The sequence below is a fragment of the Hemitrygon akajei genome, chromosome 7 (genome assembly GCF_048418815.1).
Source record: "Hemitrygon akajei chromosome 7, sHemAka1.3, whole genome shotgun sequence".
Taxonomy (NCBI): Eukaryota; Metazoa; Chordata; class Chondrichthyes; order Myliobatiformes; family Dasyatidae; genus Hemitrygon; species Hemitrygon akajei.
In genome coordinates, this window is record NC_133130.1 from 54,922,329 (window position 1) to 54,994,417 (window position 72,089).

At 39.7% G+C, this 72,089-nt stretch overlaps 1 long non-coding RNA gene across 1 annotated transcript; it reads left to right on the plus strand.

Annotated features, from left to right (window-relative positions):
• Positions 1–22,458: 22,458 nt before the first annotated feature.
• On the plus strand, positions 22,459–39,141 carry LOC140729995 (uncharacterized). Its single transcript, XR_012099465.1, has 4 exons — positions 22,459–22,603; positions 26,559–26,915; positions 30,286–30,448; positions 38,802–39,141. It is a non-coding gene; the product is annotated as an uncharacterized lncRNA (long non-coding RNA).
• Positions 39,142–72,089: the final 32,948 nt, after the last annotated feature.

The window sequence follows — 72,089 nt, forward strand, 5'->3', positions numbered from 1 at the left end:
ATCGGGCTGTGAAACAGAAGCTGAAATTGCTCTGTTACTGTCATATTGCAATCAGTCGCAACTTTATGCACCCAAGTTAATGACTTACATCATTTCTCTTGAGAAATACAGAAGCCGATCAGCTTTAAACTGCCTGTTATCTTCATCCGCACATGACCGCTTAGCATTGCCCCAGTCAACTCTGGTTTACTGGAATTATATAGCCACTTGACTTGAGTTGCTTGGGGTAGAAATTTACCTTTGTACACATATAATATACAGAAGTGGTGCAAGACACACTTCATGTGCCTCAATGGGGAAACCCCAGCAGGGTATTTGCTTAAATTTGAGGCCATTTTGAAAGACAGGGGCATGAATATGTGCCCTGAAAAGTACAAGTTAAATGCACATGCATAACTTCAGGTTATACAACTATTTGAATGAATATCAGGGGCCCATAGACATGCTAAACCTTCCTTCCACAGAACTCAGGGATAGAGATATCCACAGCATTGTATATACGGTAAGGGCCAGTGTGTTTTTAAGAACTAAGAGCACCATGTTGCATCATTGTGGTGCTGCCATTACTGCTTTAATAATGATAGACCAAAGAACGGTACAGCAAATAAAAAACAAGACCATCATCCCACAGTGTTGTGTCAAACCAAACAAATTAGCAATCAAATGGCTAACTAAACTAATTCCTTATGCCTACACAGTGTCCATATCCTTCCATTTACCTCACATGTATTTGCCTATCTAAATGTCCCCAAGAAGTCCCGAATAAATCTGACTCTACAATTGTCCCAGGCAGCACATTCCATGCACCCATCACTCTTTATGTAAAAAAAATTATGCTCTCTTGATGCCTCTCCCCCTGTTTTTGCCTTAGAAACAATAATGAGTCCACAACCACTATAGTCTTGGACCTTATTTCCATGTAGCAGGCAAGATTTAGACTAGTAGCAGCCTCTAAGTAAGATAAACGTAGTGGGGACTGTCCATAGCCAGGTTTGGGGTATGGGTAAGAGGAGTGGTGATTGCTACTTGAGGAATTCAACTTGGATTTGTTTTCTAATTGGTGTATTCAGATATTTTTGTGCAGTGGAACAGTCTATTTCATTAATTAGCATTAAGAAGCATGAAGCATGGGCCTGTAGGCAATAACCTTTCTTGTTCTTTAATAGTGCCTATACTTCCCTATGCTGAATTTAACCATTGGCTTACTTAACATTTGTCTAATAGGCGCTCTTCATTCATGAAAAGTCTGTTCCCAAAAACTGCAGTGCTCTCATATTAAAACTCTTAATACAGTCTCAGCGAAACAATGGTTCTTCTTAATCGAAGTAATTAAAATTATTAGAAGAAGTGTATGTTGCATGATATCCAGCATGCAATCCCCACTTCTTGCCTGGAAGTGTTAATGAAGAAACTTTCTCTTTGTGATCATTACTGATATTTGTACTACTAAGAGTCTAGTCCATTCTTTTGGCTTCCTGTATACGTTTATATTGATTGTCCCTTAATGTCTTCGTCATCAGTTTAACAGGCAGGAGAAATTGATGAAATATTTACTGGCCTGCTAGCTGGAGCAAGAGAAGTAGGTATGATCTCCTCTCTAAATTCAGGGATCTGTGGGAGTCAACAAGAATGTTTATTAGGAATTAAATGAAGAAAACTCCAAGCACAGAAGTTAATATGACAAAATATTGTTGTGATAGTTCCTATTGAAAAGTGTAAAGCGCCATCTTCAGAATGTGCATAACAAATTCCCAACCACTAAAGGGAAGTAGGTCAGAGTGGACAGGCTGAAGGTGGTCAAGAGACACAACCCCATCTGCCACAGCATCCAACATATCATCCTTCAATATCTCCACCCAGAAAACAACATCTCATATTCTGTCTGGATAGTCTACACTGAATCAACTTAGAATTCACCATTTTTAGGTAATTTGCTTTCCTTCTGTCCCTTTCTCTCTCCTTCTGATCTACCCAGTCCCTCTCTTACACAAACACTTCTTTTGAAGCCCCATCCCTCCATACCTTCACCTGCCCAACCTGCATCTATCTCCTAGTGGGTTCCTTCTACTCTACTGTTCCCATATGCCCACCATACCTCCCTTGATTCAATTCACCTTGTTTTCTTATCAGATGACATAATCTACAACCCTTTGTTGCCCCATTTATCACCTCCCAGTCTCTGTCCTTCGACAGCTCATTTTAAAACTTGGGATCAAATAAAGCGAAGGTTTTATTAATTTTGTTTTTTTTTTCATTTCCTGTGTGGTGGTTTGAGGAAAGATCATCCTTGGCCAGAGGCTGCAGATGGACATGATTGGGATTGGCTTCCTCATTGACCAGAAGGATAGTGGAAGGCTAGCCGTTGGGTCTGTTTCTGGACTGGATAGGGAAGCTAAAGCATCCTTGACAGTTTTGGGGAGGGAGAATAACTCATTCTGGTTGAGAAAGAACTTTGAATCAAGTTGGAACATGTAGCATTTCCCATTTCCCTTTCATTGCCATGTAACACAAACATGGATCGTCCTAGCAACAGCAAGCCAGTTCAACTGTACCATAGGAGCTCAAGTTGAAAATATTAATTAATTGCTTTTCCTCTAGGTGGTGAAGTAGCTTAGGAAGGAATTCCATTACTTTACAAGATATGTCAAGGTCAATCCCCTGACACAGTATCTCACCTATGCTGACTTGAGAATCTTACAGCTGCAACACTCAAACTCCTTGTATTTCAACTGACCATGCAGGCACCCATTCCATCATGGCAATCATCTCTGCAGCAGTCATCAAGCACTCCTTCCTGTCGTAATCCTTTGCAACAATTCTCTCAGCTCGAAGCACAGAGATACATTCGGACCACGTCCACAATATCATTACAGTACTTTGAAAAGAACTTCTCCCTTTGTCTTGGAGTGTAAATACCCCCACTATAGGAATTTATCACTATAGCTATTGGAAGTTAATTCCAGGCCCAGAACATCACTAAGATAGAGGAATTGTTCCTCTAGCTCGTGGACATTCAATTGTAATCTTTTCTGCAGGTGAGAATGTAACTGGTATAGAAGATTTGCAAAACAATTCCTAAATGCCTCATTCCTTCATAGATATACATATTTTGTCTACATATAGGTAGAGTACTTTTCTATTCAGCCTTTAAGAGCTTTGTGCAGTTTTCATGACTGTACTCTTTCATTCACTCTCAGCACTGAAGATTCCATTGACGATCAATGTTCCCAGCACCACCATACCATATAGGGGCACCATTCCAGAGAGGCCAAAGAGGAAGAGGAAGGCAGTGACAACAGTATTATAGAGCAATATCTTTCAGGGTCAACATGGAGCAGGTCATATTCAATGTAATGATGAGCAACAAATCAGAACAAAATAACAGTGTCAGGACATTATGGAAATAGTGACAGTAATATGGATGAATTTGTTACTGGACTTGTGAGTGAGTGTCATAGGCGATATTATGATAATAATAAGTATATTATGATAAGTAATTATGTCCTTCCTCTCTCTCCTGGAACTTGACTGCTAACGAGGCAGGTGTAATGGAATTTGTGGCCATTACATGGAAAGCTATGAATGTTCAACAATTGCCAGCAGTACAGTGTCACATGAAGGTTGGATGATAAGTTTTGATTTGGGACCAGCCAAATCCAGGTGTCTGTTGTAGTACAATACTGCTTTATACTTGAAGATGATTTTGCCAAACTTCCACAGAGTTCTCTGCTTTTATGAATTTTTGAACACTACAGTCAGGTTACTTCTGACCTAAGGTTTATAGCCCATTTTATGGCAATTTTTCAAATAAGCCTAAATTTGAGTGCAGTGTAGTGGCTATGGGCAACATATTATGATATATCACTATTCACTCTGACACCTTTAAATTAATTTTAGTACTTGCTAATGTTATTGCAATCTGTGCCAAAATCCAGCATAATGGATGTTTTCCTGTTTATAGATCTTAATTTACAAATGGCAGCCCACTTTTCAACATTCTACAAATGAACACATTTATGACTATTGAAATGAGTAGCTAATTTTTTTAAGTGCTATGTTTTCCTGGAGTTTAATACACTGCCTCTGATTTTCCACTGCAGGAACAGTTTATTTTACTCAAAAATCTCTCAAAATCCACAAATCAAATTTATGTGTCTAAAGGGAGATTGCTGCTGCAGCTGCTTCCAGAAGTATGAACAGGATCTGCGGCGCGAGTATAATGGAGTTAACATAGTTGGCTTTCGTTACTTTTTTTTGGACCAGGATGGAAACAGTTTTTGTTTAATGTGATATCACAAGAGTGTTATGCAAAAATGTGAAGTTCATAGTATTTCAATAACAGTGGATATTTAGGAAGTGGTGACAATGTGCAATCAGCAAAAAAGGAAGGCAAGAATGTGTTGTGGTATTAATGCAGTTACTTGAAGCACATTTAAGTTACAAGTATCACTGTGGTTTCTTACACTTGTGCCCAGATCCTTAGTCATTCTGAGAAACCCTGCTGAGCTCAGGCTGCTTTGGAAATGGAAAAGTTTCACAGGAATGCATTGTTAAGTCTCAGCTAAAAATAAAATAATACAATCTCTTTTATTTTTGCTGAAGCAAATGGCAGGTTTTGCAAATGGTCGAATGCCATTCATAGTGTTTCATTTGGAAAGGAAGTCTTAGCTATCAGATCCGTCGGTCACTGTGTGAACAGCCCAAAGATCTTGGCACTGAAAGCCAATAAAAATTGGGGAAGTAGTCATTAGCTCACTCCAGATCAAGCCAGCCTGTCATCACATGTGCTAAAGTGGTGTGTGGTATTTTAGGTTCTAGCATACAAATCTTAGAAACAGCTTTGATAGTGGGAAGCAATGTTTGCAAACCTGTGTTGAAAACCTTAAAGAAATAAGAGTTCTTTAATTCATAAGGTTTAACATTTTCCTGATGAGTTAGGCTTAGTAATCTACATTATCGATGTTCCAATCGAATGCCATGACTTTCCACTGTTCAGATCTATTGGATTGCTGTTGGCCTAACCTGGGACGATATGCCTTTTTATACATATTTACGAGGCCTGTAGTCCTTTATCTGACATGAGGAGGTTTTCATAATGGCACATATAATGTTCCTCATTTCTTGAAATCTAACAAAATATCTTTTTCACTTTTTAGTGGACTAATAAATTGTGATCTTGAAATGATTAAAATAAATGCTGATTGAAGAGAAAAATCCACTCACTCAAGCAGTTTCAGTACAACAAAAGCAGGAACTTCCCAGTTGAAAAATATTTTTAAAATGAATTAATATCATCATAGAATTCTGCTTCCTATTTGGATTAGTGAGAAGCAAAGGTCACATATTTCAAATGTGACTGAGCACAGTTGTTTATAGTATTGCAGATTTTGCTCATAGAGGTCATAAGACATGGCCACAGGCCCAGATGTGAGTATATATTTGAATAGTTTCTGCTTCCTTTCCTTATCAATAGCCTATTCAGTACAGTAGGCTGTTTTATTGAATCAAGTGTATCATGCATGATTACCCTACCTAGAGGCAAACCTGAGAAAATATTCATCTCCAGGGACCACATTAAACAATGCCAGGTAGCAACAAGATTAGCACTTGTCAAGGAGCTCCAGACATTACCCTTTGATGTCATAAGATCATAAGGCCATTAGACATAAGAGCAGAATTAGGCCATTTGGCCCATTGAGTCTGCTCCAACATTCAATTGTGGCTGATCCTTTTTTACATCCTCAGCCACACTTCCAGCCTTCTCCCTGTAACCTTTGATGCCATGTCCAATCAAGAACCTATCAAACTCTGCCTCATATACACCCAGTGACCTGGCCTCCACAGCTGCTTGTGGTAACAAATTCCACAAATTCACAACCCTCTGGCTAAAGAAATTTCTCTGCATCTCTGTTATAAATGGACAACCCTCTATCTTGAGGCTGTGCCCTCTTGTCCTAGACTCCCCCACCATGGGAAACAATCTTTCCACATCTATTCTGACTAGGCCTTTCAACGTTAAAAAGGTTTCAATGAGATTATCTCCCCCATCCTTCTAAATTCCAGTGAGTACAGGCCCAGAACCATGAAATGTTCCTCATATGATAATGTTTTCATTCCTGGAATCATCCTTGTGAACCTCCTCTGGACCTTCTCCAATGCCAGCACATCTTTTCTAAGATGAGGGGCCCAAATCTGTTCACAATACTCAAGCTGAGGCCTCACCATTCCTCATAAAGCCTCAGCACCACATCCTTGCTCTTATATTCTAGACATGGAATTGAATCCTAACATGGCATTTGCATTCAAAGGCAACACGAGTGAATCTGCAGATGCTGGAAATAAATAAAAACACAAAATGCTGGCAGAACTCAGCAGGCCAGACAACATCTATGGGAGGAGGTAGTGGCGACGTTTCGGCCCAAAACGTCGTCACTACCTCCTCCCATAGATGCTGTCTGGCCTGCTGAGTTCTGCCAGCATTTTGTGTTTTTATTATGGCATTTGCATTTCTCACTACTGACTCAACCTGCATGTTAACCTTTAGGTTCTGCCCAAGGGCTCCCAAGGGCCTTTGCATCTCAGATTTTTGGATTTTTTTCCCCTTTTAGAAAATAGTCTGCACATTTATTTCTACTACCAAAGTGCATGACCATGTAATTTCCAACATTATATTTCATTTTCCACTTTATTGCCCATTCTCCTAATCTGTCTAAATCCTTCTGCATCCTACTTGTTTCCTCAACACTACCTGCCTCTCCACTAATCTTTGTATCACCTGTAAACTTGGCAACAAAGCCATCTACTCCATCATCTAAATGATTGATAATCAGCATTAAAAGAAAACCGTCCCAACACTGACTCCTGCAGAGCACCATTAGTCACTGGCAGCCAACCTGAAAAGAATCCTTTTATTCCCACTCGCTGCTTCCTACCAATCTGCCAATGCTCTAAACATCATAGTAAGTTTCCTATAATACCATGGGCTCTTAACTTGGTAAGAAGTCTCACATGTGGCACCTTGACGAAGGCCTTCTGAAAGTCCAAATATGCAACATCCACTGAATCCCCTTTATCCTACTTGTAATCACCTCAAAGAATTCCAATAGGTTTGTCCTATTTTGATCTATGTTACCAAATACTCCATAACCTCATCCTTAATAATTGACTCCAACGTCTACCCAACCACTGAGTTCAGGCTAACTGGTCTATAATTTCCTTTCTGCTGCCTCCCTCTTTCCTTAAAGAATGGAGTGATATTTGCAATTTTGTCAATATGTCAGAATCATAATCAGGGTTATTATCACTGTATTATGATATGAAACTTGTTATTTTGTGACAACAGTACAGTACAAATACATAAAAGTATTGTAAATTACAAAATAAGACACGTAAAAAAGGAATTATGAGGTAGTTTTCATGGGTTCATGGGCCATTCAGAAACCTGATGCTGGAGAGGAAGAAGCTGTTTCTAAATTATTGAGTGTGGGTCTTCAGGCTCCTGTACCTCTGCCCTGATGGTAGTAGCAAGAATGCTACTCTGTTCATGATGTTAATGATGTACACTGCCTTCTTGAACCCAGCCTCTTAAAGATGTCATGTTGAAATGGAAACTTTTTAAAATGCCTATTACTGGAAACCACTCAGAGGAAGTTTACGATTTTTGGTTTGCACTTTGGGTTTTCAATTTAATGTTGTGTAAAGTTAATTGATTTGAGATTTCAACACATTCAAAACTCAGTACTCCACTCTGTGCTGTTCTTTTTGCACAAAACACATCATGATAATTGTGGTTATTATTAATCATTTATTATCCTGTGTCACTTAAGGGCACCTCTTGATATAGGAATGAAAAAAAATACAGTCCTCAGCACCAATATGAAAAATCACGAATTAATCATGAAAAACCAGAGAGAAATGCAAATCATATAATCTCTCGTGAGATGATTTATTGCTTGTAGTACAGTACCTGAGAACACGAATTCTAACATGTATATCAGAAAATTGTTGGTATGGTTTAAAAATAAATATATATTCAGTAGGAGAAATGTATGACATTTATGAAGGCCTCATATAGTTTGATTTGTCCATACAGTATTCTACCTTCTATCAAATAACAGCAAAATATGAGAATGTCAAAACAGTAAATAATAATTGTCTGAAGTGGTACAATTTGCATGTATGATTTTAATTTTATTGAAATATCTGAACAAAATTTGCAGGCACTTACTAAGGTATGACATAGATTACATTTGCCAGACTTCTGCATGGCATTGAGCTAATTAACTTAATGATGGTGTTAAACCTACAAATAACTTGTATTTTAAAAGTACAGTTAGACTAAAAAAGAACTGAAAGAAATTTATGTTTGGTTGTTAGTGTTACCGCATATTCCATTCTATGTGGTTGCAACAGTGGGAAAGAAGGTGTTCCTTGCCAATTCAGATCTGCTTTAGTACCCAAGCACTTTGGTAGATTGTCCAATTGGAGTTTTGATGTTCTCGATCGTGCTAGACTTGGTAAAGGTAGAGCTATTGAATATTGAAAATTGATAGTTCGATATTCTCCTGTTGGAGATAGTATGTGTGGCATGAAGGTTACTTAATAGCAACTATTCCTGCTACATATCAACTCATGCCTGAATGTTACTGCCAGCACAAACTATTTCATTTGCTGTGGATTTACAGATGAGCTGTTGATAAATGAGAGTAGACTGATTGTATAGTAATTTCATGATTTAATTTAGTCCTCATTTTGTGGATTGTAAACAATTGGCTATTTTTCCATTTGTCAGATAGAAACTGCAGTTTGCAATTCTGCTTGAGTAGCCTAGGTAGTTCTAGAGGGCATCTTCAGCTGGGATGTTGTCCAGTCCTCTGGCCTTTATTGTATCCAAACCACTTAACTATGTCATGATATCAGTGAGTTGAACTGAATTGACTTTATCACTTACATCCTTCATATATGAGGAGTAAAATCTTTACGTTACATCTCCATTCAAATGCACAATGTGCAATTATAGTAATTTATAATAAATATTATGTACAACAGGAGAGTCAATATAACATAGAAATACAGTTGTATCAGCATGAATTAAGCAGTCTGATGGCCTGGTGTTCCGGATCCTGTTGGTCCTGGCTTTTATGCTGTGGTACCATTTCCCCGATGGTAGCAGCTGGAATGGTTTGTGATTGGGGTGATTCAGGTCTTCAATGATCCTTCAGGCCCTTTTTACACACCTGTCTTTGTAAATGTCCTGAATCATGGGAAGTTCACATCTACAGATGTGCTGGGTTGTCCGCACCACTCTCTGCAGAGTCCTGCAATTGAGGGAGGCACAGTTCCCATACCAGGCAGTGACATAGCCTATCAGTATGCTCCCAATTGTGCCCCTATAGAAAGTTCATAGAATTTGCGGGCCCATGCCAAACTTACTCAACCGTCTGAGGTGAAAGAGGCACTGTTGTGCCTTTCTCACCACACAGCCAGTATGTACAGACCATGTGAGATCCTCGGTGATGTTTATGCCGAGGAACTTAAAGCTGTTCACCCTCTCAACCCCAGATCCATTGATGCCAATAGGGGTTAGCCTGTCTCCATTCCTCCTGTAGTCCACAACCAGCTCCTTTGTTTTTGCGACGTTGAGGGAGAGTTTGTTTTCTTGACAACACTGTGTCAGGGCGATGACTTCCTCACTATTAGCAGATTGGAGCAGTGGGTGGCGACACAGTCATGGGTATACTGCGAGTAAAGGAGGGGCTTAGTACACAGCCCTGAGGGGCACCTATGTTGAGGGTCAGAGGGGCAGAAGTGAGGGAGCCCACTCTTACCACCTGTTGTCAAACTGACAGTAAGTCCAGGATCCAGCTACACAAGGCAGGGTCAAGGCCGAGGTCTCTGAGCTTCTTGTCGAGCCTGGAGGGAATTACGGTGTTGAATGCGGAACTGTAGTCCAAGAACAGCATTCTCACATAAGCATCCCTCTTCTCCAGATGTGTAGAGGCGGTGTGTGGAGCTGTGGCTATTGCGTCACCCGCTGATCGGTTGTGTCAGTAAGCGAATTGTAGGGGGTCCAGTTTGGATGGTAACAAGCTGCAGATGTAATCCTTGACCAGCCTCTCAAAGTATTGGCTTATTACTGAGGTGAGTGCGACAGGACGCCAGTCGCTCAGGCATGTTACCAAGGTCTTTTTAGGGATAGGAACAATGGTGGATGTTTTGAAGCAGGAAGGGAGAGGAAGAGATTAAAAATGTCTGTAAAGACACCTGTCAGTCATGCCACGCAGATCCTGAGTACTTGCCCTGAGATGCTGTGTTGTCCCATGGCCTTGCAATTGTCCACCTGTTGGAGACACCTGCGTACTTTGGCCTCAGAGATGACCAAGCTGCCGGTTGTGTCATCTGCAGGTCTCCTCAGGAGCTCAATATTGGCGATATCAAATCAAGTGTAAAAAAGAGTTAGCTCATCTGGGAGAGAGGCATCGATGTTGGAAACTCCACTGCTTCTAGCTTTGAAGTCTGCGATGGTGTGCAGACCTTGCCATAAGCCACATGAGCTGTTGGTGGAAAGTTGGGTCTGAATCTTGTCTCTATATTGTTGCCTCACTGCCTTGAAGACTTTGCGCAGATTGTAGCTGCATTTCTTGAGCTCCTGCTGGTTACCGGCAATGTAAACTCTGGGTAAGTTGGGAGATGTTACTCCTAGACAATTAACTTCGCTGAAATGCAAACAGAAAATACTGGAGGTACTCAACAGATCAGGTAGCATCTGTGACAAGTGAATCACATTCAACGTTTCAGGCTGATTTCTGCACTTAAATTTGTTTCACTCTCTTTCAGTTCTGATAAAAAATATTTCATGTAAAATGTTGACTGTTTCTTTTTTCACAAATGCTACATGACTTGCTGGGTATTTCTAGCATTTTCTATTTGTATTTTGTAGTTACACCATTTGTAAATTTACTTTACTCTTAAAATAAACTTGTAGCAATGGAGTTTAATACAATGGCGACTTCACCCATGGCAAGTAGACTTGTGCTTCTTTTGAGTTTTCCTCAGGAGTTTAATCCTCAAGTAGAAGCACGACAGTCTGAGGATCTCCTAAAGCAGGGGTTCCCAACCTGGGGCCCATATACCCCTTGCTTAATGGTATTGGTCCATGGCATAAAAAAGGTCAGAGCTCCTAATGATCAGTTGACAGTAACGGAAAGTTTTCATCATTTCATGTACTGTAGTTATGTCACCTGTGGAGAGCAGCAAGGTGTCTGACGTGACTGCCTGATGCTTTTACTCTTGCACAAGCAGTTTATCTTTCTCCAAAGTGCCTTACAGCCAAGTGACAGGTCAAAAAACACTCCCACTGTGTTTAGTTACAATGGAAAGCTGGTACGTCAAAGAAGTGTTGGTTGAAAGAGGAACTGTGGCAAATGGCATGGATGGTCGGTCTTTGAAAGTTAGTGAGGCAACAACTCACTCAGCTTATCAAATCAAAGGTAGCAGTGAGGATCCAGCGCGAGCAATGATTTTGTACAGACACTTGATAGGGGATATGGTGGTGTAGGGGTTAAGTAAAAGGATCAGCAGCAAAGGTTCTGGGTCATTGATCCAGAGATATGAGTTTGCATCCCACCATGGCAGTTGGGGAATTTAAATTCAAGTCGTCAAAAAAACTGGAATTTTAAAAAAAAGATAGTCTCAGTAAAGGTAATCAAGAAACCTCTAGGTTGTTGTAAAATCCCATCTGGTTGGCTAATGTCCTTCAGAGAAGGCAATCTGCAGTCCTTATCCAGTCTTCTCCACACAAGTTCAGACCTACCAATGTGATCTACTCTTCCCTATCTCATCAGTTCAAAGACAAAAGGGGATGGGTAACATTTCCATCTTGTGAGCAAGAGCAGATGTTCTATGGAATATTATTTGCATACATTTGTAATAAGTTCAGTGCACACAAATAATACAGCTTTAAAAAAGTTAGTGAGAGTTATGCTTCTGCATAATTGGAATTCAGTATTTGGTGCCACGAGATCTATCCCCAGTACAAATCCATAGGCCACACATACAGTATTGTTAGAAAAGGGCTACTTTTTGAGATAACCACTGCGCAATAGGTTTATATGTCGAACAGAATTCCAAATCTATTCATGATGTTTTTCTTCCTTTTCTCAGTTTTACAGCTTGAAATTGCATTTACTGCTGCATCAGAAACAGTGAACAGATAAAATCTTGATGAATGGATTTATGGAGTTATTACAGAGGAATCCACATTCTTTGCTCTAGAAATTCAGCAAATCGTGATGTATTCTTGGCTAAATTTCCACAAATCAACTCCTAAATCCCTTCATTACAGCCATTCTATTGCATATGTGTATGTCTTCTGGGCTGCTAAAAACATTTAGAAAATATAATTTTTCCCACAGGAATGAAAAATGAGTGGAAAAAATTATGAAAATTGAGCCCACTATTTCCTGCAGTGGATATATTTACACTGAATCTTTTAAACTGTCAAAATGAAACTTGCTTAGGCCCATTCTTTCTGCTTACTGGATTTTTGCCATTAAGGTAAAGACATTCAGATCTAACAGAATCTGACATCTACAGAACCCAGTTGTGATTTGTATCATGGGTGAGCAAAATAAGAAGTATTATGGTTACTAGTTAACCTCTTTTAGATTTGATTTTGAAAGTTAGTGCATGTTAACGACTTCTTCTCTCCTCCCACTAGATTACCAGGAACTATATGAATCTCTCAGTAGCACATGGAAAGACACAGACACATCACCATTCTGCCAAGAACACCACATGTAAACCGTGTTTGTCTGCTCAATAGATTTCTCTGGATTGAAAATAACACACTTCAGATCTGTTATAAAAAGTGTTGTTACAGTGCTGACTCCAAAAAATGAGACAATAAAATGTTTCCTCTGTAGAATGGAAATGTTAGCATTTTTGTTTTTTCATATGAATTTGATCTTAAAAATAATTATTGATAAGTATTCAAAGTGATATAAAATGTCAAATGTTTTGTGAAAAAATTAGAGCATCCGAGTTCCAAAATGACATAAAAGAAGTTTCACATGTGGGAATACAGATGCAAGCTAATCTTAGAGAGCTGAAATAGATGTTACATAAAGTGTAGCCAGCTGATCTCTCAGAGGGAATAAACTATGTCAATTGTACCAGAAATTCTCTCTTGGCTTTTAAATAGTGAAAACACAGCAATCACTCAGAGGCTGACATTGCTGTCTTCTGTTTTTTAAGGAAGAGATTGCATTCTGGGTTGTACTTTTTAAAAAAGTAGGTATAAGCAGTGCACTGTTTTCTGATTAAGTTGATTGGGAAGGGGGTACAGGAGCCTTAGGTCTCACAGCAGCTGGTTCATGAACAGTTATTATACTTCAACCATTAGGCTCCTGAACCAGCATAGAACCACCTCAGCTCTGACTCACTCTACAATTCATGTTCTCAGTATTATTAATTTTTTAAATTCTTATTACTATTGTATTTGCAATTTGTCTTCTTTTGGTTGTTTGTCAGTCTTGTTTATGTACAGTTTTTCTTTCATGCTGCTTTATTTCTTTGTTCTTCTGTGAATATCTGCAAATAAATGAACCCCAGGGCAGTATACAGTGACATATACTGTGCGTACTTTGAAAATAAGTTTATTTTGAACTTTGATCTTTGTGAATGCTGTCTTCTCTGTGTATCTGAACTTGTGTATCCAAATGGAAACTAATCAGCACATAAAAAGTACTTAAGAAAGGCAAGCTATTTGGGATGCAAGTTGGATGTTGAAAGCAAACATTAAATCCATCAAACAAGTGTATACGGTACGTTCCTGGAAGCCTTCCTGAAGATGTTTGTGGAAGAGCTGATTGAGGAGAATTTGACTTGTTTGATATAGCTTGAGTACAAGAACAATGAAGTAGGAAGGAAGAGTACAGCTTTTCATTTAACCTGTTCCCTCTAAAATACAACACAGAAATCTTACAGTCTTCTCCATTAATTTTGAATTTTCTTCATCATCCTTATCATTACTAGCACAAAATAATGATCTTTGATCCTCAGTGAACATGCAGGCACCTTTTTACTCCTTTCATACCAGTCCCACACAACATTCATCTCGCACTTGTTAGCACTCGCACACTCTAACTTCCACGGTTCATGTTTCAAAGAAGTCCCTCCAACTTAATCCTTATCTTCCCACTTATCTCCTACTTGTCTCATGCACTACTAGCTCTTTGCCCACTATGCTGCACTACCTTTTTGAATTGCCACTAGTTCATTAGGAGTTTGAGGAGATTTGGTATTTCACCAAAGGCGCTTGCAAGCTTCTACCGATGTATGGTGGAGAGCATTCTGACTGGTTACATCATGACTGGTATGAAAGTTCCAATGTAGAGGATTGAAAGAACCTGTAATGGGTTGTAAACTCAGCAAGCCCCAACACAAACACAGCCCTCCCCAGCATTGAAAACATCTTCAAGAGGCAGTACCTCAAGAAGGTGCAATCCATCATTCGAGACATCTACCTCCATTGTGGGGGAGGAACAAGAACCTGAGGACTCACATTCGTTTCATTAGCAGATTTGTCTCCTCAGCCATCTGATTTCCATGCACCCATGAACACAACCTCATTACTCCTCTTTTGTAGCATTTATTTTCCTTCTCACATTTAGTAATTTTTATGTCTTGCACAATACTGCTGCAAAGCAACAACTTTCATGATATGCATCAATATTAATAAACCTATTTCGGGTTCTGATTCTGCCTTTGATGGCAGAGGGAGGGGCAGGTAGGAAGCCTGCATGCTTTTGCCATAATCCATTACTTGGACTGAAGTAAATAATGATGAGGATTGGCCTTACTTAAGAACAATGTTAAACTGCATTTCTGCATGCACACTGGTGTTGTATAGACACTGATCCATGTAAGTTTTGTATTTCAATAGAAGTACAAATAGGTATGGGATCTTTTGATGAAGTCAATGCCAATATATTTTAAATGACCTTAATCACATTTACCCTATAGCTATCAGGCTCCTAAACCAGAATGCATAATTTCACTCACCTCAACTCTGAACTGATTCCACAACCATTCCAACTCGTTTTAAAGCACTCTGCAAATCATGTCCTCAGTATTATTTATTTATTTTCAATTTGCAGGATTTTTTTCTTCTTTTGCAGATTGGTTGTTTATCCGCCTTTGTGTATAGTTTCCATAAATTCTATTGTGTTTCTTTATTTTCTTGTAAATTCCGGCAAGAAAACGAACCTCAAGGTAGTGTGTGGTGAAATGCCGTGCACATACTTTGAAGTAAACTTACTTTGATATTGTCTTTCAGTCTTTCGACCCAAGTAAATATGCATTAAGAAAGCAGAGAAGTTCTGCAAGCTGTGCCAATTATTTCACCTGGTCAGGGACATTGATGTTCTCTCCATTTGATGCTGTCAATGTCATTTTGTCCTCACTCAGAGGAAAATTTGGCTCAATGTGGAAGGCATCACTGTGAATATCAGTTAGGAATGACATAAATGATTAATGAAAGTGATAGAACACACAAGCTGATTCAGATGTATGTGGACATGAAAGACCCCAATTACCAAGGGTAACATTTTCTAATGCTACCATCAGAGTAAAACATCACAATATGTGTTGATGATATTTCTGACATAGGACTCTGCTTATATTTTATGAGCCGCATAAATCAAAAGTGTTCCTTCTTGGCATCTAAAATTAGTGACTTCCATGTGAACTTAATGATTCTTTTCAATTCCGCTGACGATACATTCTGCTTAATAGTGAACATTAATTTGCGACAGTATTACTCATTTTTTATATTTTTTGTTTAGGTGTGAGTAATGTCAGAAGAGAAATAATAACTTTTTTTTAGTAGGGAAATGGTGTCCGTTTGAATAGATTTATAGATTGGAGGCAGCTAGCTGTATTTTAGGCAGCACTATCCCAGGTCTACATGGAATGACAGTACAATGGCCTCTAGTGGACTGCTGGTAATTGACAGATACAGCTCAATCATTTCCTCAGCTGCTCGCTTCCAGCTACAGCTGGCTTTGATATTAGAGAAGGGCCTGACTGACAGAGACTCGGCCTTGGGCTGTGCTCATGAGTGTAAGTAAGTACATTTAGCTCCCTTTTAGGCTGTTGATTTACAGCCCCTGATGATCCATGACCCTCTCAGTTTGCTCTTGGGGCACCCTGCAATCATCCTGCAACCACATATTTGGTTTATGATTTCCTTCAGTCTGCAGAGAGAAATGGAACAATGCTGTTGTGCACCTGTTACCTTGAAGGAATCTTAATAAAAATACAGATATAAAGTTGAATCTGCAGTCCTGTTGCTTTAGAATTCTTTCATTGCAGGTTTTGGAACAATATGAAAAGCAAGCAATGGATAGAAATGTTTGCTTAATCACTGTCAGAGGAACTGACAGATGGAGACTTTAAGAGGTTTGGGGGAAGGAGGAATCTTGATCTTTTAACAAAACAGCCTTGTTACTAACTGAATGTAGGCAATGATCACCACTTCCTCAGCTTTCCAGTTCGTTGATGATTATGTGAGTAAAACCAATGAGCTAAACGGAGAACTCCTGGACACAGGGGACCAATTAAGGCCACATGACTTCCTTAAAGGGTTCCATGAAAATAACTGTATTACAATGGCCTGTGATATTAATACCAGCTTTGGGAAACTTAGGCAACAGTTCCACTGGGACGGAAGATGAATGAGCAAATATTGAGGAATGTAACTAGCATAGCGGACCCTGAGAATGGATTGTAGCTCTATCTGAACCCTCATAAGATGGATTTTGCCAAGTACTGTAAATGTTTTTTTCTTTCTGACCTTTTGGAATTTTTACTAGATCTCCAAAGCAGGATTCATAGGAAAAAGCAAAGGACCATTTAACTTATCTGTCACATTTTATGCTTCAGTACAATGGAAGCACCAAGGTCTGAAATTGGAGAAAAACATCCTTCACTTCAAATCGCATCAGATTTCCTTCCATATGTTACTCTGGTATTAAAATGAAAACAGCAGAAAGGTATTGTTATGCTTTTCATGCACCTTTTCTATATACATTCTGTTACAGACCAATACAGTGCTGTCTCCATTTCTGTCCATCTCTCTCCTGTATACAGTATTTCAATCCTAAATGAACTGCATAATCTGAAGTGACAGATATTCTCTCAAGGTTCCCTTTAATAATTAAATCATAATACAATATCCATTCAAAATGCCACTTTAAATATCCACAGAAGAAATTAAAAGCATAATTTTGACAAATAAATGACACCACACTGCCAAGTTATAAAATGGTGAGCCTTTGAATTGGAACTCTCAGTAGTAAGTTTATTGGTGCCGATCATTGTTGTTCCATTATGGTGATAAATATGGTTCACCCAGTAGACTTTGTTATAGATCATAAAATGCTACCTCTTGCTTTTCTGTACAAGAATTTATAAATTGTTAGTGAGACATCAGCTTTCAAGTTACTACATTTTACATGAGACATTTAAGCCACTTAAAAATTCAACAGGAATATTGCATCAGATTTCTGCTCAGCACACATTAGGAAATGTGTGAAAATGTCAGAGAAGATCCAGAAAGGTTAGAGAGAATATTTCCAGTGATGGAAGATTCAGACTGCAATGCTAGACTGGAGTGTTTTCCTGTGAGCAAAGAAGTTTGGAGAGAACAAATGCAGCTGTAAAAATCTTAGCTAGTTTTGATAGGACTAAGCAAGAGATTCTCTTCCCTTTTGTGCATCTTTCAAAGAGCTGTGGACACAAGTTTAACATGATGGGCATAAGCAACCCTGCAGGTTTGGGAGGAAATTTCTCTTACTTAGAGAGTGCTTTTGAGCTGGAATTCAAAACGTGAAGTGTCAGGAAAACAGAATTAACCAAAGGGGATTTGGACAGGTACTTGAGAAAACATAACTGGCATGTACCAAGGTGAAAGGGTGAGGAATGGAAGCCACAAGAGATTCTGCAGATGCTGAAATTCTTAGAGCAAAATTTTGGAGGAACTGAGCACATCAAGCAGCATCTATGGAGGGAAATGAACCATTGAACTCTGAGCCAAGACATTTCATCATGACTGGAAAGAAAGGGAGCAGAGGCCAGAATAAAAATTGGGGAAAGAAGGAGGAGTACTAACTTGCAGGTGATAAGTAAGTCTAAGTGAGGGGGAAGATCTGTGGGTGGGAGAGGAGAGATGAGAGGGAACAATGTGAGGAGGTAATAGGTGAAAGAAGTAAAGAGCTCAAGAGGAAGGAATATGATAGTTCAAAGTACATTATTATCAAAGTATATATACATTATACAACCTCGAGATTGTCTCCTTACAGGCAGCTACAAAACAAAAAGACCCAAAAGAACCCACTCTTTGAGGAAAGAGAGGAGACTGGACCATGGTATAAAGGGGAAGAGGAGGGGAACCAAAGGGTGGAGGTAGGCAGCGGATGGGAAGAGAAGGTGTGAGAGGGCCAGCAGAATGAGGAAAAAACACAGGAAGGTGGGGAGTGGTTACTGGATGTTAGAGAAACAGGTTGGAGACTATCAAGGCAGAATATGCAGCCTTGCTTCACCAATCTGTGTTTGGCTTCACCGTGATACTAGAGGAGGCACTGGAGATGTTGGTGTGGGAATGGGAAGTCAATGGAATGGTGGCCACCAGGAGATGCTGGTTGTTATAGTGGATGGTTCTTCAAAGTAGGCTCCCCATCTCTGTTAGGTTGCATTGACGTAGAAGAGGCTGCAAAGACTATATGCAATAAATGAGCCTATAGACTCACAGGTGAAGTGCTGCCTCACCAGGAAGGACTGTTGGTGGCCCTGAATGATGGTGGGGAGGAGGTGTTGTGTCACATTTAACACTACTGCAGAGTTAAGTGCTCAGGGCCCAGAATGTCGATATGGGAGGAGGCGCAGGGGCATGTATTCCAATGGGATCCCACTACTAGGTGTATCTTTCCCTCTCATTCCCTCTGCTATCCATCAGCTTTCCACAGAGATCGCTTTCTCCATGACATCTTTGTCCACTTGTCCCTCTCCACTGATCTTCCTCCTGACACTTAATTATGCAACAGTGCTAAGTGCTCAAAGTTTAAAGTGTAAAGTAAATTTATTCTCTGATTATGTACATGTCACCATGTATAACCCTGAGATTCATTTTCTTCCAGGCATTCACAGTAGAACAAAGAAACACAATAGAATCACTGAAAAATACACATAACAAAGACAGACAGACAACCAACGAGTAAAAGAAGACACATCATACAAATATTAAAAAATAAGCAAATAATACTGATAAAATGAGTTGCAGAGTTCTTGACAGTGAGCCCATGGGTTGTGGAGTCAGTTCAGTGTTGGGGTGAGTGAAGTTATCCATGCTGGTTCAGGAGCCTGATGGTTGTAGGGTATTAAGGGTTCCTGAACCTGGAGATTTGGGACCTAAGACTTGTGTACTGTAGGTTCTGCCTGATGGCAGTAGCGAGAAGAGAACTTGGCCTGGATAATGGGGGTCCTTGACGATGGATGATGCTTTGTTGTGGCAGCGCTCCTTATGAATGTGCTCAATGTTGGCACTTTCCTGGATTGCCAGTCCTGATTGGCACTGTTTGAGCCCTCAGGAGATTGCAGATGGTGGAAGACCCTGAATGATTTTGTGGGTACACTCTTCCGTGAGTGTCATTATAAAGTTCCTAACAGTCATGGAGTAACCATTCAGGACCTCTGATCAGTTCTTAAGCAAAGCTCAGTCCACCAACAGAAAGCAATCTCAAAGCTGCTCCTTTGCCTCCCATGACCACTTCTTTGTTGTCCATAACTTTGGCACCTTGTTCTTTAGCCTCTGCCTATAAAAAGAGGCACCTCCTCCCTCACTACCACCTAAAATTCCTTCTAGGAGAGGCAGACACTTCACCTGTGGCTGTTTTCGTGTCATTTATTGCATTGGCTACGTTCAGCGTACCCTCCTCTCCATTAGATTAGGTTAGCATGGCTTGTCATGTGTGCATTGAAGCATCGCAGCATTCAGTGAAATGCATCATTTAAGTCAACCACCAACACAGACCAAAGGTGTGCTGGGACAGCCCGTAAGTGTTGCCGTGTTTCCAGTGCTGAGATAGCATACCCATGTCTTACTCACCCTAAACCATTCATCTTTTTTCGGAATGTGGGAGGAAACCAGAGCGCCCAGAGGAAACCCACATAGTCATGGAGAGAATGTACAAACTCCTTGTAACAGCAGTGGGAATTATACACTAGTCTTCCAATTGCTGGTGCTGTAAAGTGTTACACTAACCACTATGTTACCATGTCACCCTTGATTAGTGAGCCCTGACGCATATTGGGAGACTACCTTGTCAGGCAACTTCAGTCCAAGGACTGTATCAACCAGGATCTCCTGATGGTTACTATTCTGGTTACCATTCCCACAACAACATGTCTATCTGCAAAACATACAAAATGCTAGAGGAACTCAGCAGGTGAAGAAGCATCTATGGGAAGAGTAAATGGTTGACACTTAGGGCCGAGACCCTTCATCAGGACTAAATCATTCAGGGTCCTCATGAAGGGTCTCGGCCTGAAATGTTGACAGTTTACTCTTTTGCATGGATGCTGCCTGGCCTGCTGAGTTCCTCCAGCATTCTGTAAGTGTTGCTTGGACTTCCATTATTTGCAGATTTTCTCATCTTTGTGTCTTTCTCTTCCCCTCACCGACTCTTATGACCTGCCTGTCTCCGCCCTTTGTTTCCTCACCTCCATGGTCTACTGTTGTCTTCTACCAGACTGCTTCTTATTTAGCATTTGTCTTATCCACCTATCCCCTCCTAGCTTTCTCATTTTATTTTCTTCCCCCCCCCCACCCCCCACCAACCTACCTGGACTCATCTATCATCTGCTAGCTTCTACTCATTCTCCCTCCTCACCTTTTTATTCTGGCTTCTGTCCCCTTCCTTTCCAGTCCTTATTAAGGGTCTCAGTCCAAAACATCAACTGTTCATCTCCCTCTATAGATGTTCCTTGACCTGCTGAGTTTCTCTAGCATTTTGTGTATTGCTGGGGGAATGAACTCATCGGATTGCTTGACAACCCTGCATTTTGGAACTTAAACTGTTTTTTTTCTCTTAAGTTTTAAACGGACCTTCATCAGTCTTAATTTGTTAGAACAAGTACATCAGGCTTGTGGAATGTCAATGCGTTTAGAATTGTACTGCAAAACGAGATGAAGCAACATAAACGATGTTAGCCATATGGCTTCATTAACAGGAAAAGACAGTGCTTTGTGGATGCACAGGAATAGTTGCTGACAAAACGGGTGAGGTTGGGAATGGTACAAAAAGCTTCAGTAAAGTGGATCTTAAAGAAAGGAAGGCTGAGAGGTGGCAGTATGGAAGATTTAGTGTTACATCTTATTTGCTGAAAGTACAAAGCAGGGGAGATTGCACAGAGGAAAGTAATGTTGGGTTAGAGAGTGGTATTGGTGGGTCTATGAGTGGTAACACAGAAGGGGTTGGGCAAGATCATGGAAGGATTAACACCACAAGGATAAGAATTTTAAACTGAGGCATTGGAATGCACTTCTGGCTCTGTACAAATGCTATACTATAATAAATAACATGACTGCATTAAAGGATAATTGACTAATCATTGGCTGTGAACTTGCTACAGAACGCAAATGTCAATTGCAGCTAAGACTGCTGGATCTTCCGGCTCAAGCCAAAGTTTTTTGGGTGAACTAATATTCTCCACAATGATAATCTATGAAGCACAACTATTTAGAATGGCAAAAACATATAAATAAGTGAATATCATCCAGCCTTGCTTAATGCTTCAGTTTTGGAAGGAAAATAAGCCACAAGATAAACAAGATAACCCTTACCAAATACAGAATTAGTTGATTTTTAAGCTGTTGTTGAATTATCCTTTCAAGTGTTTTTACAAAGTTAGTAATATATGATATTGTATTAGGCTACTTCATTTGAACCAGAATATTTAAAAAATGATTTTGAATTATAAACGCCTTTCTCACCCACAACTTTTGAGCTGATTTGACATTGTCAAGATATATCTTGTACTCCTGAGGTGATATTCTCAGGCTGTACATTTTCCATCGAGATGAGCCTGTCATCAGCTCACCCTGCCATTTCTTCTTAGAATCTACAGTATACCCCTGGTGATTGTCCTCAAGCATTGAAAACTGTGGGAAAGTGAGTTGTTACAGTACAGTACTGCTGCTTTGCAATTTGGTCAATTAACAGATTATCAAAATTACCGTATGTGTTAGAGAGGGGTTAATTTCCAATATTCCGACTGAAACAGACTTAAATGGCACTTCAAGATCAAGTTAAATGTCTTCTTATACTATGCTTGCAGCCAACAAGCCACTCAAGCTTGAGACTTTTGAAGCTTGATTTAGACTTTCTATTACAGATGTCCCCCGCTTTACGAATGTTTGCGTTACACCACTTCGCTTTTACAAAAGACCTACATTAGTACAACACACACAAAATGCTGGTGGAACACAGCAGGCCAGGCAGCATCTATAGGGAGAAGCACTGTCAATTCAGAATTTCTATCCATGGTAAGTTGGGAAATAATTTCTCAAAAATGGCGATAAGGATATTTAACACAGTGTACATCAGTGCTTGTTGGAACCTACAACAGACTGAATTGCTCCAGTGATAATCCTGAGGGTTTCAAGCATAGTAAGTTTCCAAATCTAACAGCTGTTCCATCGGGAAGGAAACTTCTAACAGTTGTATTCAGAAATGCATGCTTCTCTGACACATTTTCCAGGATTTTATTTTCTTGATATCCATGTAGCAATTGTGATCTCATGTGTACATTTATGTTTGTCTTTGTGCTGGTGATATGCTTGCTGAGCTTTATGCTATTCACATGATTCCAAGTATCCCTAATGAGTGAAACAATGGCATTTTGATAAAATCATCATTACACAATGACCAAGGCTGGAATTGAACATTCCCAGGATACTTAACATTTTGAAGTGAAAGGGAACATAGAAAAGATGAAAAACATGAGAAAATCTGCAGATGCTGGAAATTTAAAGTAACACTCACAAAATGCTAGAGAAACTCAGCAGGCTAGGCAGCATTTATGGACAAGAGTAAACAGTCAATGCTTCAGGCTGAGAAGGGTATTGGCCCAAAACGTTGTCTGTTTACTCTTTTTCATACAAAAGATGAAGTAGTCATGACTTTAAGGAATTGGATTACTGTAGAAATAAAGAAACTTAGTTCAAAACTTCAGACATAAAATAGTTAAACTAAGAAACAGCAAGAGATAGAAAACATTGGTGACGGCTTTAGGAAGACCCACAAGGAATAATAGGAATGTAAGAGCAGAGTATATATCTACTCTTGTATAAATCTACTAAATGCAGGGGTGCACATAACAAAAGTAAAACAGTAATCCTGGGGAACTTCAATATTGATTGGGCAAATCAAATCAATTAAGCATTTTCCCAACTACAGATGTTAAACTAACTGGCCTATAGTTACCTGTCTTTTGCCTACATCTTTTTTGAACAATGGCATGACATTCGCCTTCTTCCAATTGCCAGGACCTGACCAGAGTCAAGAGAATTTTGGTAAATTATCACCAAAGCCTCTACTATAACTTCTGCCATTTCTTTCAGTACCTTGGGATGCATTCCATCAGGACCAGGGGACATATCTATCTTCAGGCCCACAAGTTTGTTAGCACTACCTCTTTAGTGATAACTATTATATCAAGGTCCTCACCTCCCATCGCATCCATATTATCTCTTTTTGGCATGTTAGACGTGCCTTCCACCGTGAAAACTGACACAAAATAGTCATTCAAAGCCTCAGCCATTTCCTCATTGCCCAATATCAATTCCCCCTTCTCGTCTTCCAAGGGACCTACGCTCATTTTAGCCACCCTTTTCAGCTTAATATAATTATAAAAACTTTTATTATCTCTTTTTATATTTCATGCTAGATTATTTTCATAATCTATCTTCCCTTTTGTATTGCTTTTGTAATGGCTCTTTGTTGTTTTTTAGTTTTTCCTATCTCCCAGTTTGCCTCTACTCTTGGCGAGAGAGGTTAAAGATGCCTGTGCATCAAAGATAGCAATGTAACCCCAATATTGAAGAAAAGAGGGAAACAGAATAATACATGAGCCTGCCTGATATTAGTAGAAGCCAAAATGCTGGGATTTACTATTAGAAAAATAATAACAGAGCAATTGAGTAATAATAAGACTGAACAGCATCAACACAGACTTATGAGAGTCCTGATGCAGGGTTTTGACATGAAATATCATCTAATCTTTTCATCACACAGGAGCTGCTCAACCTGCTGTGTTCCTCCAGCAGATAGATTGCTGCTTTATGAAAGAGAGATCTGTTAGAGACTGCAACTGGCAGAACAGTGCATGTATTTGGGCTAAATTATAGATTGGCTAATAATTGTACAGAGTAGAAATAATTGTATTGGTGGTTGTAAACAGTGGGATTTCATAGGGATTAGTGTTGGATCCACAGCTGTCACAGTCCACATTAATGATGTCGATGATGGAGGTGAGTGTTACAGATTCAAGTCTGCTGATGTTGCAAAGCTAGGTGGCAGTGTGGTCTGTGAGGAGGATGTACAGAAGCTTAATGGAGAATATGGGCTAGATGAATGGAAATATGGTAAAAATAAAATGAGACTAATGTAAATGGATTCTTGATGATTGGCATGGATGTGATGGACTGAAGAACTTGTTACCATAATGTATGACTCTGACATAATAGAAGGAAAATAAAGAGGAGAAAATGAAGATATGTTCTTTGGGAGAAAAGTAGAAAGACAGGTTATTTTTTTAAAATGTAAGAAATTGAAAAGAGTTCATACTCAAAAGGACTTGGCAATCTTTGCACAGAATCACTGAAACTAAATGTAAAATAAATATGAGAGCAACATGGCATCTTGGATTTTAGCACGAGAAGATCTGAATACATGATAGAGACATCTTGTGAAATTGCACGGAGTTCTGGTGAGACTGTATATGTAATATTGTTAGTAAGTCTGGTCTCCCTTCTTAAGGAAGGATATTTTTATGACAGAAGGAATGTAGTGGAGACTCATTCAACTGATTTGTGGGATGAGAAATGTGTCTTATTAGTAGGGAGTAACAGGTTAGACTTGTGACCTCTTGAGCTTGAAAGAATGAGAGTTAATTTAATTCTTTGAAACTTATAAACATTTTCAGAGCTTGATAGGGTAGATCTAGAGTTTATGTTTCCTCCATCCGGGGGTATCAACAACAAAATAAGAATCAGAAAATAAGGGTTGACTACACGGGCCTGAGGTGAGAAGAAATTCTTTTACCCAGAAGATAGTGTATCTTTGGAATTCTGTATCCAAAAGAGCTGTGAAGGCTCATTCACTGCCTTGTGCCAATGCAGATAGAACCATAAAAGAACCATAGAACACTACGGCACAGTACAGGCCCTTCAGCCCTGCATGTTGTGCCGACCCATATAATCCTTAAAAAAAAGTTCTAAACCCACACTACCCCATAACCCTCCATTTTTCTTTCATCCATGTGCCTGTCCGAGGCTTTTAAATACCCCTAATGTTTTAGCCTCCACCACCATCCCTGGTAAGTCATTCCAGGCACTCACAACCCTCTGTGTAAAAAACTTACCCCTGATGTCTCCCCTAAACTTCCCTCCCTTAATTTTGTATCTATGCCCTCTGGTGTTTGCTGTTGGTGCCCTGGGAAACAGGTACTGACTATTCACCCTATCTATGCCTCTCGTAATCTTGTAGACCTCTATCAAGTCCCCTCTCATTCTTCTACGCTCCAAAGAGAAAAGTCCCAGCTCTGCTAACCTTGCTTCATATGACTTGTTCTCCAAACCAGGCAAGATCCTGGTAAATCTCCTATGCACCCTCTCCATAGCTTCCACATCCTTCTTATAATGAGGTGACCAGAATTAAACACAATACTCTAAGTGTGGTCTCACCAGAGATTTGTAGAGTATATTGAGCAATGTTTGGATTTGAAGGAAGCCAAGGAAAATAGTGTTAGTGCAGGAAAATGGCACTGGGGAAAAGACAAAATATAACCTTGTCGATTAGTGGAGTAGGCATGAGGTCCAAATAGCCTACCTTTCCCTCTATTCCTTATGCTCATTTTAAGCCATGCTCCATCCCCAAAATAAACAGAGCACCCTCACAGAACAGTTATCAGCCAATGAATGTGAAATGGAAGGTGGAAACTCTCCTTTTAAAATCATACAACTAACTTTTAGACCATCCCTTTTATCTGGTTGCCTCTCAGGCTGAAAGCACCCTTTCACAAGAACATTGCACAACTAACCCATTGCAGTGTTTTCTGACTTAACAATTTGCCACGTCGCTTCCTATTTTCTATCATAAAAATCACTTAGCTGAACTCCCCATATCACCACTTCCTATAATTAAAAGACCATTATCCCATATCTCCTATTTGCTGCAAACTCCCTAACTGACAGACTTCTCTTCATATTTTTCCTGCAGATGGAATTTATACACAACTGGAAAGGCAGTCAACTGGAAGGAATATCCTGATGTTCAATTCTTCATGCCAAATGAGAATGCATCAGGGATCAAGGATCGGTCACAGAGAGGAATCGGCCTATCTTATTGCAATTGGAGAAACAGAGTGCGGAATAGGGCATCGGCTGAATGTCTGAGCACTTACGCTGTTGCCCTGATATTTTTGATGATCCTCAAAGATGCACCTATACGGAAAAACTATAGCAATGTTAAATAATGAAGCACTGGTGTAGAAAGCAGAGCTCATTTACTCATATGCCATTCTAAAGTGCTTATTTTTGTCAGCAGCATTCAGGTGGATAAATGACACAATACAAGGTAAACACATTTTTTCCACTTTGTACTTATGTAAGAGCAAATTTGGGCAAAACCTTAAACTAAGAAGTTCATTCTCAGGAAAAAAAATGCCACCAAAATATTAGAATTGCTGCTGGAAGTTTGTATGGAAACTTTCTTGAACTGTATGGAAAGATGTAGGAGTGTTTACCAGAGTGTGTACAGCTTGTCTACAAGGAAAATTATATTATGCTAACAGATGAGTCTCAAGAGACTGTAAAATACTTACAATTGCAGGGCCATTTCCATGTGTTATGAAATCCATACAATTGGTGCAATAAAACCGTTCTTGTGCACTCAGAGCACAATAAAATGGAGAGAGTAATATGCACTCTTAGGCTGATGACGGCCTTCTTGTGCTGGCCCAGTTGTCGATTGCATCTGCACTATGAAGATTGAGGTGTCTATTCAACTTTTCCTCAGTAATACTAGGTCAGTCATATAGAGATGTCCTTCAACTTTCAAAGCAGAAGAATTCTGAGCCTGAGGACAAAATAATGGATAGCACTTCCTTGGAGACATTAAATTAAGTCTTTTCAAACTTATCATTGACTTGAAGTAGATTTAATTCAAATCATTATTATATAATAAAAATTTAACAACAGAAGTTGCTGAGTGTACTCAGCAGGTCAAGCAGCGTTCATCTCAGGCCTAGACATCACTGCAGGAACTTCTCAAGGCATATACTAGACCCAATCAATTTCTGCTATTTTATCAAAGGCCTTTCTTCCACTAGAAACAGAAGTAGAGAGGTTCATTATGAGCACAATGTTAAGTTCGTTTTTAAACAAAGTGAAGTTGCATTTGCAGACCAAGGCAACATTGGGGATGAAGCTAAAAAGTGACAGAAAACATTCGTACCTCTAAAATGACGACCATCTAAAATGATGGTCCAAGTGACGACCATCTCCAGCAACAAAGACTGCAATTATCTATCTTAGACGGTCAAAGGCATTGCCATGGCCAAACTCCTCATCATCACTATCCTGAGGATAACCACTGACCAAAACTTCTCCTGGACAAGTTATGATGAAACGTCTCTTGGCCAGTAATGTCAGCTATTTATCCCTCTCCATAGATGCTGCCTGACCAGCTGAGATCTTCCAGCACTTTGTATGTGTTCCGAGACAAGCTGTAAACCTTATGGCTACAAGAACAGATCAGAGACTCTAGAAGGTTGAACTTGGAAGTGGTATACAGGATTAAAATGGCAGAATTCTTAGCAGTCTGAAGGAATGGAGGGATTTTAGCGTTCACATCCACTGATCCCTAAAAATATATATTGCAAAGAGGTTAAGATGATCTATAGTGTGTTGGCCTTCATTAGTTGGGGGATTGGTAATGTTACCACTCTATCAAACTTTGGTTAAACCACACTTGCAGTATTATGTTCATTTCTGGTTGCTTCATTATAGGAAGGATGTGGAAGCTTTAGAAAGGAGATTTACCAGGATGCTGGCTAGATTAGAGAGAATGTCTTATGAGTGAGCTAGGGCTTTTCTACTTGCAGCTAAGTAGGAGGAGATGTGATTTGATAGAGGTTTGAAAGTGGTTAAGTGGCAGTGCGAACAGCTAGAGACTTATTCTCAGGTCTGAAATGGCTAATATAAGGGGGCATAATTTTAATGTGATTGGAGGAAAGTATAGGGGATGTCAGAGGTAGTTTTATTTTACATAGAGAGGGATGGGGGTGTGTTGAACTCACTACCAGGTGTAGTGGTGAAGGTAGATACATTAGGGACATTTAGGACTTTCAGCTATGCACATGGATGAAAGGCAAATGGACAGCTATGAGGGACAAGAAGGATTAGATTTATCCTAGAGTAGGTTAAAAGGTCAGAGTATCATCATGGGCCACAGGGTCTGTACTGGGCAGTACTGTTCTATGTTCTATATTAACCATTGGCACAATCCAGATCACAGCATTGCATTTGATTGGCATTCAGTCAGTCACTCTAATTGTTCTATTCTCGCCACAGTGTGCAGCAGGTAACATATATGAAATTTACTGCAGTTTCTCACCCAGGATGCTCCAAAATCACATGCAAAGCCTGCTGCACTACCTCCACATAGGGGCATTGAAATTATGAAAAAAACAGGTTGCTTCACTAGAAACAAGTCCCTTTGCAGCACCAGAAATCAGAGATGCAAAGGGACTTGGGTCTTTATGCCAAATTCCCTAAAGGTTAACTTGAATGTTGAGTAGGTAGTAAAGAAGGCAAATGCAATATTGGCATTCATTTCAAGATGACTAGAGTATAAAAGCAAAGCTGTAATGCTGCGGCTTTATAAGGTATTGGTCAGATTTCACTTGGAGTACTGTGAGTAGTTTTGGGTCCTTTATCAAAGAATAGATGTGCTGGTATTGGAGTGGGTACAGAGGAGGTTTATGATTCTGGAAATGAAAGGGTTAATGTATGAGGAGCATTTGATGGCTCTGGGCGTGCATTCACTGGAGTTTAGAAGAATGGGGGGGATCTCATCACTGAAACCTATCAAACATTGAAAGGCACAAACAGAGTGGACGTGGAGAGGATGTTTCCTATAGTAGGTGAGTCTAGGACCAGTAGGCACAGCCTCAGAACAGAGGGATGTCCATTTAGTACAGAGATAAGGAGATATTTCCTCAGCCAGAGGGTAGTGAATCTATGGAGTTCATTGTCACAGATGGCTGTGGAGGCCAAGTCATTGAGTACATTTAAAGCAGAGGTTGATAGGTTCTTGATTAGTCAGGGTGTCAAAGGTTACAGGGAGAAGGCAGGAGAATGGAGTTGAGAAGGATAATAAATTAGCCATGATGGAATGGTGGAGCAGACTCGATGGGCTGAGTGGAATAGTTCTGTTCCTTTGTCTTATGGTCATATTTAATAAGATCATGGCTGATATACACTTCTGTTCCCTGCTTCGCTTCCCTTGATTCCTGTACACCAAGGACAAAGGCAGCTGGTGCGTAAGACCAGCCATTGCAGGTCCCTTTCAAGCAATACAGGATCGTGTCTTGGGAACGTGTGTCTGGTCTTTTATTATCGCTGGGTCTAATTCAACGACTCCTTGCCCAAAAGCATTATGATATGAGATTTGAATTCAGACCTGCAACAATTCAAGAGTCAGATCACCACCACTTTCTCATGTTCATTTAGGGATGGTAAATAAATGTTAGCCCTGCTATTGTATCCCAGATCCCAAATATAAATATAAAAAAGACAGCAGCAGAGAGGGAAATAGTGTTAATGATTTTGGTGGATGACCTTACACTAGAGTTTTCTTCAGTGCCTTGGCATGAAACATTTACTCTGTTTCTTGTTCCACAAACATTGCCTGACATTTCCTGTATTTTCTGTTTTTATTTCAGATTTCCAGCATATCCTACTTCTGCTTTCTTTCCCCCAAAGCACCTTTATTGTTTACATAGATATTTTCATCTGGATGCATTCTGCATAGATTAGCTCATGGAGACTGCAAAACCCTTGAGATGATTGCTTGCCAGTGGATTAATTGATGACCCCTTAGTGTGGGTAAGTGACAAATGAATCAAAGGGGATTTGATGACCATGTGAGAGAAAATATATCACAGGGCTACAGGGAACTAGGAGGGGCTGGAATGACTTAGATGGGCTGAGTGAACTCATTCAGTGCTGTAGTGAGATAAACTGGAAAGATCTTGTTAAATTTTATCTTTTCATGTTTAATTTTTCTCCACCAGTACCCAAATTTGAATAATCCACATCGAGTGTGACAGAAGATTATTTACAGTGCTTTTATCAATTTAGTCAGGCTCAGTAGTGATCTATTACCATTGCCGGAGAACCTTCCTTTTGATGTTCCCAATCAATTGTAACACCTATGCACTCATAGAATATTATGCATAAATCTTTGTGTTCCTACAAACAAAGCAATTATTTCCTTTCATTACAAACAAGGGAAAATTTGCAGATGTTGGAAGTCCAAGCAACACACACAAAATGCTGGAGGAACTCAGCAGGCCAGGCAGCTTCGATGCAAAAAAAAGTACAGTCGATATTTTGAGCTGAGAACCTTCAGCTGGACTGGAGAATGAAAAAATGAGGAGTAGATTTAAATGGTGGGGGAGGGAAGAGAGAAACACAAGGTGATAGGTGAAACCGGGATGGGGGAGATAAGAAGGAAAGTTGATTGGTGAAAGAGACACAGGATTGTAGAAGGGGGAGTCAGATAGGAGAGGACATAAGGCCATGAAAGAAAATGAAGTGGGAGGAGCACCAGAGGCAAGCGATGGCACCTACCACCCCACCAGCCTCCATGTCCAGCAAATAATTCTTTGGAACTTGCGCCATCTCCAATGGGATCCCACCAGCAAGCATATCTTTCCCTCACCCCAACTTCCAGCTTTCCGCAAGGAAATAGACTCCCTAGTCTATTCTTTCCACCCCACTGATCTCCCTCCTGGCACTTATCCTTGCAAGCGGAACAAGTGTTACACCTCACCCTTACAGCTATTTCCTCACTGCGATTCAGGGCCACAAGCAGTCCTTCTGGGTGAGGTGACACTTCACCTGTGAGTCTGTTGGGCTTATATACTGGTTCTGGCCTCCTATGTATCCGAAGTAGATTGGGAGACTGCTTCGCCTAGCACCTATGCTCCGTCCACCAGAAGAAGCAGGATCTCCCAGTGGCCACGCATTCAACTTCCCATTTCCTTTCCAGTATGCCAATCCATGGCCTCCTCTACTGTCACGACAAGGCCACACTCAGGTTGGAGGAAAACCTTATGTTCTGTCTGGGTAGTCTCCAACCTGATGGAGGCCGATAATGAACATTGACTTCTCTAACTTCTGTCACTGCCTTTCTCACCGTCTTACCCCATCCCTGATTTATTTATTCTCCCCCCCTTTTTTTTTGCTCTCTCTGCCTGTTCTCCATCTCCCTCTGGTGCTCCCCTCCCCTTTTCTTTCTCCCTAGGCCTCCCATCCTATGATCCTTTCCCTTCTCCAGCTCTGTATCCCTTTTGCCAATCACCTTTCTCGAACTTCCAGTAATGCGCCCCCCTCCTTCACCACTCCCTCTCTCACCTTAACTCCTTGCCTGACCATTGCCCCCCTGTTCTTTCTTCCATGGCCTTCTGTCCTCTCCTATCAGACTCCCCCTCTCCAACCCTGTATGTCTTTCACCAATCAACTTCCCAGCTCTTTACTTTATCCCTCCCCCTCCCAGTTTCTCCTATCATCCTTGTGTTTCTCTTTCACCTCCCCTACATTTTAAATCTACTCCTCATCATTTTTCTCCAGTCCTGCTGAAGGATCTCTGCCTGAAACATCGACTGTATTTTTTTTCATAAAAGCTGCCTTGCCTGCTGAGTTCCTCCAGCATTTTGTGTGTATTACCTTTCAACAATTTTAAAATTATCACTAACATCTCTTTAAAATACCAAATGCTTTAATTTCCATTGCAACCCTAGTTAAAGTTAATGGATTAATGACAACACAAAAATGGAATCAATGGGAACTTAACACCATACTAAAAATAGTTTGAAGAAAATATTTGTATGTTCCTCCAACTTAACAAACTTTGTTGACTGGTCACATTGAACTGTGGCTAGCAGTATGATCAGCTTAGAGTCCTGCTGAGCTATTTCATATTCTTTTATTAATAGATTTGGGCAGTTGCTATATTGACAAGCACATGTGTTTCTGCCCCAAAAATAAATCGCGGCTGCTGGTAACAGCAGTGGAAATCTGGAATTCTGTCTTTCAAAAATGTGATGAGGATAATTAAAAAATCTGTGTTCAATAAGATTTATTTTGTGAAGCTTGTAACTGTTTGATGGTAAATAGATCAACAGAGTTAATATGTGAACCAGCTTTGATCAGTGTGTTCGCCAGGCCTCTCGTGTTCATGTTCCTACTTTGAGTGGAAGCTTTAAGTTATTGGCTTTGGTAATGTGTTGGCACACAAAGAATTAGGGTGGATTTCCTTCCATTCCCCTCATAAATATTGTCTTCTCATTGATTTTGCAACTAAATAATACAACTTTAGAATTTCCTGTGTGGTTTTTCTGATGGTTGATTCTGCCCAAAAAGTGTGCTGTAATATATATTCCAAGCAAATAGACACCAATTGATGTCCCTTAGGTATTCTCCCAGATTTCCTCTAACACTGGATGCAGTGTGGGAGAAAACTTCCCTCTTAATAACTCAGGGTCACTGTTTCCTGAGCTGCTGTTTAGTTACTTGAAGCCTATTGGGTCAGGTTACTATTGTCCTGAAAATCTTTCAGCCATAGATGTTGGTACTGAGAATGGTTTTGTTTCTCCCATTTTTGTTGCTAGTCTGTAATAATTTCTGCCAAACTCATTCCTCTGCTCCTTCTCCTCGTTTTGCAACATGGTTTACTCGGGCCAAGTTGAAGATTGGAAACCACTACCACAGAAGAAATCTATCTCACCATTTTCCAAGTCACAGACAAAGGTTTCCCTGTCAAAGGTTCAAGCCCTCTGCTGCACCTTGATAAAACGAGAAATTTCACAATCTACCCGGCATTTTCAGTCCTCCACTGCAACATCATTCTTCCTCCACATTCCACATCCACAGCTTTCACTGTGCTGGTTATCATAAAACAACTGTGCACATCTTTGACAGAAGTGAGATACTGTGGATTCTGATCTAAAAACAGGCGGTACACAACAGGTTAGGCAGCATCTGTGTCAAGAGATCCTGAACTAGTATTTCAGCTCAATGGGCTTCATGTGATCCACATATTTATGAATAGAATATGGGTGTTGCTAGCCACGCCAAAAGTTATTGCTCACCCTTATTTGGTGACAATGTGGCTTTTATTCCTGAACTGATTATAGCAGTATGGTCCAACTAAGTTTCCTCAGAAGGCAGCTAAGAGTCAATAACTACTTTTTTGCACTCATAAATAATTGTAGGTCTCAGAAAGGCAGCGTCCATTATTAAGGACTACCAGCACCCAGGACATGCCCTTTTCTCACTGTTACCATCAGGTAGGAGGTACAGAAGCCTGAAGACACACACTCAGTGATTCAGTAACAGCTTCTTCCCCTCTGCCATCCGATTCCCAAATGGACATTGAACCCATGAACACTACCTCACTTTTTAAATATATATTATTTCTGTTTTTGCACTATTTTTAGTCTATTCAATATACATATATTGTAATTGGTTGATCGATTTATTTTTTATTCTATATTATGCATTGAATTGAACTGCTGCTGCTAAGTTAACAAATTTCTCAAGGCATGTTGGTGATTGATAATAAACCTGATTCTCATTCTGGTTCTGATTCCTTCCTAAGATGAAGCCTGTGAATTTTTAAGAACTATGCAATAAATTGTAAATCATTTGGTTAGATTATTATTTTTCCAAAAAATTCAATTTCTCAAACTTCTTTGGTAGGAATTGAGTTTGTGTTTTTTGGGATTGTTCAAAATGTTGTTCGATTACTAATCTCGTAACATAACCATGGTACTAGCAGATATTTTCACTAACATCAATATATGCCTAAGATCCCTGCCTTTACTCCTGATGTTGATGCTGCTCTCATTCCACACTCTGTGGAGCAGCAAGAAATTATTCAAAAAGGGGGACAAAAATAGAAACTGCAGGATGACTAAATAAAACATTGTGAAAGCAGAGTTCGGATGTCATAAATGTACAATTGAAATTTTGCCCATTTTCTGAGTGATTCTATCCTTTATAAATTACTAAACCTTTCCTGCTTCACATTCCAAAATAACAACTTATTGCTTAAGTGCCTTAAGTAGATTTCAACAATCCAAAATCTGGAAGACATGCCAGGGTTGACGACATCAAATTAATTTTGAATTTCCTTTAAGCTAAAATCCAGGGAACTAGTGGATGAAACACTGTCCTTTCACCACTTACATCTGGACACACAGCTACTCCAAAGGGTACGCTAACTAGGTTTCACTTTCCCAAAATCTGTAATGATTTGTCATATAAATAAAGCTCGGCATTTTAACCACTGGCATTGATTGGGCTATTTAATTTGGAAAGACCACAACATGGGCTGCATGCGAAGGAGTTAGTTTACATTGTTGTAGAAGGAAAATCAAATAATTAGCAGCCAGGAAGTAGTTAAGAACGTGGTTACAGTATCGGTTGTTAATGGGGTTCACAAGTGAGCTAATGTTGGAAGAATTTTTCATAGCTATTTATTGAACATGTGCTTTGATGTTTTGGCATAAGACTGCTGTGGCTCTTCACACATATTGAAGATAAATTGTAGTAAATCATGTCACAGAATTTATTTTATGTGTGGAGAATGGATAATCTGGAAATGATACAGACTTCAGAGAATGATATAATTCTTGTTTGAAGTTTTTTTTGGCAATTTTGGATTGAAGGACACTCTAGACAGTTCTTTAATTCAATTTTCAGTGTATAAAACTGAGCTGTTAAGGGCGTATATCTGAATTATAACATTACACCACTAGCATGTTAAGATACTCAGTAAACAGTTAAGATACTCAAATGTTCAAATGGGTTGATAGGGCTAATTTACCACATGACACATCTATCAATCAACTCCATAAGTAAACCTAATTATTTTCTCCTATGTGCAAAGTTTCATCCCTACTACCTCTGGTGACACGAACCGCTGCCAATGTTTAAATGTAATCCATTCTGTCACCATGTGAAATGAACTCCAGTTTTACTCCTCGAAACTGCAACTTAAAAGGGTTTAAAATACATAACTTCACTTACTGAGGACGGCCTTAACCTTAAATAAGCTCACTATCCTTAAATGAGTACTAATTAAGGAATTATATTTAGTGTAATAGAATTGCAACTTTAAAAAAAAAGAATATTACATTATTTTAATAATCAAAATAGACTGTCTTCATACTTTCAGAGACTTCCACTGACTTTTGTGCAAACTAATTATTATGCTCAGTTGACCCACTCTGCCTTCTGGAATTGCCTTAAATGTTCTCCTTCCTACAGGACACTTCTAAAAGATGCATCTTTTTGACCAAGCTAACACACCCAAAATTTCTTCTGCGTCATTATCTATGATTTCTGTGAAGTACTTTGAGGTGCTCCTCTAAATTAAAGTAGCTATAAATTGTTTAAAAACTTGTCCGATAAATTATAATGCACCAGTTTACGTGTGCTATATGTTCCTTATGCAGTTGTCAAGGTAGGTACTGCTCAAGAAAAAATGGCGATGTACTTTCTCCTTCAATTAGAACAGAAAATTTGCTGTCAGAACTGAGGCTGGATCTGGTAGTTAGGGTGGGGAGGAAGGAAGTTCGTAATTGGTGGAGCTTCAGTTAAGGCTTGAGAATGTGGGAATTTTAGTTTGGCTCTTGAAAGGATCAGGATCTAAGGGCTCAGGTTGGGTCACTGGTGGATTGGGGCCTGGTGGACTCATGTTAGGTTTCACCATTGGAACCATTGAAAGTATCAGTGCATTGAGACAGAGGTAGCGCCTGAGGCTCCATTGGGGAGTTTGGATTTGAGGATGGAGGTTTGAAATTGGAAACTTATGGTTAGAACAAAGTGCTTTTGACTTACAAGGTTAATTCTGTTTTCTGACTACAGATGCTGCCTAACCTGCTGAGTGTTTCTGGCATTTTCCTTCTTGTTTTAGCTTTCCAACATCTGAGGTTTTACTTTTTGATGTTCATTTCCTGATGGTCAAAACAGTATGGGATCAGAGAGTTGAAGCCAGTGGTGAAATAGAAAATAGTCTGATTTACTCCAGGAAAAAAGCATTTCCAGTTGTACAATGCTGAAATAATGAACTCACTGAGATATGTGACATTCTGCATTTTGTGCTTCGATTGCTCTGTCCATGGAGATCAAGGTCAATTTGACTCATAAACTTCCTTGTCACAGCATAACTTCAAATGGTTCTGGGTGACCTTTGCTATGGCTTCCTAATTCACTATACACCATCATACCAGAGAAGTCATTCAGGCTAATCTATTTTGTGAGGAATAGTTCATATGTATTAGGCATTGGGATTTGCCAGCATTGCTGACTGTCCAGAAGGCCATTGCAGCACTCTTGCCCTGAAAGCTCCCTTTATTTACCTGGATCTGTTTACCAACTGCAATGGTGTCTAATCTCTCAATATACAGATCACCGAGGATCACCTGAGGAATTTCTTCGTGATGAATGCCATGCTGCTGGAAAGTGTACTTTATTCCTTCATCCTGTGGGAATGTCTACTGCTGGACTTTTTCAACAATTATTATGGCCTAGATGAATGGATTTTGGAGGAGATGGAGACACCTACCATTCCCAGGCAACTCTTGCCAGTGCACTTCCCCTATTCAGCCATTAAGCTTCACTGAGAGCCACACAAGTCCAGAGGTTATTATGGAAAATGCCACATGTTTCACTAAGACTCGATTTTGATGTCTGCCACGTGAGGCTGCATCTTTTGCCTTCTACACAATCTAGTAAACTGTGCCGAACAGCTGGTATCAGAGGAAAATAAACCAGGAGACCTGAAGCCTGAGGGGTTCGAAGAGTAGGCTGAAAGCAATAGGAGTAAGAGGGGCAGGAGGGAGGAGATCAGCAAAATATCCCTGCTCAGCCTCCACAAACTCTTTTGCCAACATCGTAGAGGAGGTGAGAATTGAATGCAAGAGTATATAATAGACTCAGTAGTAAGAGAGACAATTTTCAGAATATTAATACAACATAAATATCCCAATGTAAGCCAAGTAACTGTCCCTATACCACTATCCTTAACATCAACATAGCACAATAGTAATCAGCCAGAAGAACTGGTCATGTAAACACAAAGTACGCTGCAGATGCTGCGGTCAAATCAACACGTACAAACAAGCTGGATGAACTCAGCAGGTTGGGCAACATCCGTTGAAACGAACAGTCAACGTTTCAGGCCAAGACACTTCGTCAGGACTAAATGAGCCCTGACGAAGGGTGTCGGCCCGAAATGTTGACTGCTCGTTTCAACGGATGCTGCCCGACCTGTTGAGTTCATCCAGCTTGTCTGTAAGAACTGGCCATGGTTTGATGTGCATATCACAGTGTTAAATAAATAAGTCACTCCCTCAGTGACTTTAATAGTTTGCTACGACATTTCAATTTTTCTACCTATAACGACCCTTGTTTAAAGAACTCAGATCTGTCGATATATTGGTGTCACACTGGAAATAATTTTCACTTGCTGTAAGTTGCCACTCGACAGCTAAAGGTAAAATTGCAGCAGCCATGGGTGTGATTAACAATGAAAATGGCTCCTTCACTCTTAAACATATTGGCGGGAAAGTAGAAGCTTGACCCAAACACAGAGCAGTGGAGAAGACTGCACTGAGCAATCACTTTAATACTAAACTGCCCCCAGGGGCAACAACACAAGAGAGGATGAATACTTAATGCGACAGGACAACAAGGTAACTGAAAGCTAGGAGCAACTGGCTGAGGCTGGCTGGTTGGATGGGTGAACATGGTCTGTGGATGAGAGCTGGGTTTAAATAGGCTGCAGGATATGAATTGGAAATGAGTGGCAGGTGACTCCTGTGAGCGGGGTGGAGACTGGGAACTGTTTGCCTGTGCAGGCCTGACAAGAACCACCCCTCCCACCCCCACAGCCAACACCCGATAGCCCAGGATGATTCATTTGGGTCCAATAGAACTTCTTGATGAGCGATAGATCCAAGTTAAAACTGGAGGGCACGCATCTGGGCTGTACTCTTAGCTCTTTCTGAATGTTGATCAGGACTTGCTGCGGGCATGGATAGACTGCTACATTTTCTACATTGACCATTATGCAAACTTTGCTGAGTTCCCCCACAGTGAACTTTATGATCAAGAGAATTGTTGGATTTAGGATATTTCACATTTCCACATACTTCATGTATTACAGTTCACAGTCATCTTGAGCACTAACCTCCCCAGCATCGAGGACATCTTTAAAAGAAAATGCTTCAAAAAGGAGGCATCCGTCATGAAGGACTCTCACCATCCAGGACATGCCAACATCATTGCTACCATCAGGGAGAAGATACAAGAGCCTAAAGACACATGCTCAACATTTTAGGCTGTTGCTAAAATGTGAGTTTAGCTGTGTTTTTTTTCCCTCTCTGCTATCAGATTTCTGAACTGAACCCTTGAACACTACCTCAATTTTTGTTCCTTGTTTGAATCACTTATTTGTTTTAAAATATTCCTTATTATAACTTATTTTTATTTATTTTAATTTTAGGTATTGCACTTTACTGCAAAACAATGTATTTCACGATATATGTCAGTGATATTAAACTTGGTTCTGATTCTGATACATTCCTTTCTGGCCTCCTTGTATACAGTATCTTTGGCCACTGAACCGAAGCCAGCTTTCAGAGCATTCCCATCAGTTCCATTCACCTGTTATTTCCTTGTAACCTACTCTCTCACATGCCCATCAACTCCCAGTCCCTAGTACTCTAGGAGAAATTTACAGTAGACAAATAAAGTTTGTGATATAAAATGGAACCAGAACACCTGGGAGAAACCTACAGTACCTAACCTTGAGGGGAAAAAAATGCAAACTCCGCTCAGAGGGCAGAGGTCATCATTGAACACAGGTTGCTAGATCTGTGCAGCAGCAGAGCAGCTCCAACTGATGTCCTGAGCAAGTGTTGGAGATATTCCAACACTGTGATCGGTCACTTCCAGCAAACTGCCATCTTTCTTTGTGTGAAATATGACTCCAGTCAATGGACAATTCTACCCAGATTTGATTTAGCAGGACCTCTTTAGGTCACTCTCAGTTAAAACCTGCCTGGATTTCAAGACCAGCTAATCGCACCTTGCTCTGAAATTTGCTTCTTTGGACCAAGACTGTAATGAAGTTTGGATCAATGTGGTCCTAATCGAATTCAAGTGGACCATTGTTCAGTTGGTCATTAATGAGTAATTGTCATTTGATTGCTCTTCCAATTGCAGATTCCAGTAAAGTGTTTGCTATCAGCTCAGTTGTGTTTTATAGAGACACAGAATGACCTTAGGCTTTTTAACAACTAAGTTGACATCAGCCACCAGGCACATTAATCCTGCATTAATTCCATTTAAAAAAATCCTATTTACTCCTCCTGGATTCTGGCTCTCACCTATACAAGCAATTCACAACCTACCAATTTGCAAATATGTGGGATGTTTGATGAACTGGATCATCTGGATGAATCCTATGAGGTCAAAGGAAAAACATTTAAATTCCACACACAATTAACTCTTCATTTTACATTGAAATTGATATTTTGGGAAATTCTGGCTAGTTTCAATTTTCTGTGGAATTTAACTGCTGGGTCCTTTCCCTTTAAGGAAGGATGCACACCACCCCAACATATCTTGTCCCCCCAAAATGCGATTCTCAAACCAAAGCAACATTGTAGGTTATAACTAATCATTGAGATGACCTAGAAAGCCAGTAAATGAGGGACAATCAGGGATGGGCAATAAATAGTTGCTGATAAAACATATTAACTCCTGCCTGACAAGTGAGTTGGATCCACTCCCAGCAAAACAGGTCCATAACAGATGCCATTTCATTGGCTCTTCACTCAATCCTGGAACATCTGGACAGCAAGAATGCACTTTATCAACTACAGCTTGACATTCAATAACATCATCCCCTCAAAGCTAATCAATAAGTTTCAAGACATTGGCCATAATACCTCCTTTAGCAACTGGAACCTCAATTTCTTCACATACAGACCCCAGTCAAGTTTGGAATGGCAACAACATCTCCTCTGTAACCTCCATCAGTACAGGTGCACCACAAGGTTGTGTACTTAGCCCCCTGTTCTAAATGCTTTACACTTATGACTGTGTGGCTAAGCACAGCTCCAATGCCATATTTAAGTTTACTGATGACAACAATGTCGTAGGCTGAATCAGAGGTGGTGATGAATGAGCATATAGAAGGAAGGTAGAAAATCCGGCTGAATGGTGCCACAATAACAACCTCTTACTCAATGTCAGTAAGGCCAATGAGCTGATTATTCACTTTAGGAGGAGAAAACCAGATGTCCACGAGCCAGTCCGCATCAGAGGATCAGAGGTGGAGATGGTCTTCAACTTTAAATTCCTGAGTATTATCATTACAGGAGAGCTGCCCTGGGCCCAGTGCAATTACAAAGGAAGTGTGGCAGCACCTCTTTTTCCTTAGAAGTTCATCAAGATTTGGGATTACATCTAAAACATTGACGAACTTTTATAGAAATGTGTTGGAGAGTGTACTGCATCACAGCCCATCATGGGTAAAACCCTCCCCACTATTGGACAAATCTACACAGAGCACTGTTGCAGGAAAGCAGCATCACCATAAAGTATTCCCAGCACCCAGATCACTTTCTCTTCTCGCTGCTGCCATCAGAAAGAAGGCGCAGGAGCCTCAGGACTCACACCACCAAATTCAGGAACCATTATTACCCTTCAACCATCAGGCTCCTGAACCAGAGGAGGTAACTTCGCTCACTGTTCCCACAACCTATGAACTCACTTTCAAGGCCTCTTCATCTCATGTTCTTGATATATATTGCTTATTTATTATTATTTCTTTGATTTTATACTTGCACAGTTTGTTGTCTTTTGCACACTGGTTGGTGTAGACTTTTATTGATTCTATTATGGTTATCAGATTTATTGAGTACGCTTTCAAGAAAATGAATCTCAGTGTTGTATGTGGTGACATGTTTGTATATTGATAATGATTTACTTTTAAACTTAAACTTTGGAAAGATAGTTAGTGATGCCCATCTCATGAGAAAGGGATAATGAAAACTAAACACTGACTTACCATTTTTGGCCATGAAGTAAAAATCCCGCTCAAACTGTCTGGATCAAAGCCTCTTTTATTTCCATTTTTCATTCAACATGCAGGATGGTTGGTTTGTGTGCCAAAAGTGTCACATTGTTAGATGAGTATTGTTCTATTTTGCTCCATTTAAGGGTGCTATTCTGATCAGTGACCTTTGATACTGAAATTTGGATCTTAAAGTTACACAACGTGCTACGGTAGATGGACATTTAACATCAGAAGTTGTTCCTTTCAGCAATTTTAGTGCAATCAATCACCTTACCTTAGAACTAGCTATCAAAAAGAAATTTCACAGATTTGGCATAAGTATTAGATTGACAATATTTCAAAACTTAAGAAAGATACAGGAAAGGGTTTAATTGTTCTTTGCATTAATTAATTAAATGATTTTTCCATTATCTCTATAGTTAAAAAAGTTATGTACTGCAGAATAATATAGAATTTTTTGACATATACTGTACGTCAATCAACAAAAGCGATCTGTATTTATATTCTTCGTGAACCTAATTCTTAACCATTTTATCTAACTGTCTATTAATTTTTCCTTTACATTTATATCTGGATTTTTGTTGAAGGCATTGTTGCTGTTTGCATCAACTATTCCTTGTTGCGGTGAGATTCAAATTTGAGTCATTTGCTGGTAAAGAATTTATTCAGTAGTTAAATCTGAAAAGGAACTGAGCAAAGCAATGTGTAAAATAATTAGGTTCGTATAATGCCCATCAAAGTGGACTGACTAAGTAAAGACAGACATGATGAGACATTATTTTATTCTACAGATTTGAATCTGCTATTCAGTGTTATGCAAGGATTAGGAATTGCATGAAGTGGTTCTAATTGGTCTATTGGGATTCTCTGCTAGGATTAGGTATCTGAAACTCAAATAACTTCACATAATGATCTTCATTGCAATGAGCCTCTTGTAGTTATAATATGAGGGTGATTTTGAAAAACTTCATGATTTTGCAAATTTAATTCAATTATGTGTAGCATTTAGAAGCTTTCATGTTTTAGTTCAGTGTTTGCAGAGTTTTAAATTTAGTGAGTAAGGGACTTTGGTCAGATAAGGGAAGCCATAGAGCAATACAGCATAGAAGGAATCCCCTTTGCCCAACACATCCATGCTGATCAAGGTGCCAAACAACTGGTCCAATTTGCCCGCATTTAGAAAACATCCCTTTAAACCCTTCCTTTCCATATAGTTACCCAAAAGTGTTAAATGTTGCCATCGTAATTGAAAATGGTGATGCTTTATCTTAAAAAATGAATAAACCATTTAAATTTAGAACCTTACTTAAGTTAAGACCAGCACGGAAGGGCAGATTAGATGACAGAGATGTAGTTGTGGGAATAGATGGATCCATCGCGTTCTCTGGCAATCACATCGACAGCAAACATCTGCAGTTTGAGCAACTGTGGCTCGGTGTTAATTCAGCAGGGACAGGGAATTGTACCTGGACATAATGTTTCTAGGAGTTACAGGACTTCAGTTAAGTATTGCAGAACTCAATTAAAATGGAACAAGATGTAACTATAAGAGAGGCAGGCGTAGAAATTGAAGCTGCAATTCAGTAGGAGCCTCAGCTTTTGCACTTGAAGAAAGTGGTGTACAATTCTTGCTGAGGAGGATTAACATAGACTGCTGTACTGGGGGGGGGGGGCAGGATTCAGCTGCGGGTTGTGAAATGCATTGCAGTATTGGTAGGGGCATATACGTTATTCTTGTAGCCAAAAGCTCAATACTGAAAAATTGTAAGGTCTGCTTGTCTCAGGGTTAATTTCACCTCATTGGGGTTGGAGAGGAACTTGGAGCAGGAGGGGGAAGACTATATATAGAAACAAGCACTATAGACAAGATAAAGAAAGAAGTCATGTTGCAGAAGTTGGAACAGTTCAAAGGTTCAAAATAACAAGCAAATCCACAATCTCAGGACTGAGCCACATGCAAGTTGCTAAAGAATAAATAAGAAAATAGTATTGAATGTGTATCTGAAGGATAGCTATGTGAGAAATGGAGAATTAATATCAATAAACTGAGTTTCTTCAGGTGCCAGAAATCCAGATTAACACATACAAAATGCTGGAGGACCTCAGCAGGTCAGGCAGCATCTATGGAAAGGAATAAAGAGTTGATGTTTCATGCCGAGACCCATCATCAGGACTGGAGAGGAAGGAGGAAGAAGCAACAATAAGAAGGAAGAGGAGGGGGAAGGAGTACAAGCGAGAAGGTGATAGGTGAAGCCATTTGGATGGCGGACGAGGTGAGAAGTTGTGAGGTGATAAGTGGAAAAGCTAAAGGGCCAAAAAAGAAGGAATCTAATATCAATACTGGGAAAAACAAATTGTTCTTTTGGTATGGGCTTCTCATGGGTCATTAGTTGGATCAATGGCTTAGTGAATCAAATAGATTGTGATGTAGGAACAAGATATTGACCAGAAAGAAATGAGGTCTGCAAATCAGTGAATTTGAATGATTCAAGGACAGTAGAAGCAGACAGACCAGGAATGGAGGCTGCCATTTTGTGAAGTTGCTCTGCATCCTCTATTTTGTGAACTAGAGTTACTTGGCTGGATTAATGTTTTAAAGTAGACACAATGATGCTCCAGGTAATCTGCTGGACTACAGATAATTTCCAAATAAGAAATTATTTATGAGGTGTTCTTTTGTTAGATATAACATGGCAGGTTTATGAATAGTGGGGTATGTGTCTGCCCTGAGAGATTCCAGCTGGCTACTGGTTTGGTAACTGATTTAGAACAAGGAGCAATAAATTCTTTCAGAAGAAGTCACTTGCAGAAGAAGTCAATGAATGGATACTTGCTTGGACCAGAGCCAATAAGAAGGTGTTAAAGGTCAGTCACTTGACCCATAGCAAATAACACTGAAGTGCAGCATTTGAACTGGTAAGGAATGACTATAAAAACAGATGCTTTGAATGCAAAGGTAGTGATAACTCTCCAACCACCAGAGACCCATGGACCATGGGACCATGAAGAACACATGGCCAGCGTAAACTCCTTTTACTGACATTACCTTTTCTATTCTTTGACATGTTCATGAAGGGGTGCACACTGGTATTCGGTTTGTAAATTCATGTGCTGTTTCATTGAGACAATAAAGGTACTTGTCGGTAATTCCACATTCTCTCTGTGCCTCTCTGATTATTATTACTAAGGGGTGATGTTTGTAATAAGGCTTAAACTAAATAATAAAATGTGTGGCGGTTGTGCAAGGTGTTAGTGGCAATGGGATTCAGAGAATTTAAGAGAAAGGAAAAAATGATAGAGCGAAGCAACAAAATATATAATTCACTAAGGAACAGAACATGAAACATAATGAGTTCAGAGACGGGTATGTGAATACTCTGAAATGTATCTGAATTTAATAAGAAGCTTGTTAAATGTTATGGAAGGCACAAGGGTTGATAAATCACCAGAGCCAGATGAGACTGATCCCAGCTTGCTATAGGAAGCAAGGGAAAGATTGTTGGGTACCTCATGGAGAATTCTGCATCTTTTTTAGCCAAAGATAAAGTGACAGATGTTTGGAGGATAGCTTATGTTATTCAAGAAGAATGGCAGGGACAAGCCAGGCTGATGAGCTTTATATCAGTAGTAGGGAAATTCTTCAAGAAAATCCTGAGGAAAATAACTTATGTACACTTGGAAAGGCAAGGACTTATCAGGGATAGTCAGCATGGGCTTGTGTGCAAGAGATCCTGCTCACTAATTTGACTGATAAGGGAGCAGGTCTTTATGGACTGCATAGTAGACTAGTCCAGAAGGTTAAGGCATATGAGATTTGAAGCGAACTATCTAATTTGATAGAGGTGAAAGGACGTCTTTCTGGTTAGAAATCTGTGACTAGTGGTACACTGCAGGGATTGGTGCTTGGACAGCATTGAATCAGGTCAGTTGACTCAATTTGTCCATATGAGACCAAGTTGCCTACCTGGACTAGTTCAATTTCCCTGTAGTTGCCCTAAATGCCGATAAACATTTCCTATCCATGTACTCTCTAAATATCTCAAATACTGTAAATGTATCTGCTTTCCCTGCCTGCTTGTTCCATGCTATCCACCACACACTGTGAAAAAGTGATCCCTCTGGTCCCCTTTAAATCTGTGCTCTCCAATTTTACATTCCTCAACAACAGGAAAACATCTGTGATCATTTACCTTATCTATGCCCTCATGATTTTATACATCTTTATTAAGTCACCCTTCAGCTTTCCTCCATAGTTCAGTGCATAGAAATAAAAAAATGGGGATATTATATTGCAACTTTTACAAAACACTGATTAGACCACATTTGGAGAATGGTGCCCATTTCTCCTCACTGCACTGTAGGACAGATATGATTACACTCAAAAGAGTGCAGATGTGATTCACCAGGGCTTCTCTAGATTGGATGACTAGTTATGGGAATAGATTGGACAAACGGGGTTTAATTTCCCTGGACCGATGGAGGCTGAGGGTGATCTTGCAGAGGCAGAGGTATAGATAGTCAGCATCTTTATTTCCCATATCATGGGTATCAAAATAAGAGGACATAAGTCTAGGTGAGTGGAAGGAGTTTTAAATGGGACATTTGTAATATTGACAATGGAAAGAATCAGATTGCAATTTTAAACATTGACCTGTTCTGCTCCTTTCATTAGTTTACTTGTATTAGAAATCTGCAGTTTTAATAATGTAACTACATAGTTTAAAGCTGAAGTGTCTCAATCTTAAATATGATATATAATAACATTATACCTGCAGAATGTCAATGTTCACTACTGATACATGTTGTGAAAGTTATAGGCAAGGTCTAGGCAAGCATTAATTTATATCTTACATTACAGAGATGTGTAATGTAGGTAGTACTGGAGTTGAATTCAGTTGTATTTTGCTGGACTTGGCAGACAAAAATGCAAGGAACAACTCTTCAGCTAAACGAAAGATGCATTCATGTTGCTGGCCGTTGATCAGACATTTGTGCAAACATTATTTAAGACCTTCTCAAACGTTTGTGAAATTTAATACCTTGCAAGGTAGTTTTATGATTTTTATGAGGATAATAAAATCTATGAAATTATAAAATTTATTACAGGACAATTCAGCAAACTGCTGTGGGCTTGTCAGAATGATAATTTAAAAAAAACATTTCTTGGGTGTTTGCTCTTTGTAAGGAGTAAACAGACAAAAGAATTTAAGGTAGGCAGCTCTCCTGCTCTTTCTCAGACAGCTATAAAAGTGGCATATTGAGGACATTTGGTCAGATCTTTAACCTGAAGACCTTAACCAGAGGTGCAAGGGCTTACTCTGTTCCTTCCTAACAGGGCTCCGAGGAGCATACCATTAGGCCACTGGGAGGAGAGAACCCGTAGTGCACCGAAATAAAGTTATGTCATATCCATTCCTTTCTTCCTGCTTTCTTTCCTCTTTTGTAATGCAACCACCTTCCCCATGGGGTAAAGAACATTACTGGCCATTCACCCAGTATGAATAGACACGAACAGGCTTTTTCACCATTTGAATATTGCAACATTCACAGACACATCCTGTAGGTCATCAGCAACAGCCTTAATTTCAATTTAGTGTCTCCCAGTGGAACAATCTGCCCTCGCGTCAGCACAAACTTAACAGTTAGCTTCTTTCAGGTCACAAAATTAAACTGGAGCTTTATCTGACATGATTAATGCTTCCTGGAAAAGTTGTATATAAAGAAAAACACCCTTAATGAAACAAGTAGGACTGAGGATTATGAAGGGGTCATACTTAACACATTCAAATTCTCAGATGAGTGGGTCTGTGGTTTAAATGAGACAGATTTATTTAAAAGTGTAAGAAAATACTCTGCTGACACTATTTAAACTTCAATTAGGCAGGAGAGAAGAAGTGTGGATGACTAGAGGTAATTATCCTGGTTTTCTCTGACAGTCCCTTCCTGTATTCACAGTCTTTGCAGGTGATTTTGAAACAAGATCCAGCAACAGCTGCAATGTAGGCAGTAGTTTAGAGACTGATGTATTTAACCCTTCAACCACTGACAGCCAGTTCCAGTTTGTTTATAATATCTATGGACAATTTACCACACAAAATGACCATTCAATTCATCTTGTGGAATTATTATGGGCGCTAGTCTGAAGTCTGGTTTTGGAATTCATTTTTGTTAAAAGTTTGCAGAGGTCATCACCATAAGTAAATAACTTTGGAAGAATAATAATGCATTTGATATCATTATTTTAAATCCATTTCTGTATTTTAGTAGTACTGAATTTTATGAACTTAGCATATACTGAAGCCCATGCACGTAAGTTATTGCTTATGGTGAGGGCTCTCTTGATATGTAACCTGTGATCACAGGATTAACACTAGATTTAACCACTGAGTCAGCTAATTGCGATACAGTAGGGCTAATAATTGTGGTATCAAATCCCAGAGTTGAAAAGCAGTAAAGCAGAGTTATTATTGCTGATCTCTATTGTAGAACAGGGCTATATTAATGCCAGCAGAGATAGAGTTGGAGTCAATTACAATGCCCCCCCAATCAAAGTTTTCCTACAATCTTCCCTCAAATAGCTCTGTTTAAAAATGTAATATGTAAAGGTGATGGGAGGAAAAATAACTGTAGTGTTCAATTGTTACACACAAAAAGAAAAACTGGCCTTAACAAAGAAAAACAAAGGAACACCTCCCCTTGAATCAGGTGATCACACCATGAATGGCTCCAACAAGAAAGCCCACTTCAAATTTATTGGTCTATGCTTCTGCTGCCTGCCATGTTTGTGCTTCAGAGTCTTAAAGTATTCTTTGTTGTTTCCTCTCAGACCACTAATCCTACCTTTCTCTGCAAGCATCTGAAGGCAAAAAGAATCATTACCTCTCTGGCTCATTCAAGATATGGCTGAAACCAATAGTAAATTAATCCTGTTGTAATTTCTGCCTTGGCAGTACTACTTAATAGAATAGTGAAGAAAATTGGAGCTTCGTGTTTAGGCATATACAGTACATAAAAATAGCCATGTAGTTGAAGTAAAGGATGTTGCCTGGAACTTCCAATGTATGGCATTGGCTGAGAGAATTTAAAAAACAGGATTTATGAAATTTTATCAAAGAGCCAGCCAATTATTGTATGGATCACATAGAGCTTTATCTATGTGATCTGGGCTTATTCCAGAAGGTGGTATTTAGTTCTGTAGCATCTTCCTGAAGGCCAGTGTAAGTTAACTGATATATTTTAGTTTCTGTTAATAGGTTAAAACCTCCAAGAGGACCGCAAACTTGTTGGAGTCTGGAGGCTTACGTGTCTCAATGACCTGGAGAGATACGTTGGCTGGTGTCAGGGTAAGCCATGCCAAACAAGTCAAAGGGTGTCGACCCAAAACGTTGACTGCTTACTCTTTTCCTTAGATGCTGCCTGGTCTGCTGAATTCCTCCAGCATTTTCTGTGTTTTGCAAAGGGTAGAGGCCAAACTAAGGGTGGTCCACCCATCCTCCAGCTTTGAGGGTTCATCTCAGGGCTAACAACCCTCACTGGTAAAACAAAATTGTCACAGAAACAGCAATAAAGAATCATCCTACATCTGAGTGCGATGGTGTTCCTGAGTCTCCACCCGGGACTTGCATGACTGACAGTAGTGAAAACTGAGAGGAAGATACTGACATGATGAAGAGAACCCTGAACACCCCCAGAGATGAAGGTCCTTCATTGCTGCCCTAAATGCCTCTGGTGTAATGGGCAGTACGTAAGTAATAAGTTAAAGGCTATGCATTATGGCAATGACATTCATAACCGATAAACATTAAACACAATGGATAGGAATAAGTCCTAATGAAAGGTCTTGGCTCAAAACATTATTTTCCCTCCAGAGATGCTGCCTGACCTGCTGAGTTCCTCCAGCATTTTGTATATGTTGCTCAAGATTTCCAGCATCTGCAGAGACTCGTGTCTAGATAGGAATGGTTCATGGTTTGAATTTTGGTGCTTGCTTGTGAGAAAGGAAACAATGTTGACACTTCAGGTTGAAAACCCTTTGTCAGAATTGGGAAAGAGAGAAATTTTGACTCTGTTAGATCCTCTCTCACTGCTTCCTCTCTAAGATCTCTGCTGCTCTCCGATGCTTTGACCAAATGCTCACCCTGCATCGCTACCATAGCCATGGATCTTTCCTGGGAAATTGTCTTTGCCACCATCCTGTTCCACATGGCTTCCTGCTCTGTTTTCCGAGGATTCCAGGTACCTCTGTTCAGTTGACTGCTTCCCCCTCTGTAATTCTTTGTGCCACCCTCACCATTATGTGGAGATACCTGTGGGCCTTGTCTAAGTCTCTGACACAGCTCCAGGTCTCACCCTCTTCTGCCCGCCATGGACCTCTCCAACATTTCATCCTCCGCTGGATCCATGCCTTCAACCGTCAGTTCTTCTTCCACTCATCCAGGAAGATCGCTTATCTCCAGATCACAGCCCCTGCCACCTCCCACTTGGACATCTACTCGAGCGGATGATTCCAGACTGCAGGTACCACTATCTCCAGCTTTGGCTCCAATGACCCAGTGTTTTCAGCTTCCTGTGTTTTTATTTCTGATTCCCAGCGTCTGCCGCAGCTTTGATTTTTGTTTGCACGATACTGTGAGACAGGCACCTCAAACACTGCTCCAGCAAAGATGAAGTACAGATGCTAAGATCCCAAGACAGGACAATGTGTGTCATGGCTGCAGAGGTAGTCTACATTGTACTAATGTCCTCTCAGGTTCCAAGTTTTGGGAAATGCTGTCAAATAACTTTTGGCATGTTACTCTGGTGCATGCCGTGGATGGTACATGCCAAAGGCATGTTAGACAAGCAAGTGGGTTGTGGATTAAGCAAGCCAATTATTCTTGGTTGTACTTTAGGATTCTAGAGTATTCTTGAAGCTACATGATCAAAAGAAATGCTAGCAGGTAGAGAGTTAGAGTACTCTGGCACTTCGCTTTTACTCAGAACACATTCCTAGGAATGAGATTTTGAGTGGAATTAGTGCTAACATATGTTATTAAACACTACTAAGAATGCTATTGTTACAGAAAATCCTTCCCCAGCCTACTCATCCAGCGCTGGTGCTCTTACAGTGATGGAGTGGCTGAAGTAAATGTATTCCATATAGCTGGGCATGGGGTGAATCACCAAGGCAATGTACAGTGGTTGTTGTCAGGCAGGCTGTGACCCACGGTGCAGGTGTTTAGCGCTGAGATGCACTGCTCAGAGTTGCAGCCATTGCTGGGGGCTGGCAGCCCCTGCTCCCCAGGTGTTGGCAGATTGTCAGGATCCATCAGGTTCTCTCATCTCCTCCTGCTGGGTGCGATGAATACTGTTGTCCCTTCCTTCCTTTTTGTCTGGCTGCACAGAATCCAGAATTTTATATTTAACAGGCAGGAACCACCCTTGAGTTTGTTACTATAGAGTGACATCCAACCTGCGATGGATGTCCACAGAGTTGTCATTCGTTATACTGCCCTGATTTCTATTGTTTTAGAACTCACTACTCTGACTAGCTTTCTCCCTTAATCTCACACAGCTGAACACAGGATCAACAACAGGAAGAACCCTCACCCCATCATCCCTAGCCCTCTCCTTGCCATCATTAAAGGTTTACTTCCATGTTAGCTGCTGATTGATTTCCACAGGCTGTTGCTGTAATTGTGCAAACCTTAGGCGCTTCCTGGAGTTCTACAAAGTTTGTAAAGCCTACAGGGACTCATGTGATAGGTGATGAAAGATTTTGTCCTGACTTCAAGACTTTTGCACCAATTGCTTCCAGACATGGCTGCATTAGCTGGTGCTCCCTTTGGAGTTGAGGAGGATTGGAGTGCGAACAGAGGGCACACAGAGCAGGAGAAGCGACTAGGAGTGGGGAGAGTAAAAGGGGAGAAGAACATGTCCACCCAAGGAACAATTTTCCTACACATTGAGGGCCAATCTGTCAGGCTTCAGTAAGTATCTTCCCATGAGATCAGCCAGCTGTTCAACATAACCATTACCTCAGAGCAAGAAAAGGGTCTGCTGGCAAAGGTCAACAAGGCTGAAGCTGAAGATATTCTCAGCATCTCATAATTTTCTATCTACTGTCACAGCAGGGAGATCACAATTCTCTCTGTTGAAAGGGCAATACTTACATTTCACTCTTTCTCAGCAGTGAGCAGGAGGTAGAATGAACACATGGTTTTGTAGGATTACATGGTGCTCCCATGATGCATGGTGTTATTCCACCACACCTCAAAGTAATGCTAGTATTACTCTAGGCAATAAATCATATAAATTCCTGACTTCCTGGCAGCATTTACAGGACCTAAATTTTTGTGGAATTCAATGAGACATTAATATTTGGGTTATCAGGACAAATCAAAGGGTAGCTTCTGAGTGCAAAGAATTCTCTTCTGGTCACATTGCTCTTGTCTTAGTTTATATAATGTGAAAATGAGGGAAATGTGCACACAATCAATGCTTTGATCCTACATAATATGAAATAAAGCATGAGCCTAGACTGTTGTAGAAGAACCATGCAGCTAAACTTAGAGATAGCATTGCCGAACTGCAGCACCACAGCAGGGTGGTGAGCTAGCAGAAAAGGAAAAGGAAGACTAGGAAGGGGAATAGGATGGAGAGACAAGTTAATAAACTTTCTCTCCATGTTAACAAGACAACAGAACTGGCCATTGAATTCAGGAAGGGGTCAGTGCTCATGCTCCTATTTGCATCAACAGTGCTGAGGTCGAGAAGACTGAGAGCTACAAGTTCCTGGGATGAACGACATCACTAGCTTGTCCTTGTCCAATCATGTGGGTGTCATGTGATTGGACCAGGGAAAAATAACTCAACAGTGCCTCCTCAGGAGATGAAAGGAATTTAGCATGTTCCCTATGATCCTCACCAATTTTTATCATTGAAAGTATAGAAAGCATCCTATCAAAACCTAAGGTACAGGTTTAGGTGATTGGGGTTGACTGTTCCTGAGCTGCTCATTGTTACAAAGGTACCGAGTTAATGCTCACATCAATTGCAACTTTGTTTAGAAGAGATTGAGAGATCTGTGAGAAATGGGATGAGGAGATTAGAGTGGATAATAAGAAACTGATTAAAACATAATTCATTGCAGTTTGATTGTCAAAGATTAGTCATAAGTTATATTTTGTTCAACTTTGACAGATGTAAAATATCACTTCCCATTTCTCAGATATTTACTGCCAGCTAAGTTTTTTCCCCATTTCCTTCATTAAAGACATGTACTGCAAAGCATGTGGACTTTGAAGTTAATATTTATAAAATAAGATCATGTTTCTATATGAAGAAATTTTTTTCTTGAACAAATAGGTAACAAAATAATTTGAATTACTGAAGAGACATCCTGTTTTCCCAGCTGTGTATTTGATTGTTCCAGAGAAATGACTGGAGTGAGTGTTCCGGTCAGCCTTTTTGTTCTTTGATTACTCATTGTGCACCATTTTGCAGCTTGCCTTGAACTTTGAGAGATGAGCAGCCCATGTTTTTCATTCAGCTTCCTCCTGCCATCTTTAAGCACTTGGAATCTTTACTTGAACATCCTAATTAAGAGCTTTCGGTATTCCTCTGGGACTCGATGGTTAATGAGCACCATCCGGTAGGTCAGCTATGAGCTATTTGCCCTGAGATAAGGGGCAAACTGTTGAAAATTCCCATGGATATAATCAGATGAACCTGTTAATGAGAGCAGACTATTACAGAGAGCAGGAAAAATAATGTAAAATAGGTTCTTACAACATTTCAGTAAATAAATGTTTAAGTACCTTTTATTTTGTAGTGAGCATGAGCACCTATTGCACCAATCAGATCCAACAACAGGAGAAATCTTGGTTTTACTTAAATTTCAAATCCAAGTGTTTGTATCAGATATATTATTATTTCTCTGAGTTTTGGAAGTGAGATCTTGGAGGTCTGTCCAAGGAATGTTAGGCTATAAAAATATGATGGTTAGTATGATGTAGAATTAAGTACTAATAGAGTAATACTCTCTGATTACATTTTTTACATACTACCATAAAAGACAATTAAGTTCCCTGATCTCAACACAGTGACCTGGCTTGTGAGCTGGTGGGATGGAGATAGGAGGGATGTTATCGGGTGTGCATGGCACCAAAATTCTAAATGGAATTTGTTACTGTAATTCTTAAAACACTGTCCAACATGTGCAACTTTGTATGCACTTAGTGGATACTGGGATGCTAAGAGGAAGCAACAACAAAGTCTTGAATGATAATATATACTCAACTTTTATAAAGTTATATTTATGATAGTAAATAGAAAATTGTATAGCTTCTGAATAAAACAAAGGGTGAATCTGATACTTGTGTCCAGTGAAAAAATGAAAATCTCAGCAAGGGTTGCAGCAATCTGTGCTTGGTTTCAGAGCAGCATGGGATAAATCTTGTGGATTTGTTCACTTTAAGCCTCCTTATGCATTGAGAACTTCTTTACTTATGGAGAACTGCACTAGATTCTCACATAATCCTTCACTAAATTCTGTGTAATCCTAGATCCATTTCCTTTGTGAATACTGATGAAAAGCATCCACTTAAGGTCTCACCCACATCTTTTCGCCTGATGCGGAGATTGCCCATGTTGTCCTCAACTGACTCTAATTATGTTGTGGTTATTCTTTTTCCCTTACTTATAAAATGTGTTTTGATTTATCTTAATTCTGTGTACCAGAAACATTGTGACTTCCGTTAGCCTTCCCAATATAAATTTTAAAGTGCCTTTCTATATTTGTTAGGTCTTGATATGCCTCTCCTGTCATCATTCTCTAGATCTCCCAGTACAGATCTGTGTTCCATGCAGAATAAAATGAGTCTACTCGATCTCTGCCTCTCGTAACCATATAAACCTCTCAACCTCCCTTCAGCCTCTGCCACTCCAGAGAAAACAACCTAAATTTATCCAGCTTCTCGTTATAGCACATGGCCTCTAATACAGGCAGCATTCTGGTAAACGTGAACTGCACTATTTCCAAAGCTTCTACATCCTTCCTCTAATGGAGTGCAGAACTGTATGCAATGTTCCAAATGTGGCCTAACTAGAGTTTAGTAAAGTTCAGCATAACTTATCAACTCTTGTACTCAGTTCCTCAGCTAACAAAGGCAAACATGCCATATGGCTTCTGAATCATCCTAACAACCTGTGTGCCACTTTTAGGGAATGATGGATTTGAACATCAAGGTCCCTCTGCTCATCAACTCTGTTAAGGGTCTTGCCATTAACAGTTTCTTTATATTTGATCTTTCACTTCATACTTGGTTGGATTTAAACTCCTTCTGCTGTTTCTCCGACCTTATCTGCAACTGATCTATATCCTGCTGTATTCTTTGCCAGTTTTCTATGCTATCCAAAACAACACCAATCTTCATATTAGCTGCAAAATTACAAACCAACCTTTACATTTTCATCCAGGTCATTCATTTATACCACGAAGAACAAAGGTCCCAGTACAGATCCCTATGAAATAATGCTAATTACAGACCGCCAGCCAAATAAGACCCATCTGTCTACCCTCTGTCTTCCATAGGCAACCCGTCTGATTTCACATGGCCAATCCTCAATGAATACAGTGCACCTTTATCTTCCCGATGAACCTCCCATGAAGGACATTGTCTAACACTTTACTAAAATCCATTTAGACAATATCCAAAGCCCTACCTTCATCAATCATCTTTGACATCTCCTCAAAAAAAAACAAGTCATGACTTGCCCTGTGCAAAGCCATGCTGACTCTCTCTAACTAGGACATAGTTTTCTAAGTAACACACAAGAAGTTGGTGGAACGCAGCAGGCCAGGCAGCATCTATAGGGAGAACATCTATCTGTTTCAGGCTGAGACTCTTTGTCAGGACATCCCTGACAGTGTCGTCAGGACAGTCCTGATGAAGGGTCTCGGCCCAAAACATCGACAGCGCTTCTCCCTATAGATGCTGCCTGGCCTGCTGCGTTCCACCAGCATTTTGTGTGTGTTGTTGTTTGAATTTCCAGGATCTGCAGATTTCCTCGTGTATAGTTTTCTAATTGATCATTAATCCTAACCCTAAGAATCCTCTCCAGTAGCTCCCCTACCACTGATGTGAGACTCACTGGTCTATAGTTTCCAGGATTATCCCTGGTTCCCTTCTTGAATAATAGAGCAACATTAATTACTTAGCAGTTTTCTAGGACCTCCTTTGTGGCTAACGAGGACATAAAGTTGCAGCAATCTCTTCTATCTCTGTCAATAATGTGGGGCATATCCCATCAGGCTCTGGGGACTTGTCCATCCCATACTAGTTCCTTTATCTTTAAATGCCCACAGAAATTAGCACTGATGTCCCTGCCTTTCACATCCTTCTCCTCAGAAAATACTGATGTTAAATATTCACTTAGGACCTCACCTGCTTCCTCCACCTCCGAGTACATGTTCTTTTCTTCATCCTTGAGTTGTCCAACCCACTCCCTAGCTATCCTCATGCTCTTGATGTATGTATAGAATGTATAGAGGTTGGGATTTTCTTTAATCCTACTTTCCAAGGATATTTCATGGTCCCTGCTGGCATTCCTGTTTCCTTTGAGTTCTTTTCAGACTTCTTTATAATCCTGGAGGGCTCTGTTTGATCTTAGCTTCCTAAACCTAGAATATAAAAGCAAGGATTTAATGCTGAGGCTTTGTAAGGCACTGGTAAAACCACACTTGAGGTATTGTGAACAGTTTTGGGCCCGATATCTAAGGAAGGACATGTTGCATTGGAGATTATCCAGAAAATGATCCTGAGAATGAAAGGGTTAAATTTTCTGATGTCTCTGTGGTTTCTCGAAAGATTTAGTGAACTGGACTCTCAAGAATGCAGATATGGTCATGGCAGTCATTGCTGGAGGGGACTTGGGATCAGTGGGGAGGCCTGAGCCAGAGAGAAAAAATGAACTGATATTTGGCCAATTTAAGTGCTAGGCCAGATGTAAAAGAGTAAGGCGTCAGGGTCGAGGCAAAGGACAAACTGGTGTTCAGCTCACTACCCCGTGAGGTTTACTTGCTTCAGCGCTGAACTAACTCTGCAGTTGTGGCCTGTGAACTGGCGTCATAGCTGTGGCCTGCAGCCATCAGGCTCCCAGTCTGGCTGCAACACTGAGTTGGCTCCGTGGCTGTGGATGCACTTTTGGGACTCTGCTGTTCATGTTCTGAGTGTTATTTGTTTACTTTTTTATTCTTTGCACAATTTATTTATTTTTCTCACACATTGGGTGTTTGACAATCTTTGTACCTTTAATAGGTTCTAGTGTGTTTCTTTGTTTTGTGGTTGCCTGCAAGAAGACTGTTCTTTAGGTTATATGTAGTATACAAAATTTAATAGCAAATGTACTTTGAATTTTGTACTTATGAGGAGTGCTTGATGGCTCTGGGTCTTCACTCACTGGAGTTTATAAGAATGGGGGGGGGGAGAATCTCATGAAACATATAGAATTTTAAACGGTTTGCATAGAATGGATGTGGAGAGGATGTTTCCATTAGTGAGGGAGTCTAGGACCAGTGGACATGGCCTCAGAATAGAAAGATGCCCATTTAGAACAGAGATACAGAGGAATTTCTTTAGCCAGATGGTGGTGAATCTGTGGAATTCATTGCCACAGGTGGCCATGGAAGCCAATTCATTGGGTATATTTAAAACGTAGGTTGATAAGTTCTTGATTAGTAAGGTTGTCATAGGTAATGGGGAGAAGGCAAGAGAATAGGGTTGTAATCAAAAATATGTCAGCCATGAATGAATGGCAAAGCAGATTCAATGGCTGAACGGCCTAGTTCTACTCCTATGTACTATGGTCTTATGGTCAATGTGCCGGTGGGTATGACATTGGGTTTCTGTAGTATAATCCCATCAGATTGATTGTAACTTCCTAATTTTTGAGTTCTACCCATATGGACTTAGTGGATGAGCCCTCCAAATGCAGCTGAGATTTTGTTCCTCATTAATAGTGCAACTTGCAACACCCTCCCCCACCTCACCTTCTGTACTTTTCCTAAAACATCAAAACCCTGGAATATTAGGCACCCATTCTTGTCCCTCTCTCAACTAGGGCTCTGTTATCACCACATCATCATTCCATGTACTAATACTAATTCCTAGCATTAAAATACACACACCTTCACATGCCCATTCTATTGTGTCTATTACTTTGCCCTTGCCTGTTCTTACTGCTCATGATCTCTATCTGCCAGTATTTCCAGTAATATTAAGGTTTGGATAAAGTTAAACATTCCATGGAAATATCAGATGAATTGCTTTAAAACATATCATAAATCCTGAAAAATACACTCACTGGCCAAGAGATTAGGTACACCTGTACACCTGCTTGTAAATTCAAATATCTAATCAGCCAATCATGTGGCAGCAACTCAATACATAAAAGCATGCAGACATAATCAGGAGGTTCAGTTGTTGTTCAGAACAAATATCAGAATGGGGAAGATATGTGACCATGGAAATATTGTTCATGTCAGATGGGTTGCCTTGTGTATCTCAGAATCTGCTGATTTCCTTGGATTTTCACACACAATAGTCTCTAAAGTTTACAGAGAATGGTAAGAAAAACAAAAAAGCATCCAGTGAGTGGCAGTTCTGTGGGCAAAAATGCCTTATTAGTAAGAAAGCTTAGAGCAGAATGGCCTGACTGGTTTAAACTGACAGGAAGGCAACAGTAACTCTAATAACCTTGCATTACAACAGTGGAGCACAAAAGAGCAACTCTGAATGCACAGCATGTCGAATCTTGAAGTAGGTGGGCTACAGCAGCAAAAGACCATGAACATCCATTTAGTGACCACTCTATTAGGTACAGGAGGTACCTAATAAAGTAGCCACTCAGTGCAAGTAGAAAACTATCATCATTTAAAGAACTCTGACCCCATGGATATTCCTCTGCTTGTGCTTGAAATGTTCATTGAAGAAACAGTGAACAAAACTTCCACAAATCCACGTTTTTTTTTTGTCTACAACGTACAGTATGTTGGTGTGAGATCTGAGGCTTGCTCTTAATTTGTGAACAAGCAGTCAGCAGCAGTGCACGGTTTATGATGTATTCACCCACCACTTGTAGAGAAGAAGTATTGCTTGAGAGAAGCTCACAGTTGTCTGCCGAATGTTACACACACTCAGATGACCCATTTCACGTTGGATGACTGTAATTCTTTTACCTGGTAGTTGTGTTGCATTGTGTCCTGTTTTCAACTGCTATATGCTCCAATTGGAAAAAAACATATAATTGATCATTGTGATCAACATTCAAGTTTCATGAAGCCCAGGATTTTCATTCTGAATTTTCCTGACATTTAATGGATAGTTATTTGGTGGAGGTGTGAAGCAATGTCTAATGGTATGAAATGTGTAACTAGATGTTGCCTCTATAATTTTTGTTTGTGCATAAGTGGGCAGAGTCAGAATCAGAATCAGGAACCATTGGGAAGGAGATACAGAAGCCTGAAGGCACACTCTCAGCAATTCAGGAACAGCTTCTTCCCCTCTGCCATCCGATTTCTAAATGGACATTGAACCCTTGGACACTACCTCACTACTTTTTAATTTCTTTTTTCAGCCCTACTTATTTTACCTTAACTATATAATAGACAACGTAACTCCGTTTTTTTTCTCTATATTTATTTTTCATATATTTCATTGTACTGCTGCCGTAAAGTTGCCAAACTTCACAACATATGCTGGTGATATTAAATTTGATTCTGATTTGGATTCCGTCATACGTTGTGAGATTCTGTCACTTTGTAACAGCAGTACCGTACAAGACATAAAAAATTATTAAAAATTACAATAAATAAATAAATAGCTGAAAAGGGGAATAGTGAGGTAGTGCTGATGGACTGTTCAGAAATCCAATGGCAGTTCTATCTGTGGGCAACTCATGTAGAAGTTGCCTTTCACAATGCCTGTTTAATTGTGACTACAATGGGACCTACCCAAGCAGTGTGGCTGTCCACCTTAGATCAGTTTTCTTCAAGTTACCTGGTTCTTCTTCATTCTCCACTCCAGAATTCATAATCCTCACCCTAATAACTAATCTGTTCATCTGTGCTGCTCTGTGCACCTGTTCACCCGACCTGACAATTTCCTTACTATTCACATATGTCTGCAGTTTATAGTCCACCAGGAAGGATCAAAACAACAGTCATTGTCAGAAAGTGCAATTAAATTTTCAGCTGAGCTGAATAGCAGGATGTTGAAGGAGTCTCCATTAATACATCTACTGTTGTGCTGTCTCTCCAAGTCTATTTTTCCTCTGCTGGCTGGCACCCAAAACTTGGCTGATATTACACTTAAATATATTCAAAGAAAGTTTGAATGTGAAAATTGAAAAGCAGAAACAGATTATTACCTGAGCCAAGTTTAAATTAGCAGAGGATAAGTAAGGTGACGCATGATCAAAGATTACAAAACGAAAATGGGTTCTGATTCATGGAGTACTGACACTAGCACTAAGAGAAGGGAGAACTGTTCCTTTGGGATGGGCTTCACTTGTACTGCTCTGGGACAAATGTTCCAGCATATTGGACAACTAGGGTTATCAAAATAGGTTTAAAGTTGTAGTTAGAATGGGTGACCTTCAAGTGACAGAAATTTAATAAACCAAAGCAATAAGGTAGTGACCTGTGGCATAAGATAGTGAAAGGGTGTAGGAAAATCACAGCATGACAGGAGGAGGCATAATTTATAAGCAAAAGCATATTGAAGAAATTATCATTTGTAGAAATACTGTATAAGTAAAAGTTATAAGAACTCAAAACTTAAGATGCTTTATATGAATGCATGTAGTAGTTGTAACAAGATGAAAAGGATAACAGCACAGATAGAAATAATTGAGATTTATTTAACAGTTATTACAGAGAAGTGATGTCAGGGTGGAATATATGAAGGATGGGTTCTTAAAACTTACCCAAGGATTGCCTATTTTAAATTTGCTAATGCATAATGAAATAAGCTTATTAAGTGTTCTTGTAGTTAGGAATCTCCCAGAGAGTAGTAATCACAAACATGGTGGTATTCCAGATACAGTTTGAGAAAGAGCACCTTGGATCTAAAATGGGTGTTCTCAGTTTAAAAGGACTGAGGTCCAAATGAAAACAACTAAAACTTTGTGCAGATAGCTGATCCGTGAATTCTCCTCTTACTTACCAAAAGACCTGCATAGGGTGGATTTGCAGAGGATGTTTCATTAGCAAGAGAGTCTAGTAACCAAGGGGACAGCCTCAGAATAAAGGGATGTTCCTTTTCAAATGAGATGAGGAAGAATTTGTTCAGCCAGCTGGTGGTGAATCTGAGCACTCCTTTGCCACAAACGGCTGCGTAGACCAAATCCTTGGATGTACTGAAGGCAGAAATTGACAAATTCTTGACTGGAAAAAGGATGAAATGTTATGGAGAGAGGCAGGAGAATGTAATTGAGAGAAAAAAAAGCCATCATTGAACAGCAGTGGGACTCAATAGGCCGAATGGCCTGATTCTGCTTCCATATCTAATGCTTTTATCTCCTTCTACCTTGCCATTTCTTTCCCATTCTCCTTCCCCTTCACCCTCTCCAGCAGATCCACTGCTCTTCTATTTACCCACTCCATATGTTTCTCACAAGTTATCTTCCCTCTTTTCTTTGCCAAGGCTGTTAAATATTCCTTTAGATTGTGTATTTGCTCAAAGTGTCAAATTTCCTCTGTTCCTTAATAAACATCCCATCTTTTATTCCAAGTACTGTTCACCTTTATCTGAGCTCATTTTCCATTACCACATTACATTCCATGAGCACATTACCACGTTTCCACTTTGCCATCAACCATCAACTTTGCTGTAGGCTTTGATCAGGTGCTGTTGATCTGTTAATGGTGCCTGTTATTTGATGGCAAGCATCTTTTGTGATGACTAATCTGAGTAACAAAACAGTTAAAAGTAAGTCATCATTCTTTAACAATTGAAAGATGAATTGAGTAATGATGCTCTATGTTTTGAACTGTTATTTTTTACGGCAAAATTTATTAAAGGAGTAAAGTACAAGGATTGAGGATAGAATAAATGTTATTAGACTAATACTCAGGATATTAACAATCTATAGTCTCAAATTTGATCTGAAAATTATAGCTTCTCATCTGTGGTGATAAAATATTTCTTTTTGGTCAAATTTAATATGAAAATATGTATTTTCTTAAACAAGAATAATAATATTAATTTTAAGGTTGATTGGCAGAGACCATGTTGGTACTTTACATGGCAAAGTGCCACATCATGGAAAAACAATCCGTTAACCCGTCAAAGTCATACTCTTTAAAATTATACCTTGAGATAAAATAACGGTGTTCTGAAGGAGTTGCTTTAACATGTGCTTTCCGTTTCCATGGTTATAGATTAAGCCCATACTGCAGTTGAATATTGAGTTCCCCTGTTACCCATAGCGGCGTGGTGGGTTCAATCAAATATCACCTATTTTGTCAGGTGGAACTGTCTTTAGGTGTAATATTTCTCTTCAGAGGAATGGAATCAGAACAGAATTCCACTCCTTACCTTGTTTGTGAAGATACTAGTTATCAAAGTATTGAAGCTGCAAAGGCTTTTTGTTTTCCACAGACAGCCTGGGCAGAAATCTTTCACAGTGTGTTTTGTTCATTGAAGGAAAATTGCAAGTGAGGACTGAAAATGCTATATACTACAGAACACAAAGCCCAAAGCACCAGATCTAAACTTCATTATACAAATGCTTGCTAATGCTTCCTCTGTAATCTCTCACCAGAGTAAGAAGATGGAGCAGTTTTGATGGGGGAGGAAAGAGGTGCGAAGATTGATTGGGAGAAGGATATGGGAGATAGAGATCAGTGGAGATGATGGAGAGTGGGGGAATGGTAACTGCAGGAAGTTTGGTGGGGAATAACTGGGAAATAGGGAGGAGATCAAAAGAACCCAAAGGAAAGGGCAGGGAAAGTTCTGAGAATGACATCAGAAAATTGAAGGTAATAGTGAGAAATCCATAATGGACTGGGTGGGGATAGGACAGTGAAGAATAGAAAGGTTTAAGGAACCATATAGGATACCTGAAAGCATTGGAAAATGATACTATGATTTGTGAACAGGAAGTGTAGTGATAAATTGAGATTGGTGGAGAAAAAAATTCCAGATGTGAAAGTGAAATGGAACTTACTGTAGGGAAGATCAATGTCTTGGATTTGTTAGCAGTGTATCGGGTAGGGATTGGCTCTTGAATTTTAAATCAGATCACTCAGGTTCCTTGAATCACGGTTTGTATTTTGATTGACGTCTTTGTGATTATTCAGCACCTTCAGTCCTCCCACCACCCCAACCAACTCCAACAGCAATGCTCAAAGGACTGGGGGCAAACTGAAACTCAGTGGATGCACTCTCAGGTATCTAGTTCCTTTAAGTGATTACATTTTTGCATGAATTAAATAAAAACAGAAAATGCTGGAAACACATAGCAGATCAGGGAAAAATAATTTAGATTTCGGGTGAATGACCTTTCATCAGAACTAGGAAAGGTTAGAAATCAAACATGCTAAGTTACAGGGAAGATGGAGAGGTAGAGCATAGGAATTGACTGTGATAAATTGAATTCTTAGGGAGATTGAATGAGGTAAGAGCTAACAGTGCTGGCTCAGGGGGTGGTGAAGGCATGTTAATCCCAGCAGATTTGTCTGAAGGAGCAGTAACTAGAAAGATACGAATGAGGATTAAAAAACAAAGTAATTCTGGAACCATGGATTACAAAATGACTGCAGTTTTTGGATAAAATCCATTTGCTGAGCACTTAAAAATTTCACACAATTTGAGCAAATTTCTTGTTTCTTATCTTCCTGCTAATGGAATTCTAGTACAATTTAGGTAGAATAAATAAAAAAAAACTTTCCATGAAGGTTCACTTGGTTAATGCATGTTTCAATTTGGAAGTAAATTTTAGGGAATGAGGGAAATTCTAGATTTAACACACATTAAGTACTGGAGCTGGTAGTAAGAATAATACAATGAAATTCAGTTGCTAGAAAATATAGATACGTAGATGAACAAAATCTGGTAGTATCCCAATTTTAGTTATTCACTAGTCATCTCAACTGGAAGGTGACTTGGGCATGCAGCAAATAAGACAACCCTGCAATAGTCATGGATTAGTAGCCTGAACATCAGACATAGTCTAAAATAACACATACAAACTAGTCTCAATAAATTATCAAAAGACTTATTATAACTGAAAAGGGGATGAAATGGGTCAAAATACACAATATCTTCATCAATATTTATTGATGAATATGATGTTTGACATTTGAACTATATGAATAAAGAGGATCTCAGATTAAAAATGAAAGTAATACATTTATAAATTCATAATCTTCTGTTAACTGTTCTTAACAATGATTCAGATCTCACTGCACCAGATAGCTCATGATGTTTCTAATTTAACCATTTTTATATTTCTGAAATTTCACTGTAATTTGTCAGAAGTCTGACCTGATAGAGAATCTAGAACCCTTGAGTAATAATTAACAAGTCTCCCAAATTTCTGAATCTCTTAACTAGATTATTGTCACATACTGTACTTGCTCGCCAGTGTTAATTACTATTAAAGAGTATATGTGATACAATAAGGTATGCTTTATTTGAGGGAAGTTTCAATTAAAACGTGTTTAAATGATACTGTAATGGGAATTTAATCTTAATTTTTTAAACTTGCAGATAACTGAATATTTCTTGTATCATTATATATTGTCAATTGTTCCTTTTAATAAAGGGTCACACATCCGTTACTTCATTGATGTTACTATGACAAATAATAACTTTATTGATTTCACAAAAAGCTATAAATCTGTTAATTTATCTTGAAAATGATATTGGTCACATCCTGAAAGGGATTTGTTATTACCCAATGCTATCAAATACCACATTACATTGCATTTGACAAAGAGCCAGAGTGACAAATTTATTTCGATTTACATAGCCGTGGCCATCATGCCTATAGGATAGTTAGCTAATTCTGAAGTTTGTTGATTGAAATATGCAGGAGATTACTTTACTGTGGGTGGTGACTGAAGCTCCAGGTGGTTGGTATGCAAAAGGGGGATGGGAGGGATCACAGGGAGTGCTGGAAATGAGGGAACAGCAATGCTGTAGTAAACATGGGCCCTGATGACAGATGTTACTTTATGAGATAGTTCTCCGGCAGCCAGTGATATGAGCCAAGGAAAGAGAGAGTGACACCAATGAATAACAAAGTCAGAATTTCAAGGCCTAAGCTTAAAAAACTCTGCTTTGGAAAGATCTCCCCTTGGGCATTATTATTTGGGACACAGAGTACAAATAGGGAATGCTGGAGGTCAAACTAGCAACGTTTAAAACAATTTTCTGATCCTGCTAACAGAATTTAATACCATATGCTTCCTTAAGGGCCAAAAAGTTTACTAATAAACATAGCTTTTATTTCAGTCATGTAGTCAAGAACTCATTAGTTTAGAGCTTGGGATATTTCCCACCTATAGTACCATTGCAGCTTCTTGAAGTGATGATGCAAAAATGCCAACAACCTTTTTAAGTTCTATAGATACATCAGCACTGCAATGATTTAAAAAAAAACTGTGATAATTAGTTGGGGTGGCTAAATGCTGGCTTTCCCAGCAATCCTAAAGCATTATTAAATGAATGGAATACATAGAGAAATTAATAAATGAAAACCTTATGTTTCCACATATAGTAAGTATAAAAATGACGGGGATGTCATTGTGAATGCAATTTAGAAGAGCAATTCATTCAGGAAAGCATTGTCCAGTTATTTAACTGCCTCTTTTGTCATAAAAATCAGATACTCCTTTTAACAATGAGAGCAAAAGTAGTTCTCAACTATAAGGATCGAAACAGGAAAGCTTAATCTATTTTTAAATTTCCTTTTAACCCTGATGGAAAATTATTTTCTATTGTAACTAGACTTTTGTGTCTATCTTTGAGACCCAACATTTTCATCTGCTTGGACAATAAAAAGCAACAAATTATTGTTACTTGAAATGGAAAAGTAATAGCAAAACAGGATATATGGGCCTGCCTGTCTTAATTATCCAATCTAACGCTTTTCATTCTGTAAGAAGAAGCTTCCAAGATTCAGCTGAACTGAGGAGAAACAAGTTGAAGTTCATCTTGAAGAAATGTTCTTATTGACTGCTCAAAGCTGTTAAGTGGCTTTAGCACTGCAGTGTAACAGCTAAACTAGAAATGCTACCATGTTGAAGCAGATTGCCTTAAGTTCATTTTAATCAAGCTGATCCTTACAACAGAACACCGATTTCCAAACACTAGGTGCCATAGAAATTAACACAGAAGATAAAGATAGATAGATAGATAGATAGATAGATAGATAGATAGGTAGATACTTTATTCATCCCCATGGGGAAATTCAACTTTTTTCCAATGTCCCATACACTTGTTGTAGCAAAACTAATTACATACAATACTTAACTCAGTAAAAAATATGATATGCATCTAAATCACTATCTCAAAAAGCATTAATAATAGCTTTTAAAAAGTTCTTAAGTCCTGGCGGTTGAATTGTAAAGCCTAATGGCATTGGGGAGTATTGACCTCTTCATCCTGTCTGAGGAGCATTGCATCAATAGTAACCTGTCGCTGAAACTGCTTCTCTGTCTCTGGATGGTGCTATGTAGAGGATGTTCAGAGTTTTCCATAATTGACCGTAGCCTACTCAGCGCCCTTCGCTCAGCTACCGATGTTAAACTCTCCAGCACTTTGCCCACGACAGAGCCCGCCTTCCTTACCAGCTTATTAAGACGTGAGGCGTCCCTCTTCTTAATGCTTCCTCCCCAACACGCCACCACAAAGAAGAGGGCGCTCTCCACAACTGACCTATAGAACATCTTCAGCATCTCACTACAGACATTGAATGACGCCAACCTTCTAAGGAAGTACAGTCGACTCTGTGCCTTCCTGCACAAGGCATCTGTGTTGGCAGTCCACTCTAGCTTCTCGTCTAACTGTACTCCCAGATACTTGTAGGTCTTAACCTGCTCCACACATTCTCCATTAATGATCACTGGCTCCATATGAGGCCTAGATCTCCTAAAGTCCACCACCATCTCCTTGGTCTTGGTGATATTGAGACGCAGGTAGTTTGAGTTGCACCATATCACAAAGTCCTGTATCAGTTTCCTATACTCCTCCTCCTGTCCATTCCTGACACACCCCACTATGGCCGTGTCATCAGCGAACTTCTGCACATGGCAGGACTCCGAGTTATATTGGAAGTCTGATGTGTACAGGGTGAACAGGACCGGAGAGAGTACGGTTCCCTGCGGCGCTCCTGTGCTGCTGACCACCGTGTCAGACCTACAGTCTCCCAACCGCACATACATAAAGGTTGATTATTGTCACTGGAATAAAGAAAACAGAACTGATTCCACTTGCAGTATTAAATAATTTTCTCTAGGTACATTGTTACAATCTCTCTGCTTATTAAACTTGTTTTTATGTAAAGCCTACTCAAAGTATGCTAAATGAATCATTTGTTTCTGAAAAAGTGCTGTCTGATGATTTCAAAGTCAAGATAAGACTCTTGAGAATCATGAGATGGAAAAGGTACCTGCCATCTTTCTCATTGACCATATCATTGCAGAAAGACCTTGCTTTCCGAAATAGCTTGTTACAAATAAATTACTCCATTACATGAAGTTGATAAATGGAAGCTAATTCTAAAGAGAGCAATTTGTGAATTTTGGAGGGTGTATTGCATTAGAAATATTTTAATGTGCAAACATAATTGCTGCTATAATTGTCAACTGAGCATGAAGCAGAAGTTAAGGTACTTATAGAAAACAATAACAAAAAATGAGTGATTGCTGCAGTTTGAATACTAATAATACACTTACTAGTATAATTAGAATATGGATTTGATCATTATGTAACATTTTTTAATACTGGACTGGTCATACCGATTATGAAATTAACTAAGACAGTGGTCATATTACTCAGCAGTATGTGAGGAAGCATTTAATGTTTCTGGTAGAAGACTTTTCATCACGTTTGGACAGGTTACAGATAAACAGGTTTTAGGATGCACAAAACTGAGGAAAAGAAACAGGAAGCTCTGAGAGGGTGAAAGGCAGTGCAGGTTAAACTACAAAAGGAATAATAGATGCTGACTGAACTACTGATTAATGTCAGCATATTCTGCTTTTATTTTAGTTCTATAAATTCAGGAACAGTTCCTGCTGATTGGAGGGTGGCTAATGTTGTCCCATTTTTCAAGAAAGGAGGGAGAGAGAAAACAGGGAATTATAGACCGGTTAGCCTGACGTCAGTGGTGGGAAAGATGCTGGAGTCAATTATAAAAGAGGAAATTATGACACATTTGGATAGCAGTAGAAGGATCAATCTGAGTCAGCATGGATTTATGAAGGGAATATCATGCTTGACTAACCGTCTGGAGTTTTTTAAGGATGTAACTATGAAAATGGACAAGGCAGAGCCAGTGAATGTAGTGTACCTGGACTTCCAGAAAACTTTTGATAAAGTCCCACATAGGAGATTAGTGGGCAAAATTAGGGCACATGGTATTGGGGGCAAAGTACTGACATGGATTGAAAATTGGCTGGCTGACAGGAAACAAAGAGAAGCGATTAACGGGTCCCTTTTGGAATGGCAGGCTGTGACCAGTGGGGTACCGCAAGGTTCGGTGCTGGGACCGCAGCTGTTTACAACATACATTAATGATTTAGATGAAGGGATTAAAAGTAACATTAGCAAATTTGCTGATGACACAAAGCTGGGTGGCAGTGTGAAATGTCAGGAGGATGTTATAAGAATGCAGGGTGACTTGGACAGGTTGGGTGAGTGGGCAAATGTATGGCAGATGCAGTTTAATGTGGATAAATGTGAGGTTATCCACTTTGGTGGCAAGAACAGGAAGGCAGATTACTATCTAAATGGAGTCAAGTTAGGAAAAGGGGAAGTACAACGAGATCTAGGTGTTCTTGTACATCAGTCAATGAAAGCAAGCATGCAGGTACAGCAGGCAGTGAAGAAAGCTAATGGCATGCTGGCTTTTATAACAAGAGGAATTGAGTATAGGAGTAAAGAGGTCCTTCTGCAGCTGTACAGGGCCCTGGTGAGACCCCACCTGGAGTATTGTGTGCAGTTTTGGTCTCCAAATTTGAGGAAGGACATTCTTGCTATTGAGGGAGTGCAGCGTAGGTTCACAAGGTTAATTCCCGGAATGGCGAGACTGTCACATTTTGAAAGATTGGAGTGACTGGGCTTGTATACATTGGAATTTAGAAGGATGAGAGGGGATCTGATTGAAACATATAAGATTATTAAGGGATTGGACACGCTGGAGGCAGGAAGCATGTTCCCGCTGATGGGTGAGTCCAGAACTAGAGGCCACAGTTTAAGAATAAGGGGTAGGCCATTTAGAACAGAGATGCAGAAAAACTTTTTCACCCAGAGAGTGGCGGATATGTGGAATGCTCTGTCCCAGAAGGCAGTGGAGGCCAAGTCTCTGAATGCATTCAAGAGAGAGTTAGATAGAGCTCTTATAGATAGTGGGGTCAAGGGAAATGGGGAGAGGGCAGGAACAGGGTACTGATTGTGTATGATCAGCCATGATCACAGTGAATGGCGGTGCTGGCTAGAAGGGCCGAATGGCCTACTCCTGCACCTACTGTCTATTGTCTATTGTCTTTTGTCTTATCCATCTTGGAAACCATGTTTCAGTCAAGTCTACATTGAAATAATGGGGTTATTGATTGGTAAAATGTTTAAGGACTGGGGAGAAAGCAGGAGAATGGGGCTAAAAAAGATAGCTATGATTGAATGATAGAACGGACATGATGGGCCAATTGGCCTAATTCTATTCCTATATCAAATAGTCTTAATAACCTGGATTGACACGAGTCCATTGTGCAAAACTTTTTTCAGAATTAACAACACTGCCCGTGTCACTTGTGAACATTACATATAGACTGACACTAGGGTATCAAAAGAGAGAATGGGAGCGTCTCCTGGGTCCATTTGCAGGATTTGACATGAGGTAGAATGTCAGTATAACATCAGGAACTCAATTCTGCATTAATTTCACTGTTATAAGCGTGAGATTAGAGGTTTTGATGTTTGAACAATACGAACAGTAGAACAGAAGTTACATTACACGTAACTGTTACTTCTCACTTTGATTAGTAAACAAGAAAAAAGTATGAAACTGAGCATATGAAATAGCTATGAATGGTGAAGAATACTCGCTTTAGGCTGCTCAATGTATACTCAAATATAAAGTATAAACCAAAATGGTACCTACTACTGCCTCACTAGTATAACTAATTTAACAAATCAGGAAGATGTTGCTTCTAATTTTCTTGTTTTGAGACTCTATGCATGTTTACTTCAGATTTATTAGGGAATGCTTTGTTTTTAAAATTAATTTCCTGCCAGATGAAAGAAGGAAAAATCGAGAAGAACAGTCAAGGCTGTGGCCAAACAGGTGGTTAAGCAATTATTATTTTACTTTCTTTTCAGCCAAGCTATTTAGGTAACAAAAACACTCCCCATATGTTGTTGAAAGATGATTAAAAATCTGCACATTGTGCAGCCATTTGTGGCTTTCCTATGGGATAGGTCATAATGTAACAGCCAAATATACAAGTATTATGGTTCATTAATTTGATCATTACTTTATTGACGTCCCGGTCTTTCATAGGCAAAAAATTGTTCTAGATTGCCAAGTTAAACAGACAATCACAGGAAGACTAAATTATGCATACATAGCATTCCCTGGGGCCCAGAGCCAAGTTCATGTCAAACCCATAATAATTGGAGTATCCTCACTAAAAACAGCTTCTGTGGGCGTACGTCAGAAGTAATTTAAAATTTACGTAGAGGATGTATCGATCTTCCTTTAGTTTCCTTTCTCACAAACACATAACAGTTGCAGCCACAATGTTTTTAAAAAAGCACCAAATTCCACCCTCCCCCATACCCGCATATTACATCAAATCCAATAATAAATAAATTGATGTTTTGGGACAGCTTGAACGCTTTTATCTTGAACTTCAATTAAGTGCACAACATGCCGTGCGTGAGCAAAAGGCCTGTTTAGCTTAAAAAGGAAAATAACTGACACACATTGCTTGTGACATAAATAGGAAAAAAAATAAAAGCAATAACAAATAGTTGATAACACCAGGCATTCTAGCGGAATGACTCATTAATCCCTTGAATTAATTAGCTTGGTAGCAAGATAACCAGAATTCCTGCTCTGCCTAGTGCACAATGTTCATTTTAAACCTTTGAACTGTCTCTGCTTTGCAATGGGTGAGCAGATGCTAAAAACTAAATTGCACCGATGGAATCTTACCAGCAGAATCCCAGCTTCCAGCACCACGTCAGTTGCTCTGCAGGTAAAGATTAGCTTTATTTGTCACACCTACATTGAAACGTGCAGTGAAAAGTATCATTTGCATCAACGACCAGCATAGTCTGTGGATGTGCTGGGGGCAGACCACAAGTTTTGTCATCTTCCGGTGCCAACATAGCATGCCCCGCAACCTGTACACCTTCGGACTGTGGGAGGGAACTGGGACATCCGGAGGAAACCCACGTGGTCACAGGGAGAACATACAAACTCCTTACAGAGAGAGCGGGAGTTGAACCTCAGTTGCTGGTGCTGTAAAGTGTTGCGCTAACTGCTGCACTACGGTGCAATGATGGCTCTTCGAAAATATGTCCACCTATTTTTTTAAGAATATGATGAGGCTCATTGTTCTTCATCAGCTTTCAAGCATAATACTCACAAACATTCTTGGGTTGAAAGTCTCCTCACTTCACCTTTAATCATTCTATTAATATCTTCAACTCAATACCTATTAGGTTCTGACCCTTCTGCTAAGACAAATAAGTCCTCCTTCTTTATTGGTTTATGTACGTACCTTATTTAAACCTTTCCTTTGCCCCCTCCATTTAAAAGCAAACAATCCCAGCCTATTCGACCTTTCCTCATAGCTAGATTTTCCAGTCATAGGAACTACTCTCCTCTAATGAAATCCCATTTTTCCTGTAATGTAGTGACTGAAAATGTACATAGAACTTGAAGTGTGTCCCAACTCAAATTGTGTACAGTTCTAGCACAACATCTTTGCTGTTCTGTTCGATGGCTTGGCATGTGGATGCATCAAGCTGTGTGTAAACTTCAGGCACACAGATGCCAAGTAACACAATGTGGTGAAGTTCCCAGGATTGTGAGGATTGGATGTTGGCATATTGCTTGGGAACTTCCTTTCAGCTGACCTGTCACTTG